The sequence below is a fragment of the Brugia malayi genome, assembly GCF_000002995.4.
Source record: "Brugia malayi strain FR3 genome assembly, contig: Bm_v4_ChrX_scaffold_001, whole genome shotgun sequence".
Taxonomy (NCBI): Eukaryota; Metazoa; Nematoda; class Chromadorea; order Rhabditida; family Onchocercidae; genus Brugia; species Brugia malayi.
Genome location: NW_025062479.1, coordinates 7,931 through 80,019, shown reverse-complemented (window position 1 = coordinate 80,019; position 72,089 = coordinate 7,931). Strand labels below are relative to the sequence as shown.

The 72,089-nt window shown below is 27.6% G+C and overlaps 11 protein-coding genes across 14 annotated transcripts in view; 6 read left to right on the top strand and 5 right to left on the bottom strand.

The window, feature by feature from the left end:
• Nucleotides 1-7,911: 7,911 nt before the first annotated feature.
• Nucleotides 7,912-16,085, top strand: Bma-twk-43 (Uncharacterized protein; the record flags this gene model as incomplete). The annotated part of the gene is made up of 12 exons (XM_043073081.1): nucleotides 7,912-7,953; nucleotides 11,058-11,171; nucleotides 11,424-11,505; nucleotides 12,381-12,539; nucleotides 12,837-12,923; nucleotides 13,325-13,484; nucleotides 14,098-14,185; nucleotides 14,367-14,414; nucleotides 14,678-14,847; nucleotides 15,212-15,370; nucleotides 15,742-15,877; nucleotides 16,017-16,085. 12 exons carry the CDS (start codon nucleotides 7,912-7,914, stop codon nucleotides 16,083-16,085), a joined length of 1,314 nt encoding a protein of 437 aa, XP_042929015.1.
• Nucleotides 16,086-16,740: 655 nt separating this feature from the next.
• Nucleotides 16,741-20,629, bottom strand: Bma-dld-1 (dihydrolipoyl dehydrogenase, mitochondrial precursor, putative; the record flags this gene model as incomplete). Its single annotated transcript, XM_001896677.2, has 12 exons — nucleotides 16,741-16,809; nucleotides 17,014-17,103; nucleotides 17,356-17,493; nucleotides 17,575-17,709; nucleotides 18,038-18,229; nucleotides 18,548-18,648; nucleotides 18,753-18,873; nucleotides 19,035-19,121; nucleotides 19,450-19,563; nucleotides 19,624-19,775; nucleotides 20,148-20,354; nucleotides 20,545-20,629. The coding sequence occupies 12 exons, from the start codon at nucleotides 20,627-20,629 to the stop codon at nucleotides 16,741-16,743; spliced, it is 1,491 nt and encodes a 496-aa protein (XP_001896712.2).
• A 2,484-nt stretch (nucleotides 20,630-23,113) lies between these two features.
• Bma-dcap-2 (Dcp2, box A domain containing protein) lies at nucleotides 23,114-28,852 on the top strand (the record flags this gene model as incomplete). Its single annotated transcript, XM_043073080.1, has 14 exons — nucleotides 23,114-23,198; nucleotides 23,615-23,701; nucleotides 23,905-24,026; nucleotides 24,148-24,272; nucleotides 24,504-24,558; nucleotides 24,659-24,793; nucleotides 25,969-26,162; nucleotides 26,268-26,436; nucleotides 26,830-26,893; nucleotides 27,334-27,549; nucleotides 27,750-27,862; nucleotides 28,123-28,310; nucleotides 28,445-28,574; nucleotides 28,829-28,852. The coding sequence occupies 14 exons, from the start codon at nucleotides 23,114-23,116 to the stop codon at nucleotides 28,850-28,852; spliced, it is 1,707 nt and encodes a 568-aa protein (XP_042929014.1).
• Nucleotides 28,853-32,515: 3,663 nt separating this feature from the next.
• Nucleotides 32,516-35,429, bottom strand: Bma-dnj-1 (the record flags this gene model as incomplete). 2 transcript variants are annotated; one of them, XM_001896675.1, is made up of 9 exons in its annotated part: nucleotides 32,516-32,625; nucleotides 32,762-32,925; nucleotides 33,116-33,225; nucleotides 33,330-33,457; nucleotides 33,656-33,796; nucleotides 33,984-34,129; nucleotides 34,284-34,404; nucleotides 34,583-34,774; nucleotides 35,297-35,429. In XM_001896675.1, 9 exons carry the CDS (start codon nucleotides 35,427-35,429, stop codon nucleotides 32,516-32,518), a joined length of 1,245 nt encoding a protein of 414 aa, XP_001896710.1. The 2 variants fall into 2 exon arrangements, with proteins under 2 accessions (XP_001896710.1, XP_042929013.1); XM_043073079.1 differs by lacking the exon at nucleotides 35,297-35,429 and having other exon boundaries at nucleotides 34,583-34,613.
• A 3,878-nt stretch (nucleotides 35,430-39,307) lies between these two features.
• Bm12794 (uncharacterized protein) lies at nucleotides 39,308-41,790 on the top strand (the record flags this gene model as incomplete). Of its 2 annotated transcripts, XM_043073077.1 has the most annotated exons (6): nucleotides 39,308-39,380; nucleotides 40,286-40,417; nucleotides 40,670-40,850; nucleotides 40,992-41,101; nucleotides 41,256-41,359; nucleotides 41,668-41,790. In XM_043073077.1, the coding sequence occupies 6 exons, from the start codon at nucleotides 39,308-39,310 to the stop codon at nucleotides 41,788-41,790; spliced, it is 723 nt and encodes a 240-aa protein (XP_042929011.1). The 2 variants fall into 2 exon arrangements, with proteins under 2 accessions (XP_042929011.1, XP_042929012.1); XM_043073078.1 differs by lacking the exon at nucleotides 39,308-39,380 and having other exon boundaries at nucleotides 40,384-40,417.
• Nucleotides 41,791-42,770: 980 nt separating this feature from the next.
• Nucleotides 42,771-44,716, top strand: Bm6304 (the record flags this gene model as incomplete). 2 transcript variants are annotated; one of them, XM_043073075.1, is made up of 6 exons in its annotated part: nucleotides 42,771-42,809; nucleotides 43,042-43,232; nucleotides 43,577-43,782; nucleotides 44,013-44,101; nucleotides 44,197-44,349; nucleotides 44,633-44,716. In XM_043073075.1, the coding sequence occupies 6 exons, from the start codon at nucleotides 42,771-42,773 to the stop codon at nucleotides 44,714-44,716; spliced, it is 762 nt and encodes a 253-aa protein (XP_042929009.1). The 2 variants fall into 2 exon arrangements, with proteins under 2 accessions (XP_042929009.1, XP_042929010.1); XM_043073076.1 differs by lacking the exon at nucleotides 42,771-42,809 and having other exon boundaries at nucleotides 43,069-43,232.
• Nucleotides 44,717-46,013: 1,297 nt separating this feature from the next.
• Nucleotides 46,014-46,835, bottom strand: Bm4910 (Zinc knuckle family protein; the record flags this gene model as incomplete). The annotated part of the gene is made up of 3 exons (XM_001896672.1): nucleotides 46,014-46,222; nucleotides 46,434-46,559; nucleotides 46,727-46,835. 3 exons carry the CDS (start codon nucleotides 46,833-46,835, stop codon nucleotides 46,014-46,016), a joined length of 444 nt encoding a protein of 147 aa, XP_001896707.1.
• Nucleotides 46,836-50,675: 3,840 nt separating this feature from the next.
• On the bottom strand, nucleotides 50,676-53,270 carry Bm4911 (Uncharacterized protein; the record flags this gene model as incomplete). The annotated part of the gene is made up of 3 exons (XM_043073074.1): nucleotides 50,676-50,795; nucleotides 51,332-51,513; nucleotides 53,171-53,270. 3 exons carry the CDS (start codon nucleotides 53,268-53,270, stop codon nucleotides 50,676-50,678), a joined length of 402 nt encoding a protein of 133 aa, XP_042929008.1.
• Nucleotides 53,271-59,573: 6,303 nt separating this feature from the next.
• Nucleotides 59,574-61,141, top strand: Bm6914 (GOLGA7 protein, putative; the record flags this gene model as incomplete). The annotated part of the gene is made up of 4 exons (XM_001893920.2): nucleotides 59,574-59,702; nucleotides 59,927-60,064; nucleotides 60,343-60,459; nucleotides 61,046-61,141. 4 exons carry the CDS (start codon nucleotides 59,574-59,576, stop codon nucleotides 61,139-61,141), a joined length of 480 nt encoding a protein of 159 aa, XP_001893955.2.
• Nucleotides 61,142-62,857: 1,716 nt separating this feature from the next.
• Nucleotides 62,858-63,607, bottom strand: Bm17869 (Uncharacterized protein; the record flags this gene model as incomplete). Its single annotated transcript, XM_043073073.1, has 2 exons — nucleotides 62,858-62,937; nucleotides 63,496-63,607. The coding sequence occupies 2 exons, from the start codon at nucleotides 63,605-63,607 to the stop codon at nucleotides 62,858-62,860; spliced, it is 192 nt and encodes a 63-aa protein (XP_042929007.1).
• An 8,272-nt stretch (nucleotides 63,608-71,879) lies between these two features.
• Bm12795 (Uncharacterized protein) overlaps nucleotides 71,880-72,089 on the top strand; it is a gene marked incomplete at both ends in the record, with an annotated part of 5,348 nt that continues 5,138 nt past the window's right edge. Inside the window, one exon of the mRNA XM_043073072.1 lies at nucleotides 71,880-72,089. This exon is cut by the window's right edge and continues 453 nt beyond it. Within this exon, the coding sequence (XP_042929006.1) occupies nucleotides 71,880-72,089 (210 nt within the window).

Sequence of the window (72,089 nt, the reverse complement as noted above, 5' to 3'; positions counted from 1 at the left end):
GTAATCTAAAACAGAATTTTTTTTTTTTTGTCATTAATATATATAATCATTTTGCTATCATTTTTCTTCGACTTCTTTTTTTCTTTCGTTTTATAAATGATAGCATTTTTGGTTGTATTGGTGCAATTATCTTCTTGAATTGAATTTTTTTTTATTCTTTTTTCAAATTTTTTATTTCGCATATTTTAAAGCAAACTAAGCACAAATAAAATGTATGGAAATTTTATTCATTTTTTCATTTTTTTTTTCGTTTATTATGAAAAAGTAATGAGATAGCTTTATCAATTCAACTGTATGCTTTTAAAAAATGAAAAAAAAAAAAATAAAGGATTAAAATTTTTATGTGAAATATTTTTCATATATGGTTAATTTACATCTCAAATTAAAATATTCGAGGAAATATGATATACTTATACTATATCTAATTTTAGCTTTCTCTCTTCAATTTCAATGCATAAGTCATCATAATGAAATAAATTTTTGAACTTTTTTATGGTTTTGAATACTTGATTTTAAGTTTTTTTTTTTTTTTTTCACAAAATTTGAATATTTCATATCTGAACTTAGTATTTAAAAACAACTATGATCTATTTATGTTGGAAAATTTTTTCTTTCCAATATATATGCAAATATTTTTATTTTTTATTTGTTTGTTTTCCGTTTCTTCTTTTTGTGTGTTTATTTATTTACAATTCTTCCTTCCCACCTTCTTTTTTTTCTTACATTTCTTTTGTAAACAAAAACTTTGATTAATAAACAACATCTAAAGCTGCCAGTCAATCGTTTCAGCTAACCATGTACTACTTGCTTACAAATACCAACGTTTGAGAATTTGAAAATTATCAAACAGTAAACGATCTAATTACCAATCACAAGAATAGCTTCAATATATTAAAAAAAAAAAAAAAAAAAAAAAAAAAAAAAAAAAAAATGAAAAGGCTTTAACTTTCCAAGCAATCAATCGTAAAGTAATGAATGATTGTACGTAAATTTGAAAACAACAGCTTAGATGAATGGATATTTATGATAAAAACAAAGTTCAGATTATAAAAGTTATTTATTTCGGACAATATGATCAATTGCTAGTAGTAATTTTATTTCTATAAACAATAAATCAAAAAATTGTATGTTTGTTATATGTGTATCCAATAGTTACGTTTTGCTAAGTTTTACTACCAAAATTTTTAAAACTCGAATTTTTAAATCAATCATTGTCAATATGTTGAAAATAAAATGAAAAATAAAACTATTTGTTATTTTCATTATTGAATAAACATTCAATTTGTTTCGTCTGAGTGATGGATGGCTGTAAACAATTGGAAATAGAATTTTAATAAAATAAACTTAAAATCGCAACAACAAATAATCACTAAAATTGCAATAAATAAAAGTTAAATTTCAGTGGGATATGCAATTCCGTCACATTTTCTTGTCTTATGAAACGAAACTTTTGAAATTTTTCAATTCAATTCAATTAATTTATCAGCGACAGTAAATTTCTTCAATTCACTTTATAATTCCTTTTTTTTTCAATTCAAATCGTTTCATTTTTTATTCCCACCTTTCAATTTTCCTTCTTTACTAATATTTATTCCCTCAATCTTTAATTTTGTTTTTGAAGCTAACAAATTGTTGAAATTATTTCACACCTAAAACTATTTGAACCGAATTTAAAAGAAAATAAAAGTATGTTTTAAATATTTTTCTTTACTTTATTTAATTATTAACATATCATTTAACTGTTATTGCTTTTCAACTTTAATGTTCAAATAATCAAACATTGTTTGTCCTTTTTTTTTTTTTCAGTGCCTTATTAACCATTTAATTAATATTCACGAATTGATATAATACATCATTTCCTAAAAAATATTAAAATGATAAAATTAAAAAATGAAAATGAATAAGTTATTTGATTGATTTAATATATTTTAAAAATGAAAATTTAAAACCCAATATTTTAATGGAAAATAGTGAGGAAGGAGCAAATTTTGAACTATTACTACTTTTAACTTCATTAAAAATTAAATTATTCATTTAAATTATCATCCATTTCCAGCTTAGTATTTATTTAATGTCACATAATATTTGCTTCTTTGCTTTTTATCACAAAAAATTAACTTTTATTAAAAGTTCCTTTTCACTGCGTTTAATCTGCAATATGTGAATTACTTTTCGTCAGCTGTTTGTGATATTTCATAAACAATAACTTTTGCTTTCACATAAACAATAATTTTATTTTTAACATGCGTTTTATATATTATTTGATAAATATTCCTCTAACTTATATCTTACCGCCAGTTCATATGTTGAAAATGTTGGTAAACTTAATAGTTTTCACAGCTCATTATTACAGTTTGAAATTTATATGATATCAAATTTGTAATTTTCTTGTGTCAATAATAGATTACCATCATCATTGCTTTACGTAATGAAAGTTTCATATGGCGTAGTACACGTTTCCTATTCGTGACATTTGTCACATTACAGCACTGAATCATTCATTTTCTTTTTTATCCTCAAATAAAATTAATTAGGAAAATAATTTGCAACAATGACAATCAAAAAAAGTGATATGGCCAATTTATCCTTCATTTCTTGGCTGGACTAGTAAACTTATGTCTGTAATAGCTCAATAGGACATTATGAAGTAAGTTGTAATGACGTAAACAATCGATCAAATTTGTTCCCAATCAATCATTTCCAATTTATTACTCATATTTTAACGAAATGTCAATTTATGTTAATTTGAATTGAATATTGTATTTCGGTTGACAGTTGTTAGTTACAGTCATATATCAGGTGACATCTGCTTTATTATAGCTGTACCTATGAAATGTGTCACGTAAGTTAGTTAGATGAATGTCCATTTTACTTCCACTTTTTCATCCTTTAATAAAATAAGTCTGAAAAGAAAAAAAGAAAAGAGAAAAAAAAAAAAAAGAAAATGAAGAAACTCAAACATTGTGCTTACAAGTTTCTCTTAGTTTTTGAATTATTCAAATTTGATTGAATGGTTTATTTCCTTTCATCAGTGCCCTAATTTAGTATGCTGTCATTTTTCTGTCTAACATTGATGCAACCCTCATGTGGCCAATTCATTTTGGTTTCGTTCTGTCAGTATGCACTGAAATTAACCTTTGGCATTTCTCATTCTAGAATTTTCCAGGAAAATAAACATGAAAAATATCATCAAATTAGATAAATAAATACAGTAAAAGTGGAAAAATGCATTTGTTGTTTATTTATTTACATAAAAGTACCACATTATCTATTAGTAATTCTGATAAACTTGAAATGAAGATGATTTAGTAAGTTTTTTTTTTTTTTTTTTTTTTTTAAAAAAAAAACCTTTTGTAATTTCAATTTGGATTTATTATCAGAAGCTTCGACCTTTCAAATACAAACATATCTATCAGTTTCAATGTTGATCGCGTTTAAAATACTCACACCTAGCAATTATTTACTAGTAAAATTTAAATTAAAGTGAAGAAAAGTGATTAATAATCGTAAGTCAATACGAGTAAAGGTTATCATTATTACTATCATTGTTATTACTTTATATTACTGTTAATATTATTATTATTGTTCGATACTGATATTATTATTGTTATTATTGTTGTTGTTCTATTAAATTCTTGAATAACTTCAAAGGCATATTTTAGACAACGAAACTTATTTCATCTTTGATTCAGTGAATCGGAATAAATTAATCGGTTAAGCTAATGAAACGGAAAAGAAACAGAGAGAATGTCTTATAAATAATCAAAAATGCATAATAATACGGGCAATTTCCTGAAGTTAACCGGAATGCTGCATCGGTGACATTTCATTTCATCCACATTTCATCATATTTGCTATTATTTTCTAATATTTTTTTCTTGGCATTCTCAAAAATGCATATAAATCTGTTCAGATTCGGAAAGAGTTAGAAATTTTTCAAAAATGAAATTGAAGTTTTTATATTTAAAGAATGGATGCGATGGTTTTTAATTCTTGAAAAGAAAAGTCCAAGAAATAAGTTAAGCTAGTTATTTCTGTCCAACATAATTAGTTTCCAAAATTTGACTTATTTAATATTTCATTTTCTTTTTCTTTCTTTTTTAACTAAAACAACAATACTGATAGCGGTTCAACACCAAATTTTCCACACTTTTCATTCCAACTTTAAAAATTTTGAAAAATACAATAGCTTCAAATTTTAGAGTCCTAAAAAAAAGAAATGCGAATTTTTAGTTAAATTTCTACTCGCTTTTTCCACCTAACAATTATTGTAAACAATATGTTATAATCATAAATTTGTTCATTTTAATCTAAATATTTTTCATTGTTTAAATTGTTTGTTTTTTTTTTTTTTTTTTCATTCATAATTAACATATTAATGAAGTTATAAAGACTGAGAGAGAGTTTGTTTCAAATTTTGTTTTATATTTGCTTTGCTTTTCAATTTATTTATTTACTACATCAAAAATAAATTATTGATTGAATAATACTTTAAAAAAATAATTTCACTTATCTTTCTTTAATATTTCAATTTTTGCTTTGTATTAAAACTTAAGCATTTTTTTTTCTATTCTTACTTGTTGCTATTTATATAATTCTCTTTAGAAGATGCTAGAAAGTAAAAATTTGAGTAGTGAAGAAATGATTGACTCCTAATTGCGTGACTTGATTAGTTTTTTCTTTGCAATCTGTTTCGAATAAAATTTAAATTTTCAACTCATTGTACTTTAAAGTTTCTTTCGGGATTTTTCAAATTCAATTTAATACTTCGTTTTTTATAATTGTAATGTATCAATTGTACGTTTTCATTATTAGCTAATTCAACAAATTTACTGCTTTTGCTACATTTCTTTCGTTCCTTTTTTTTTTTTTTTTTAAAGTTTACTTAATAGTTAATCTGACAAATCGTTAAATTATCAAAATTTTTTTTTTTTTTTTTTTAATCGATACATGTTAGAAATTGATTTTTAACTAAAAAAATTGTTAAAATTTACCATTCATAATTGCTTCAATGTTAAATGAAGGGAATAAGAAAAAGCAAAAGAAGCAGAAAAGAAGAAGCAAAAAAAAAAGAAAAGAAAAAATGATCTTCTTATAGAACATTTTAAATTAGTGAAATAAAATACAATGAAAAAGTTAAAACATAAAAAACAAAAATTATCCCTTTTTTAACTTATTTATTTACTTATTTTAATTAATTTGTTTATATTTTTTTTTTTCCATAATTTTGCTTATGTAAAATACGATGCATTATGCATTATGTAGTAAATTTAGAAAAGATTTAAAAAGTGAGTAAAGATGGCTTAGAAGATAAATGATGGATGATTAGTTATAAAGTTGTTTCATTATTCGTACATCATTTTTGCACATTATGCGACATAAATAGATGTATATATTAAAATAACATTTGAACCTATTCTAATGTCATTTTTCAATGTCATCCTTGTTCTTTCAGTATCTTTATATTTATCATTATTTAAGCTATCTTTGGTCTTATTTAAAATTTATGCAAATTACTCATAACATGTGATAGCTTTATATAAATATCAATGCTAGATTAATAGATAAATGATAATTTTTTGTAAATTTTTATGATTGAATCTTAAAATATTTTTTTTTTTCAATAATCTAAAATTTTATCACTTATATTTATTCAGTTATGCAGACAGTTTTGTTATTTATTCATTTTCTTTTAGCAATGCTAAAAATTGTTTAAACTTTAACAATGAATTTCACGTTTCAATCATTCGTCATTTCTTTTCAGTCAATTGAAATTTGGTGAAGCGTTAAATTTTTATATTTCTACATTTTCACTGCTTATATATACTTATCTCTTTCTTCTTCTTGTTTTTTTTTCCTTTTCTTTTCTTCTATAAAAAAAAATATATATGTATAAATTAGCATAAAAATTATGATATTATGATTGAATTTAATACTTTCTTTCTATTTTTTTTTTTTTTTTTTTTATAAGATGAGATAAAGAAAAGAAAAAATTAATTAACCTTTTTTTTTTTTTTTTCTTCCACTATTTATTCTCATACATATTAAATGTATTTCATCGTTATCTAATGATTCGATTGAAAAATAAAATAAACGTTTGTGCTTCTTTAATAGCTCATTTTTTTTTTATTTCAATGAAGACGTAAATTTCTTTCCATTAGTTACATCATTATTCAATTTTACATTCTAATTTTCGTTCATGCCAATTGACATTTTTTTTTTTTAAGCGATAATTTTTATTGAAATATATGTTCAATTTTCATCTTTTTGTAAAAAAAAAAGGAAAAGAATTAGTAAAGTTTAAGCAATATTTATTTTTGTTTGGAATGAATTAAATCTAAATTTGAAATTTAACTTTTGAATAAATAAAGTTAACTCGTTGATTTTTTTTTTTTCATTCTCTTTTCATCTTCCTCTATTTTGCTATTTTCTTGCAAAAGCTATATATGTTCAAATAAAAGTGTAATTGCGAAGTTAGTCACAAATCTTATCATAATAGTAATTTATTAATGAAATAATGAAAACAATAAAGAAATTACGAATTAATCATTTGTATAAAGTAATAAACATATAGTAATATAGTAACATAGTAGTATAAATAATAAATATACCACTGAAAAATAAAATAAATAAGCAAAATCAAAAAATTTATGCGAAAATTTTGATTTCCACTTACTTTATTATCAAATAATTTTCACTTTATTTTCTTATTCTTATCTTATTTTCCTTTTTTTTTTTTTTTTTCATCTACAGTAAATTTGTTGTAAAAATTTGAAATTTATTTTATTGATTTAAGGAGCATTCTTATAGATACATTTTTTTTTCACTTTTTTTTTCTTTTTTGTAACAAAATCTAAACGAAGCATATGGTTTATAAAATGTGAATTAGCAAGTGTTAAAATTTAGACATACATTCTTGATTTCAAACTACTAGGAAAAGGTTTGCAAAGATGACAAAACAATCTGATAAGAAAGAATTGGCATTTTTGAAAAAAGCCACACGGGAATTTATAAAATTATAGTATGAAAAAAAAAAAAATAAAATAAAATAAAACGTTCAAAGTTATATTTATAAAAATAAAGAGAAGGAGAAAAAAAAGAAGATGAAAAAGTTATGAAAAAAAAAAAAAAAAAAGGTCAAATATATAAACTTCATTTTATTTTCATCGTTCATTTATATGTTACAAAATTTCTTCTAATTTTAAAATATTTAGTTTTGATTAAAATTTTTTTTTTTTTTTTGATTAAAATTAATATTTAGTTTTGATTTGCAAATATTTAGTTTTGATTAAAATTAAAGCAACAAAAACATTTTACAAACATATAATACATCGTTTGTTAATTATGCCTTTAAAAAATTTAATTCATTAATTATCAATTGTTGATTTTCTTTTCTTTTTTTGATAAAAGAAATAAGAAAAAAGAATAAAACTAATTAGAAATGCCTAATTAAACTCACATCGTTCATTGTTATTATATAATATATTTACTATGTTTTTACACTGTAACAAATAATAATAATAACGTTGATAATATTAATAGTAATAAATAACAATTAATAATAGTAATAATGAAGTAACAAATATTCATCTTATTACAAATGCATGATTATTTTGCAATTATCTGAACTGCATAATTTTTAAAATCATTTAAGTAAGATGTACACGTTTTTTTTGCTTTTTGCTTTTTTAATCATGACTTTTGTTATCATTGGAGATTTATTCATCAGACTGCAATTTTAAAAAAGAATTTTTTTTCTTTTTCTAATTTTTTCTAAAATTTATTTGATAATTGATTCGCCAACTTTTTTTTTTTTTTTATCGTTTCAACTCATTCAAATTTTTGATACTTATTTTACAGGTAATTTTAGGAGAGCAGAAAACGAAAAATCGAATTAATATTGCTTTCCGGATGGGAAAGGGGATTAAAGGAATAAAGGATCAATTACATCTGGTATGTCTTAAATCGGAAAACTATCTAATGATTGTACATAGTATAATAAAATAAAAAGTATCACATTGCTAATTGCTAAATAGTTTTTCTTTTTTTTTTTTTAAAAGTGTCAAATATTCCAAACAGAAATAAGCAATATTTTGCTGCATTTTTAATTTTTTAAATTTTACATTTTCGTTTGAATTTTAAAGGTATTAAATGTCACTAAGTTCTAGATAGATATATGTATAAGTTTGTCATAAAATTTACGTTTTCTTTTCACAATAGTCTCGAGTTATTATTATTATTTCATTATCACAATTCTTATTCCTATTGTTATTATTATGCTTTTTGAGTTGCTGATGTTTAATTAATTTCTTTAGTCACATTATAATTCTGTATTGTATAAACTTAATTATCTCATTTTACTTAAGCAATTTTCTATCAAATCATCTTGATTATAATTTGGGCCTCTCTCTCTCTCTCTCTCTCTCTCTATATATATATATATATATATATATATATAATGCTATTTAAATAAATGATATCAAAATTTTTACGAATATATCAAATGCAAGCAAATAAGTTGCACTAAATTCTAGCTATTATCAATCAGGAACTCAATAACTTTTGACATATTACTTAATTAAAATGCCTATTTCAGATGCACAAATATCTTATTTACTTTTTGCCATATAAAATTTGAATATATATAATATTAAATTAATAGCAAAGAAATTTGAAAATTATTTTGAATTACATTAGCCACTAAATGTTTTGACATAATACAAAATTACCTTCGAATATTTAAAGCACAGAAATTCTAAAGATCATTCGTCATTAATTTATCGAATAAATTTTTAGAGTTACTTTAAATTTTATCAAATTATTGCAAACAATTAAATTTTGTTTTGACCTTTCATTGTTCAATCGATGCATTACAATATTTCCGAGATTTGCACAATTTTATCTTTTTTTTTTTTTCTGGGATGCATAATCTATTACATTATCAATGACATTAATTAGTTTTAAAAAGAAACTAATAAATTTTGTCAAATAGTTAAGTAAAATATTAATTAAACATAAATTGTTCTATGCTTCGTACAATTTAATTTATTTCTATAATAAATGTGCACTTTCATTTTTCAGTCCAATCAAATTTTAATTTAGAAATGAATCCTTTTTTTTTTTTTTTTTTAAACTTTTTCGCTTACTTTTTTTCTTCCATTTTTTATTTCATTTTCTATTTCTCTTATTTTCATCCAATTTCCATTGTTATTTACACGATGAATTTAATATTAATAAAAAATTAATGACAGCTAAATTTGTTATCATTTGTATTTTAGATAGAATTTGATCATTTCATTACAGTTTTTTAATGTGAAATTAGCAAATTATTTTCATCTTGATAAAACAGAAAAAAAAATTCCAAATAATCAGTGATAAAATAGATTTAAGGCTAAATAAATTAGTAATAAATCAGTTTCAACAATCAATAAATTAGCAGCAAATTAATTTTAATATTTGATAATTACTTAATTTAATTATAAAAAACACTAATGTTTTTTTTTTTGAATAAAATATGTTTTTTAGTTTTTCTCATTAAAATTATTTTATTTCAGATTACACTGAATTATTATCCAATATAAAATTTTACTACCAGCAAATGAAAGTATTGTAATTTTCTTTCCTATTAACATTTATGATGCTCGTAGGAAAAAAGATATTTGGTGATTAAAGTTTCAGAAAAGAAAAATATATTTATATAATAATTGTTTGAAAGATTAAATTTCAATTGCCATTAGCGTTTTTTGACCAATTTCAAAATCTGCTTTTTAAATTATTATTGAATGTATTATTATTACTAATATTTTTTGAAAATAAAAATTGCATAAGTTAGTTCATCAATAATTCTCAAAAAAAAAAAAATGAATTTTTTTCAAGTTTCCAGGTCGGTATCATTTCCTTCTTTTATCATTAGCGATAACTTTATCTGATTTATCGTTGTTATCTTTTTTCTTTCAGAAAGTTTGAGGCTTATAATTTGCTAACATATAAAAAAAGGCAAAAATTATAATAAATGAATAAGTATACCATTGTCGAGTTAAACGTTTTAAATGATAAATTAGTTAATGATTATGATTGTCAATAGCAAAAGCAACTTAATTTGATGCAAAAAAAAAAAAAAAAAAAAAAAAAAACAAAAAAAGACGAAAATAAAAAAATTAATTTCATGTTTTAAAATAATTAATTATGTTTTTTCAGTATTATCTCATAAAAATTATTGAAATTACAACATTCAAACTAATTTAATTGGCTTTCTCCAATTTTTTATTTCGTTTTCACTTTTATTTTTACGAGCAACAAAAAAGGGAAGATAAAGAGAGAGAGAAAGAGGGAGAGGGAGAGAAAGAAAGAAAAGCAAAAGAGAGTAAAATTTTAAAGAAATAAAAATTTTGTGAAATTAACCTCGTTCTCTTCCAATTCATTTAGCTTCTTTTAGAGCGATCTTTCATTTTTGTTCAAAAAAGTAGTAAATAAATAAATAACACAAAACAGGGAAAACAAAACAAAATAAAACTTCAATTGAAGTCGTTTTTTTTCTCTAAGTTGCACCATCCAACATTGTTAGCAAAATCTATTCAAATTTACAACAACAAAAAATATTGTTAGTTGGAACAAAAAGAAAATTATAATTAGAAAATAAAATTTAGTGAAAAGTAAAATATTAGTTAATTTATGCAATACATTATATAATGACAATTCAAATGAGTATTATTAAAGAAATTGCAGTGCTTTCATTATTCAAATTTATTTTGATAAAAAAAAAAAAAAAAAAAAAATTTTAATGAAACAAAAAAAACAATTCAGATTGATTTGTTATTGAGATTTCAAAAGTTAACAGATCAATTTGTTATTCGATTGCAAATTAAAAAAAAAAAAAAAAAACGAAAAAAAATGCTTGAGATATTGATTAAGTAGTTTATGTCATTGTCAAAAATTTATGATGAATGAATGTTTTCGCTTTATAATTTTAAAAAATTTTTAATTTATTTCTTTTTGTCTTTCAAACAATTATAAATTAAAAAAAAAAAAATAAGATTAAATAAGAAATAATATTTCAGCTTACGCCCTATGCGCTTCATTTGGTTTTGGTTGTTGCTGTTGCCGCCTATGTTCTCCTGGGAGCATTAGCAATACGACAACTTGAAGCTATTGCTATCAATCGAAATTCGACAGTTCAATTTTATCATATATATTATTAAAATTAAATTCTTTCTAGATTTTACATACTTTGCAATGTATTAAAATTAAAAATTTATATTTTAAATATTTTGCAGCATACTAGTTCTAATTAATAATTTCGTTTTATAAAATTTTAATCATAAATTTCATTTTTTTCTTCTGAAAATTTAAATTATTATTATCGTTTTTTTTTCTGCTGTGTGTAATCTAGAATGGGGAAAAAAACAAAAATTATAAAATTATAGATGATTAGAAATGATAATATATATCGTGGTGATGATAAACGAAATAAAATTGGTCTTACAGAACAAAACAAAAATGATTATTGTATGTTTTTTTTTTTTTTTCTTTTTTAAATTTATTTTATTCGTTTTATTTCGTTTTATTTCTTTTTTTTTTTAGAGAAAAAAATGATAAATGTTTAACAAAAATAGGGAACAAATAACTGTTATTTTCAAATTTTAATTAATTACAAAATATTCAGCTAATTTTTTTAGAGAAATAATTTCTTTTGTCTTTTGTGAAATAAAAATAAAATTCGAAATTACAAGCATTTTAAAATATTTATTAAACAATTCTGATTTTTTTACGTCCAAAAGTATTGTATTAAAAAGAAAAAAAAAATGACAAAAGAAAAATTGAAAAAAAAATCAAAAAGAAAAAAAAAAGATTTAAGAAAAGAAATATTGGAACATTTTTTTTTTCTTCAATCGTTTAGCTGTGAACTTTTCCGAAAGGAAAAAAAAGAAAAGGAAAAACAAAAAAACAAATCTCCATATAGTTTTAATTCTCGAGAGAAAGAGAAAGAGAGAAGGTTTTTTTTTTTTTGCTTTTAAAAATTACCATTTTTTGATGTATTAGTTAATGTTGAATGAAAAAAAAAGTGCATGCTACGCTAATTTCAAATTTATATTTAAATAAAAAAAAGGAGTGATAGAGGGAGAGAGAGAGAGAAAAGGAGAAAAGAAGAAAAAGGAAAAATGAAATGAAAAATGAAAGAAAAACGATTAAAGAAGATAAAAACACAAAATGCAATTGTAATTTTAAATCTAACAAATCATGCAATTATAGTTTTAATTAATATATCATTTTAAATTTTTAACTAAAAGTAAAAAACAAAAAAAAAAGAATTTTTGTTAGGAATAAAATTAAATTATGTTTCTTTTTTTTTTATTTTTGAAGGTGAAAAAAATTTTTTTTAGTACGATCCAAAATGGAATGTATGATCGAAATGTTAAAACAAAGGAGTAGCGCTAAAATTTGTGATGAAGGACATTTGGATGAATTAACCGATGATGTTTACAATATTTGCTTTCAAGAACAAATTTATGATGATCGAAATGAAAATAAAATTTCTCGAAGTATCAGTTAAATTCCAAAAATTTTTTATTAAAATTTCTTATTTATAGTTTTTTTTTTCCTTCCCTACTGCAATGTGGACATTACGAAAACGATAAAGTGAAAAAATTTTTTTTAAACATTATCAATAATTTAAATTTCATTTGAAATTTTAGCCACAAAATGATTACTTTAAAATAGTTCAATCCAAATTACATATTTTAATTTTGATTACAACAACTATTAGACTAATTCTACTGTGATTTTTTGAATTTCAATTCGGCTGATTTAGTTAAAATTTTAATTTTAAATTTATTAAGATACTATTGGTACAAATGATGTTGATTATCTTTATTGGTCTCTTATGGATTCCATTGTTTTCTGTTTTACCGTAATAACAACAATTGGTATGTTTCTTTTTTTCTCTTTTCAACAGAAGAAAAAATAATGAAATGAAAATGAAAAGAATGAAAATTAGCAATTTTTTAAATTTCAATTATTAAAATTTAAATCAAAAAACACTTTTGTATATATTACCCATCACCACAAATATCATTCAATTCTTATGATTTCGGTCAAAAAAAAAAAATTTTTTTTTCTTTTATTTCAGACAAAAACTTTTTTTTGTAAAAAATTATTTTTATCTAGAAATATGATTAAATTTATTGCAGTAATTTTTCTAATATACTACATATAAAAAAATATATAGTATTTAACAAACATATTTTTATTTATATATGCATTAATATAGATTTATTTAATGGAACTTTTTCTCCTTTTTTCTTTTTATTTTTCCGTTTATTTTCAGGATACGGTAATGTGGCACCAAAAACAATGGAAGGAAGACTTTTTGTAATAGCATATGGTGTGTTAGGCATACCATTTACAATGCTTGCAATTGCTAGTTTGGGTAAATTTCTAGCCGAAATTTTGAAAGGAATTACACAATTAACTGCTCGTTTATTAAAGTAATCTTTCATTTTTTTTTTTCGGAAAATAATAAAATAAAATTATAGAATAAATTTTTCAAACAGAACAGAAAAACAAATAAAAATAAAATTAATTTATGGCTTAAATAAAATAAAAATCTAAACGGTAAACTGTACTAAATAATGGAAGATTAGAATAATGACTAAACATTTAAATTATAAACATTTTTTAGATGTTTAAAAAAAATTCCCTTATGTTTAAGTTTTCATTTGCATTTTTTTTTTCATACACATTTACAGTTTATCCATTTTTGTGGGTAACAATCATTACGATGAAACTAAATATCATGAATTATGGTGCTAAATTTTTACAAATATTATTAGTGTAATCAGACAAAAATTTTTTCGACTAAGACAAATGAGAAGAATTAGGAAATTTTAAAGATAAACGTTAAAAGGCAGAATTAAGCTTAAAATCGTTAAAATTGTCGAAGCGAATGGCAAATTTTGACAGACTTTTTTTGGTGGCTTTCGTAAATCAAATTTTTCAAATTTAATGATCCATATTCAATCTTTTTCTTTTTTATCTCTCAAGTTAAAGATATTCAATCTTTCTGTAATTAAAATTTTATAACTTCAAATAATTTTGCAGGACAATTTTCTGCTGTTACAGTGTGCAAAAACAGTTCAAGGAAAAAGAAGCTCTAATCAGTGATTTAAAAAATGATGATAACAAGCAAGTATGTTCTTGATCTAAGAGTTATATTTTAAAAACAAACAAACAAACAAAAAAAAAAAAAAAAATGCAAAGAAAGCACAAAAAGATCTTGAAATTTTAAGTTATTTATAAATAAATAAGTGGGGAAAAAAAATTTTTTTTTTGCATATTTTGTCAATGTAAAAAAAATGAGTATATTACAGGGAATTGCAAATGATGACGATATATCAGGTAGTTCTGAAATAAAAAAGGTTAGCAAAAAATTTATTTAATTTCATCTATTTATTTATTTTTTTGTAGATGAAAATTTTCCTTATAAGTAATGATGGTACTTGTTGTTTTATTAAGTCACAACAATTTAAATTCCTGGAAAAAAATGTTAAAAGCAAAAAAAAAAAAAAAAAAAAAAAAAAACATGAGAAATTGATTGAGAATATTTTGCATATTATTTCATCAATTGTAATTTAATATCATGAAATTTCCAAAATTCTATAAAATTTTTTTTTTTTTATAGGTGGAAAAATGGGGCGAAGCATTGGTACTAATTGTGGCCTTTTTCATTTACATCATAATTGGTTCAATAGTTATTGCAAGCTATGAACCGGAAATGGATTTCTTTGGAGCTATTTATTTCAATTTTGTATCACTAACAACTATCGGTTTAGGTGATTTGGTGCCTAAAAAGTAAAAATTTAATCTTATTTTCAAATTTAAAATTATAAATTATCAAATATAGAAGGAAATCATCATAATAATCATAAAATGTTTAAAAATTTATAATTTTAAGCTTAATTTCATAGCTCGTCTAGCAAAAAGCCGAATAATAGCCCAAAAAGAAAATCATATTCGATAATTTCAGATATTTGAAATTTTAATAATTTAAATCATTTAAAACATCAGTCAGAAATATTCAAGTAATTTTTTTTTTTTACGGATTTTAATAAAAACATTACAGAAAAGAAACAATAAAGTTGTATGGAATTTATTGGATAATTGCAGAAAAAAAGATAATTTATTTTAAAATTTTATTTCATTTTTTTTTTTTTAGTGAAAAATACCTGGTGTTAACATTGATTTACTCAGCTGTTGGTTTAGCATTAACAACTATTGCAATTGAAATTGCTGCTGAATATTTGAAAATGTTACATTATTTTGGTCGTAAAATTGACAATGTTGCAAATGTACAAATTTGGTTTGGCGGTAAAAAGTAATATTACTATTTTAATTAACAAGATATGAAATTGTCTTACTATTTTCTTATACAATTTCAAGAGTAATATCACATTGTCTTGCAATTTCGAAAAGATTTATTCCTGAAAAATATCACGGATAAATTAGCAAAATCGTAATACTGAATATAATAATATTGTTTATAATTTATTAAATTTTATTCTGGATATCAATTAAAACAAATAGGATAGTGCATGAAAAATAATCACTGAAAAGCTGAAGGTAAGTTCAAATCGATACAACTATAAGTTTTATAATTTCAGAAGTTACATCTGCACAACAGTGTTTGGCCTAGATCTTTAGTGTATCTCACAAATCTCAAATTAATTTTTTTTTTTTTTTTTGTAGGCTTACAATGAAACAACTGGTTCGAAATCTGGGTGATTATTTCGACTTACCAATAAATGAAATTGCTGATCTAAACCTTGATGAATTCGTTAATGCAGCAATTAAAGTAGAAGCAGGTGAATTAGGTACTTTACGGGTAAGTTTATTGACGAAACTTCCGCATGCTTATTAAATGTATTCATAGGATTTTAAACTTGCTGTTTCAGACTTGATTATAAAATTTATCAAAAGATATAGTTAAAAATCATTACAATCATCCAATAAACAACTTTCAGTGTCCACGACCAATCACTGTTGACATCGAATCGATAATTTTCGTGGATGCAGATGAATCATACATGTAGCAGTAGTATGTAACAAATTTATTGTTTTATTTGCGTTATCGTATTCATGATTCATGGTTAAGAATTGAGCTTTTATTTAAAAAAATAAATAAAGTATAGAGAGACAATACTGTTTGATCTCATCTGTATATAGTATGGACCAATAAACATCTCCTCTTTTTATAAGTGTAGAAATTAATAAACATTGTTTTAAAGCGGCACTTATGCATTATTTAGATCATTTAATTCTTAAGCAAATAATCAGCAAATAATGAAACACATGAAAAAGTTGATGTTTGACGAGGAAACTGACATGAAAGGACGAGCATCGAATCAATTAATAGCTTTAGATGGAATAATCAATTCAAAAAATAAGTAGAAAAACTCGGAGAGAAGAAAAACAGTTCAGAGTTACAAGATAAAAGTCCGTATAAGATTCTATAACAAGATAGAATAATATTATACTACAGCGAATATTACTTATTATTTTAATAACTCTAATGAAAATTTCCTCATGTGCAAAAAGAGATAATTAATAGAAAAATGGAAAAAATAAATCAACAAAGAGTAGTTTTGAAAAAACTTGAACTCAATTTATTATTACTTGTTTTATGAAGTTTTTCTATAAAAAATTTGTAACGATAGTTAAAAAGAATAGAGAAACAAGATATCACTTTCAAATACTATTGATAGCTTTGCCACAAAATGCTTGTAAATTAGCTTCGCGAAAAGCTTCTGAGAGTGTCTAAAAAATTACAAATTATTCTAAATAACCAAGCTGAACACCAAATTATGCATGTGAAATCCGGAAACTTTGTAAGAATTAATAAACAAACTATATAACTAGAAGGATCTCTTATGAGTGATGATATCAGTAACGAAAGTGCTCTGACTCTTCTCATAACTAACCATATTGTCAAATGATCTCAGAGTAAAATAAGAAACTAACAGGATGTGGATGACAAACTCGAGCCACATCTTCACAGGATGCTCCATATTCCAAAGCTAAGGTTGCTTCTGCAATCATTTCACCAGCATTCTGCAATGATTGAAAGGATTTCATCAAAATCGAAATTTAGATGAGCAAACAACAATCAAATTAAAAGATTTTGGCAAAGATGAACATCTGCTCTATCCGAAAGTCTTTGGAAGTACTTCAGAAAATTTAATTGTGGTCATAAACAGCAATTTATATAGAAATAAATTAAAGTGAACCAATGGATAACCTTCTGTCGTACACTCGGAGAATACTATAAAACATAAAAACTTTGGAGTTAAAAAACGAGCATACCGGTCCAATGATATGAACCCCCAATATTTTATCTGTCGCTTTGTCCCCTAAAATCTTTACAAATCCTTCTGCATCATTATTCGTTTTAGCACGTGAATTTGCCATAAATGGGAATTTGCCAACTTTGTATTGCACATTCTAAAAATAAATGATCAAGATTTCAGCAAATAACTTGCAAAAATAGATGAAAAAAAAGCAGCAAAAGGAAAACATGCTAACTTCACTCTTCAACTGCTCTTCGGATTTGCCGACCCAAGCAACTTCAGGATGAGTATAAACAACTGAGGGAATGCAGTTGTAGTCCAAATGTGTTGCTCCACCTGCTATGCCTTCAATGCACAAAATTCCTTCGTCCTAAAGTTTTAAAATATTAGACACAATTTCATGTTTTGATTTGTTTTGTTTTGGAAAAAAAAAATTTAACATTAGCAGTATCACATCCTCACCGTCATTAGTTCATAATAGTTAGCCAAGATACAATAAAAGCTGAGCTCAGTGATCACACACTTTGCCAGTTGTCCCCACAAGTAAGTAGGTAGAACAATTTAACACCTGAATTTTAATCTCCAAATATTAAAAGTTTTAACTAAGTGAACGTGGAATTTATTACACCGTTGTGATGGCACACTTCCCGATTTTATAAGCATAGGTCTAGACTTAAAATATTTAAAGGTAAATTTACTTCTGCCTTATGTGCCAACATCGGCCCAGCAATTACATCACCAATTGCAAATATTGACGGGATAGAGGTTTGAAAACGTTCATTGACTGGTACGCGTCCCTTTGAATCCAATTCTATGCCAACATTTTCAACTCCCAGTCCTTCTGTGTACGGTCGTCGGCCAACTGCGACAAGGACAGTATTTGCTTCCAACTGAATTAAAATACTTCTTTGAATATTTATAAATCAAAGACCAAAATTTTCAGTCTAGCAACGCAATTTAACTTTAAAAAATAATATATATAACAGTAACACACTTTTACTGCGCATAATTTCTAACTAATTCTCACAAAATACTCTAATTTTCATATATAAAAAGATGTACTTGTAAATCAAGCATAAGCACGATGAAATATGAAATATTACAACTTAGCTTTACAAACTACAAGTCAAATTTAGCAACTGATGAAATTGCCAATTAATATAAAACGTCAAAAGTTTCTGATAAATATCGAATACATAAATCTACACCGTTTGAGGATTTCCACCTTTTGCACTTTCTACACTTATTTTAACCAAATCACCTTCCTTTTTTCCGCCTGTTACCTTTGTATTCATCATGAATTTCATTCCTGAAATGACTTTATAATTTCATTACCTTAAAAAAAAAAAAAAAAAAAACGCAATAAGACTTGCGTCAAAAGAAAAAAAAAAAAAAAAAAAGTATACATATTACCTTGTTTTGCAAGTGTTTTCTGGAAAAATTTTGCTACTTCCATATCGATACCCATCCCACCAGCATGTCCAAGAAATTCAATAACCGTTACATCAGCCCCTAATCGTTGCCACACACTTCCCTAGATACAGTGACATAAACCATACAGAAAGAGATTTTAATTTAATGTGCTACCTGAACCATCTTCACAATCTTCACAAGGTAAATTCTGAATCTTTTTATCCTTTCTCAAATCTTTTCTCCTGTTCATCAAATTCACTCTTCATTAATTAAAATGTTTACCAATTCAGCACCGATGACGCCTGCGCCTATCACAATCATTTTTCTTGGTACTTTTTTCAAAGACAGTGCGCCTGTTGAAGAAACAATCTAAAATAGTTTTCGGCGCACAAAGATGAAGACCCATCTATCGACAAGGTAAGGGAAAAACTGTTACATTTAATAAAAGCAATTTAACATATTAACCAAAAGTTAAACAACTCTACATGGAAAGTTAAACTACTAAGCCGAAATAACCAATTTGAATTAGACAGTCAAAACCTGAGAGCTTAACCGGTACTCAGGTTCTACATCAGAGCAAAACTAAGTTTAAGCAATGATTTAATTTAACAGCAAATTTTGATACGAAAATATCATTCATTAGGACTAAAGAAAGAGATACAAGAAAATGTTTAATAAAGAGAACTGAAGATCTTACTTGTTCCTCATCAACAGATAAAGCTGGAAAAGGAGTAACTTCGGAACCTGATGCAATAAGTATATTACGTGTCACGATCTTTTCTTCGCCACCTCCAGTAAGCTTTATAGTGACCTAAAACTTTTTGTTACAATTAATTTTGCAAGTCAGTCTCTAACAATAATAGCAACGTACTTCATTTTTTCCTGTAATCGTCGCTACTCCATTGACTGGTCTTACTTTGTTCGCTTTAAATAACATCTCTATACCACCAGTCAAAGCTTTCACTGAAGCTGCTTTTGCAGCCATCATTTTGTCCAAATTCAGTTTCGGCTCAACTTCAATACCTAAACTGAAACATAAATGTCTGAAGAGGAGGCTGGAGCATCCTGCATTTCATCCCAAACCAATTAAGGGTTACGACCTTTACATAAAATTTTTTTTTTGAGAATAATCAGAAGAAAACTCAATCTATGGATAACAATGAAACAATACCAAACATTACAAAGGAATTACAAACTTCAGTCACAATGACCTTTTAAAACGCAAACATTTCAAAACCTATTCAAAAACTCACTCCTATAGAAGGAATCAAAACAAAACTAGGATCCTGAAAGAGGTGGTTAAGCATAGATTAGAGCAAGTAGGCCCAAACTTCTAATAAAATTCTTTTTATCAATAAACCATTGTAAAAAACAGTCAATAAAAGACGAACTGACCTCGGCTATTAAATTCACCGTGTTTGGCCATATGATAGTACAATGAGTTATTCAATAAAGACTTCGATGGAATGCATCCGACATTCAAACAAGTACCCCCTAATTTCAGATTCTTTTCTACACATACTGTATTCATGCCCAGTTGAGCTGCTTTGATTGCTGCTACATAACCACCCGGACCAGCTCCAATAACTACCATATCTATATCTGAAACAATGCTGCCTAAATTGATTAATGTAATTCTTCTTGTCCTTCTTTTTTCAATTTGTAAGCTTATCTCTAACTTGACGAAAAAAACCCGGGACTCTCAAACTGTTTAGTTCGCTATCAGCTATCCTAAAAATTAACTAACGTGAAATTTTTGAATAACAAAATTAAATAATATAAGAACGGTAACCATTAGTCGCATAAGATCGAGCATTAACACCGAGAAGCGAAAAGTTCTTCCAAACTGTTCGAAGAACAATTTTTCGATAAAGCATATTATAACTGCAACTGATTTTAGCTGAAAATGAAAGTGATGTCACTTAATACTAAGATGGAACAGAATTAGAAGATTCAAGCCAAATCCTCTTATTACTACTAATAATGAAACAAAAAAGCGACTATAAACTATCTCCATAGTTTATAGTTAGTTTGCTGTTGCATTATTGTCATTAATGCAAACTTCACAAATCAAGGAGCAAAAATGAACGAAATCCCACATGGCCGAACAGCGTTTGACTATCACTTAACGTTAGCAATTATTTTGATTTTGCAATTTTGAAGTGAGTCTCCAGGACTATCACACTGGCAAAACTTTGCTGAATTATTACATGAAACTGATATGCAAACCAGCTGGAATGCTTAAGTCACTGTGTTTTAAAGACCAAAAAAAGAAGGAAAAAAGAAAATGAAACATTTTAAACAGTTTCTTTATTACACAACAATTTGACTTTCAACTTTTTCATAAAACAATCTTTTCGGAATGATAATCACAACTAGAAATGATCGTTATCAAGTACATGTTTGCCGCTGTGGTTATAAATAGCGGTTCAGAACTATCGATTTCCGAATAATTTTCCACTGTTCAAAGGCAGTACGCAATACCTTCATTAAAACAGCAAAATTATATCTATTTTCCAAACATTAGTCAACCAATTCAACTCGTTTTTTTGCTTCACTTTTGAAATAAGCGCTAATCCGAACAAAAGAAACTTTGTTACTACGTCATTCTTAGATCTTAGCATGATTTGCCAACCTTTTTCGGTCTTGTTTAAATTTATCTGGAGTTTCTGGGAGAAAACTACTAACGAAAGCTACTCGCTATCCTACAGTTTACCATTTCCTCTGGCAATTGACTATTTTATTTTATGTTTAATTGGTAATATCTGTTGGTACTATCATATGCTTAAGATCATATGTATTATATAAATCTGAAATGTATCACTGAAGCGTTTGCGAAAAAAAATTTCGAATTGAAGTGTTATATCATATTGTATATTATAGACTAAACAGGATTACGCAGAAGCAACATATGTCCAGAAATAGTACATTCCGTTGCTTTAATCAACATCTCATTAGTAATTTCTCAAACTTTTATGGAAATTTGATTGATCAAAAAAGCGTGATTAAGACTAATTTTAAGATGGATTTTTCTGTTGTATATTGCTAGACTAAACAGGATGATTATATCTTTTCGGGAAATTATTTACAAACAAATAACAAAAGATATATGACAAATTGATAAGACTAAAATTTAAAATTAAAATATTTTTTTTTTTAAAAAAAAGAACTAAATAAATGTCACACACGTTTGCAGTGTTACATTATATTAAACATCCTACAAAGAATTAATGATGTCAGTTTATCAATAACAAACATCCGAAAGTATTACAAAGCATATTTAAATTACTTATCGAACGATGATAAGTGGTGATCATCTCCTTTAACAATTTCTAATCACGATAAACAAATGTTAAAATCTAAACAATAAAACAGTGAAACATCGGTCCAACATGGTTTCCGCTATTTACTCGTCATCAAACATAGCATTCTGTTTCTGTAGCAATCATTTTGACGTGAAATATTGCAATCCATTTGTCCCACATATTTCACTTATTGCAGTGAGAAAAAAATTTCCGTATGATAGCAAATAGAATTATAGTATCGAAATTAGTTGTTGGCTTGATATCTACGGTTGTCAGTTATAATAATTGATCGGTCATTGTTATATTTTCATTTATTATTCATTTAATGCCAAAAATCATGTGTAATTATTATTGGAGTCTTTCACATGTAATGTTTGTTGATAGTGTAATATTTTATCGTTTTTACATACTACACTTCAGTTTTTTGATTGTTGAATGAATAATTTTGTGCTTATTGTAGAGCTTCCTTTTCTTAAAAATTATTTACAACTATACACTTCCTTATTTCTTCATTTACATTACTTCTTGGGAATCATTGTGATTTTGATATTATTGTTTAACTTTTGACATAGTACTGATTGTTCCATATTAGTGTTAAAGTATCATTTCATATAGATTTATTGCATTTTCAATTTAAGTCTTAGCTACCTAGTACTGATTAGTGAATAGAACAAATGCTGACAGAAGATTGAGTGCTAGGTGTATATGAAATGCATGAGACAGGTCCACAACGATTCATTTTCGACACATGCACTTGTTAGGGGATAACTTAGAATAATAGTGTTATCTTGCTAAAATGAATAATTCAAGATAGTTATCATCTTAAAGTTATCATATGCGAATTTCATAGGACATCTAAAAATAAGGTATATACAGATTTCTTAGAATAATTTTACAATAAAAATTCCAATTTTTGATTCAGGTGATACGACGACAGTTTATCCGTTACAAGCAGTGATGATATCGAATTGATGAAAGATCTCGAAATACTATTTCAAGCATTTGTAAATTTTAGATGCTAAAGAGGATTGAATTGGTGAGTGGTTTGTGAACAATATGATTCGTAAACAGCACCCCATACGAATGACAGTTTATAACCGAAATGTGCGGAGTACTGATTCCGGTGATATTAGTGGTAGTGGTAAGTTATTTGTTGTATTTTTGTTACCTTGGAAGATCGAACTTGTTTTTATTTCTCGGAGTAGTGAGAAGTTTACAATTTCCATGTAAGATATGCCACATTTTGTCTTCATTTATTCAGAAGCTAAAATACGAAAATTTCATTGCATATAATTTTTTCATGTGGATTGCCACGTACATAACAGGGAATTCAGTTCCTACTTTGAAGGTGTTGGGATTGAACCTTTCATCTTATACTGCTATAAAATGTTAAAATAGGATTCTTTGAAGACATTCTATTAAGAGACTAGGTTTTTTTTTATTATTTTGTTTTTTTTTTTTTTTTTTTTTTGCGTGTTTCGTCTTGGTTTCTTTCTTCTACATTAATAGAACTTCGATTTGTATCGTCGATCGAATGAATATTTAAGAACTTATCAGGAAATGGTGACAAAAGCGAAAATTCACGACGTGGTCGACAAAAAAGTGGTTCAAAGAGGAATAGTGTTGGAGCAAGAATGTCCAAGGGTAATAATGTTTTTACTGCATTCTCATTTTCAGTGATATTAGGACCTTATTTTTATTTCAAGATATTGGAATTCAGACTTTTAAAATAAGTATGCTAACCATAATTCAGTTTTGAATTTTCTGCTCGGTGTATTAATTTAAATTATAGATTATATGCAGAATTGCAATCTTCGCATGATCCACGTACTTATTGTGGTTTTCAGGATCACTCAATGAATCTTCAGATTCAAGGGCGAAAACTTCTTTGTCATTTGGTCCACCCATACCTGAAGATATTTTAGATGATCTTTGCTTCCGATTCCTTATCAATATACCAGACGATCAGGTAATTCATATGTTACCTTTAACTGGCATTCAATCTCTTCAGTGCACTGAGTGTTCAGATTTCATTATTTATTTCTAACAATTGGACGGTTTTCTGACCCAAACAATTCATTGTTTTTCAGAAAAATGCTCCTGTACGACTCTGCTTTCAAATCGAATTGGCACATTGGTTTTATATAGATTTTTATTGCAAAGGGAATAATTCAAATGTTAAATGTCCTGAAGTGAGCATGAGAGATTTGGTCGGGTGAGTGATCATAAAGTCTTCCTTTAAGGTTATTAATGATACGATTTTATATATGAACTTAATTTTCAAAAAAAAAAAAAAAAAAATTATAATTTCAAAAAATTAGCTTTTAGCTTATACTTATTTGTTCTTAAAGCTCTTCAGCGACCTCATCTTCTGGTGAAAGGAGGGAAAGCTCAATCGTAAAGATAGTTTCTTTGTCTTTGCATCACTAACTGCAGTTTTGTTTAGGCAAATATTCAACCATTGTGATTTCCTTATCCAATACACAGACAACGTAGACAAGGTAATTTATAAGAGTCATTTTTTAAGTTTAAGTTCTGCTCATCATTAGTCTTTTTAGTGATCAATAATGCTCCTGAAACTTTACTGATAATCTGATGCAGGTGATGGAAGAATGGCGTATTTATAAGTCTGGTGTGCCAACATATGGTGCTGCACTCTTGGATAGCTCACTGAATTACGTGCTATTAGTACAGGGATATTTTGCAAAGAACAGTTGGGGATTTCCGAAGGGAAAAGTTTGTTGATTTTTGAAAGTTTTTAAAACGACTAGTAAAATGTTATTTGTTGGTCATGTGCGAATACTTAAAAATCATTTCTATTCCTAATGTATGACAGTGTATCTTTCTGCATGCAAAATATTTTAGTGGTAATGTTAGTTCATAGCAAAATACTACCTGAGGAAACACACTGATAGTGGGGGTGAGCAAAAGTTAAAATTGTATCGGAAGGATAAGTGGCTTTAAAAATGTCTGCACAAGGGATGATAAGAATGTTTTTTATAGAGAAATTTTAATAATAGCCAGCATAATTAATTTCTTTGATGCAATATTCAGGAAAGATTTGACTTAGTTTGCAAGACGCATGCAAAACCGAAAGTGTGAATAAGCATGTAGTTTAAGCGGAATAGGTGGCAGAAAAAAGTGGAATATATAAAGAAATCAAGCCGCTTTTTGTGACTCACTACAATAAAATTTTTTAATTGGGTGAATAATGGATATTAAAACTCCATTGTTTACACAAGGGATGATAAGAATGACTATTCAAACTTTTGCTTAGCATTTGTATGTATATTGTTCATTACTATACAAGCATCTGGAGCAATACATACTGCAGATGATTGTGATATATCTCGTTCATGCCACAACGCAACATTTTCTAATGCAGGAAATGCGGAACTACGTATAAACATGAGAGCCCAGTTATTTTTTCACCTAAAATAAGACTGCACTTTTGTGGCATGGTAGAGCTTTCTTTCTTTATAAATGACGAATTGATATAACTTACACCGAGCTAGTTTTATAGGATGAACTGATAAGCAAACTTCGTATTACTGAAAAAAAATGTGTGCTAATTGCCATATTTTCTAAAAATACACGCATATATTAAGTATTAGCCCCTTAACTATTAAAAAAATAAAAAAAAAAGTGAGTTTTAACAGGAAGTAATTGATCGTAAATTTTCTTGTTCTGTATAAGCGACGCTATGCGATTAAGATAGCAAGGCATATGAAAAGCATCATTTGTGTGATTGCCGATTTTGAACTGGAAAAATTTCATCATTTATGTAAAAAAATGGATAGTAAACTAGATAAAGGAAGGAGATAACAAACTTACAAAAGAATACCATAATTTACCTAAAATTTTTAATCCAGAAGTTGAAGGAGTTGCAGTAGTAAATGACTGCATTTAAGATAAATGAACAAGAGGAACCGATGGCTTGCGCTAGTCGAGAGGTAATGGAAGAAGTTGGTTTTGATATTTCTGACAAAATTTGCAAAACACGTTTGATTCAATGTTTTGTGAACGATACTTTAATTCGACTGTATATAATACGCGATGTTCCCATTGATTTCCCGTTTGCTCCTAATACTCGAAACGAAATAGGGTGCGTACTTTTTTTTATGCTCCAAGATTTGTTAAGTAATTGTATGAAGTGAGTGAGAATATTGCTTTTTTCCTAACTAAGAAAAAGAAAAATTCCAATTTTCAGCAAGATTCAGTGGTTCTGTATTTGGGATTTACCGAAGGATCGAAACGACGTTGTCACGTGTGAGCGAATTGGTATGTCTCCAAGCAGTTTTTACACCGTGATTCCGTTCGTCAAAGAGCTGCAAGCATATATTTCGAAATATAACACTCACAATAAGCTGAAACATAAGGTCAAGATGGTTTAGTTCTTATGTCTTAACCAAATTATATAATTTATTTTATCAAAAAGATACTCTTTTCCCTCTGAAATGCTTTTAAATTGTAGCATTCATAATTGTATACGTTATGCAGGTTAAAAATGCTGCATAATATATACCTACTGTTATTTCTGCTATATGAATGATATTTATGTTTGTACGTATGTATGTATATCTGTGTGGAATGCTCGATTACCAAATTAGGAATGGAAGGTTTTGAAGGAAAAAATTTAAGATATGAAAATTAAAAAAAAGAAACAACAAAAAAAAAAAAAAAAAAAAAAAAGAAAAAGAAATAACAATGTTTAATCCTCCAATACTGAAAGCAATGCTCTACTGAAGGAGTGATATTTCATTTTTTTGCAGCCAGTGGATGCGATTAATATTAGCACACGTTCATCAAGCGCGTTTAGTCCTGTGCAGCCTCAGCGTACGTTCCTTTTTTTTTTTTTTTTTTTACAATAAATTTATAATTTTGATATGATCCAAAAAGCTTTCATTACTATTACTTTTATTGTGCCATCATTATTGCTACTTGCATTTTATTTATTTCAATTAGAGTTATAATTAGCACATCTTTCAGTAAATGGAGAAGTCATTTTATTAACTTATCACACCGATATATTGAATTAATGACATGATGTTTGAAATTATCACAAGGCCTTTGTACGTAGAGTTTCATATCTGTCACTTATGTCAGTTTGATATTTGCATGCAGTTGTCTCATTATCAAAAGTACTATGGTATAACAATACCATTATCAACTGTGGTAATAATGACACCACACCATTGAGCATAATAACTGTCGCAATAGTACCATATTGACAAAGAAATTTTTTTTTTTTGCTTGTGAACAATTTTATTATATAGAGAAGAATGAGATGCTAGCACCAGCACTAAGTCCTTTATTCAACACGAAGACTACAGCAAATATGAATCGTTCAGCGGTTTCTCATTATTCTTCCCAGCATGCATCACCAAATTCGGCATTTTTCAAGCCGCTGACATCATCAGCGCAACATATTTCATACACTGGTACCGCCTTTGTACAAATGTTATCCGGCGCTTCCTGTACGAGCATCGAAGGTAGATCTCATTAGGAATGTTGTTTATACCATGTGTTTCTAGCTTTCAAACTTAGCCGAAGATTCATACGGTTTTACCAGAGTGTTATTGTTTGAGACAGTATTAAAATGTAAACGAGAAAAGTAATTTGTTATAGTGGTGTTAGTGGCTATATTCAGTTTTGTTAATAATTTTATTAATAAATTATGTGAAATCTCCAGAAAGAGTGAAAATGAAAGAAGTAACAAGACCAGTGCCGACAGTTCCAAAAGCAGCTGTGCCAGTACTTGGTCGTCCAGTATATGATGCATTCAGAGATGAAGGGGAAAAGAAGGTATGTAAATAAAAACATTAACAGGTTTTTTTTTTTTTTTTTGCTACAAATTTTTTTTTTCAGTATTTTGAAACTTTTAGATTTGAGGGATTCTAAATTGTATGTTGGATGAAAATTTTGAGCACGATCAGATATGTGCACTTGCACTCTGTTAATTTTTCAGTTGATAAGCTATATAAATTTAACTTTTTACTTGTAGGAATACTATTACAAATTGTGGTTTAATACTCACTGCATCAAATACTTGCATTTAATTTCAGGTATTTTCATCCGTACAAGAATCACCACAGAAAACATCATTGAGTGGTATTCTTTATCAAGGAATTAGAAATGCGAAAGAAGTGACCAACTATCCGGTTGGTAGTAGCGTACAGAAAGCTGTGGAATGTGACAGTTGTTTCAGTTTGCCAGTAAATAAAGATATTTCACCACTGCCTCATAATCCAGGGTTTGCCTTTATTTGACTAATGAGATTGTAGAAAACTAGTTTGGAAGAAGTTATCGGTGGTTTGTATTATTTGCTCGAGTTCAAATCGTTTTCTAAACTTGTTGGCATTCTTTGTCAAATAAAATATTTTTCAGAGAGGACTTAATGAAGAATTATTTAAAAGGAATTAGTGGTTGCTTGAAAAACCCAAAGGTTTCAACGACGAGTCATATGACTGAAGACAAACCACTCATTAATTTGTGCAATGCCTGGAAAAATTTCAAAGTTTGTGATTTTCTTTTTGAATGTAACGTAAGATTTCAAGTGAGTACGATCTTCAGGAATAATAGTATTGAATTTTAATTTTTTTTTCCGTTTGTGGAATCATACCGTTTGTCTATTTATTGTGTGGTTTTGCATATTTCTAAGTAAAAAGTAACAAGAATCAAAAACGGTATTGGTAAACTAGTATTTTTTTTTTGTTTGAGTTAATGAACATTCTATGAATTTGATTGCATAAAGGGCGCGTGTATTTTCAGTTCGATATTTCGCGATTATTTTGAAAGTGTTGCTTATAAGAAGCTTAATTGTCAAATGTACAGCTGGATTTTATTTTGACTTTAAATGAACCAAGAAAAAAAAAACCAAAAAATGCAGATCTTGGAGGATGGTTTTAAAATAATGGAAATACCAATTAAAACATTCTTGCAGACTATGCGAATGTTAAGACAAGTAATTCTTATTCTTAAATTGCCTTTGTAATAATATTAACTGGTGAGATAACACCAGCTTGTGTCTGAAAATTATCTGTAAATGCTAAGTCATTCATCAGAATTCACATCCTCTAATTATATGTGTGTAAATTATAATAATGTTTTATCAAATATCCATAAATGTCAATTTTATTTCTAACATATTTGATTTATTGATGTTAATCAACTTCAGTTTTCATCACTTGAAAAATTATTTCTGCAAGTTTCAATTTACTTTCAGACAAATATTTAAGACATATTCTAACATCTAAAATGATTATTTACTTTATTATTTCAGACAAGTTTTACTCCAGATGTGCTGTATTCATACCCAAGATCTTTTATTTGCTACTGCTGTTTTTCCATATTGAAATTGTTCAATTTTGTTCATGTTATTATCGTTTCTTGAAGGATTATTTTTCGTGTCAATTGAACTTCGAGGGAAATTATTCAGTATTTGATTTGGTGCATCTCTTCAACACTTCCAGTCATGTTCATCTACTTTTCAAAATATCGAGATATTTTTTCTTTTGACTGGTTAATTGTTTGGGTATATGTTACTCATTGTGTGTTTATTGAGCATGTCATACTTATCGTTAATTGATAAAAGTATCTCGTTAGATGCAATTGATTATTTATTTCTTGAACGAAACTTCTTGAGTACTGGTCTATGCTGTGCTGTGAATTAGAGAATGGTTTTGCTTATTCTTTGCTTCTTAGCTCGAAATTTTTTTTTTTTTTTTGATGATTGAAGCATCATGTCACTCCTGGTTTTCAAATTAAAAACGTCATACCATTGAACTCAAAACTAAATCTCAAAAAATCGCAATATTTGGGAAATTAATGGTAGAAATGAATGGTAAAAATCGCAATATTTGGGAAATTAATCTAAACAGTTCTGATTTTTAGTTTTGATATGGAATGGGAGTGGTAGTATAGATCGATGTAATGAGTTGATTTAGGATTAAAGAAATAGCAAACCGTCAGGAATGCCAGTGCTTCTTATATTTCACATCGAAGGGGTAATTTTGTCTTCAATCAAAAAGTGCTAAAAGATTTTAAAGGATGGAATATTTAAATTCAAAAAATGCACAAAAAGTAAGCTGAAGTACTGTTGGAGGTTTCAGGAAAATCTCTAAATCAGGAATCATATTTTTTATATAACATATTGCTGTTAGTCACATTTATATAATTGATTTTTAATCAAGAAAAAAAGTGAGCAATAAATGAGGGAAAGAGATTTCATAAAATGAATGGCAAATGAAGAGGTTGGTTAGTGGACAAAAGTTGAAGATTAACCACAAACTTATGATTTAGAACTAATTCACGAATTAAATTACAATGGACTAGTATTTGGAAATTGATATGCTGATCTAAAATTTAATTGAACAACAAACAGAATGGAACCTGTAAGATTCGAATTTGCACCTTTATGTATCTATGCTCACCACTAGATTATTTTCATCAATTTCTAGCGAATTCCTTTTTCATTTCTCTATCTTTTTTCTTAACAATTTAGCAGCAATCTCAACAGCTGTTTAATGATCATATTTCGGCTGATAATTTGCTTAAAAGTTTCATATGTTCCACCGATGAGTTGTTAGTGAAATTGCTAGCCAGTTTCAAATTTCATGAAATATATGTGAAATATTTAAGGAACCTAGATAGTTTACTAGCTAACTTCAGATTTCATAACTGTTTATGAGAAATTTGAAATTTTATGATGTTTCGCTCAGTGTTGGCCAAATCCATTGTATTTATGAAGTATGTGATAACATTAATTTATTAGAAAATAATCTAATTCTCAAACAGTACTCTGTGAAAATTTTGAAATATATTAAACTATCAGTGCTTTTATTTACATTGAGCAGCTTGAAATACTGCTCTTTTCATGAATCTTCCTTCGGCATTCCATTCACTAATTCAAATATCATATTTGATGACATTTATACACGTCGTCTAATTTCCTTCTATGAAACTCCAACTATAACTTCCTAATCCTATGGAAAAGAAAAAAAAAAAAAAAAAAAAGATAATGAAGCACTAGTACTAATATTACTGTACGTTGAACATGAAATAGATATATGCAACTAACGTACCGAAATCATGTGAAACTATCTTGTACTTACCTGAGGCTATAAACGAAATATTCTTGCAAGGTCGAGAAGTAGAAATTCCAAGGGATTTCAAACTAATATTTAGTACAGCTAGCAACAGAATGTTCATAGAATGGACACTAACTACTATTCTCTTCCCTTTCATGCTCCTCGGCTTCTCACATATCGTTACTACTACGGTTACTGAACAGAACCATCAATTAATTTTGGAACATGTGACACTCGAAACGATAATAAACAACTTTTACTCGAAGCAGTCAAGAGTAATTCCTAGTAATAAACTGAAACAAGTAATGTATCACAGATATATTCAATAAGTTCAACAGTTCAGTTTTTCTATCAGTTCAAATGAATTGATAAAGAAACATTTTAAATAAGTACGCGCCATGTCGAGCACTCGAGTTTATAATTTAAAATTTCATAGCGAGCTAGACCGGAAATGAAAAGAAAGAAAGTCAAATACTCTCGTTAAAGCACGACCAAATTTCTAGCTAAAGCACAGTTAATCTTCGTCGTTATTCTATAGTTATGTCTCTTCCTGGATCAAAAATAAGTTCTGGACCAGGTTCCCTTTTAGATCACAACTTTTAAATTATTCCCCTTACTTTTTTGATCAACAAAATAACATTAAAGAGGTGCTTCATTTGGTCAGAGCATATACTTGAGTTCAGTTTAAAAATATGACAAGGAAAACTGAAGGATGAAGTAAACGAATTCTTGAAACTTAAAAGAAAAGCTTGCGCTATAAAAAATCGCAGTAGAATAAAGATAAAAAAAGATGAAGAAACCATTCAGACTAAGGAAGAAAATAAAAAAATAAATGAGGTGAACAATAATTTTTCGAAGAATTTAGCTTCACACTCGGATTAAGAACGAAGAACTACAAAAGCTCCTATATATTGCAGTCATTGTTGCTCTCGGCTTCTTTTGTTGAAATAAAAAGATTCAAACAGGAAATGCATCCGATTTAGAAATGTGAAAAATTTTAAAATAAATCAACATCACCAATAAATAAAACGAATAAAATGACCTGCTTCTTAATGATTAAAAGGAATATTTACCAAAAATAATGAGAAATTTAAAGACCACAAGACAAACACCTAATTCTCAGGAAGAAGAATCAAGAAACTACTCGAAAACAAATACCACATGATTCTCTCTCTGAATTCAGTTTTAGGTCAACTGGAACCTGTATTCTTATTTGAGTCTTTCCTCCCCTATAATGCATTAAATCAGGACACTTCAGAATTCTTGCTCTTCTTCTTCTTTATTAATTTATTAATAAGTGCGAGCAGACTTATGCTGAACAACGCATTTGTAACAACGTGTAACAACAAAACTGCTTGAAAAACTACTATTAGCTATATATTTCCTGCAGCCTGTCACAACTTGGCGTCCCCATACGTTGGGCTCGATTCCATAAATCGGCATCACCAAACGTACGTGCTCTCCATAAGGCAGTCTCTCCTTAAGTAACGGATAACTCAAAACTTAAAAACAGAGGAATATTAGTGCAACAGGTATCACAAATAATAGTAACGATCTGCATGCGATTTCTTTGAAAAACCCTATCTGCAATATCTGGAAATAACACTAAACTCACTTTCATTTCTTTCTCTGTAGCACTTCATGCGGAGATGAGAAACATACTCGTCTTCAACTTGATGCTCAATTTGAGCTATCTTACTCCGATAATTGGTTAAAAAATCAGTTTTAACATAATATGGCACTTGGAGATCCTTCGTAAAACGTTCTTCAGTATATTTGCTAGAATGCCGAAATTCTTACAAAAAAAAAAAAAAAAAAAAAAAAAAGAAAAAGACAACACAGTTTAACTAAACTGTTCTTAATTTCTCATACAAATATCAACATATTTTCACATCGTTTATTTTGATTTATTCAAAACCAAACTTCGAAAATCTTCACAAATCAAAATTTTTTCAAATAAAAAAATTACCCAGTACGATGCAATGAAAACGCTGGGTCGCCTACCATAAGTTGAGCAATCAAACCAAGGAAGAGTACGGCAAAAAGTGGTAGAAGTTGCAAAATGGGTGCATATGGTGACTGAAAAATAGCTCATTTTAAACTGACTTAACAGTACAATGTGAGATGCAATAAAAAAACTATGAGTCATACGTCTATCAAACAAATCAATAAAAGATGAAAACCTGGTCCTGTTGTCCTGAATGTTGCTGATGGAAATGATACTGTGCTCCCCGTTGCCGTCTATTTATATGGCCAGCTGGATAACCACCACCAAAAAACATGTTGAAAATCTCTTCCGGAGTAAATTCCGCTATAAATCAAATTATCATTACATACAGCAATGAATTTCCCAAAAACTGTACAACGATGAATTTTACAACACAGCAAATACACTCGAAATTTTAATTCCTTAAATATCGGCAATGAAAGTGAATAAAATTGATAAATAATAATCTAAAAGCAATCGTTCTTAATACTTTACTTGATATGAAAAAAATTATTGACAAACCTTCAAAACCTCTACCATAATCATATTCGCTAAATTCGTCCTCATATTGATTGGACCGTCTTCGTGGTCCTTCAGCACCGTAGAGATCATATTGAGCACGCTTATCTTTATTAGAAAGAACAGCATAAGCATTGCCAAGAGCTACAATAAACTTTCGGAGTTATAACAAGCAAACATTTAAAACTATCAAATGGGCCAGTCAAGATGTAATAATAAAATAACTTTTTTTATAAATAAAAGTACAATATAAAGTAAGACGAACATTTTCGATTCACGTAATCACAGTTACGAATCGATGAAGTCTGAAGTAGTTACAAATAAAGATTACCCTTAAAAGCTTCCGTAGCACCTGGTGCACGACATTTATCGGGATGAAGTTGTAATGCTAGCTTACGGTATTCCCTTTTTAGGTCCGATTCCTTTGCATTTTTCTTGAGATTAAGTATTTCGTAATAATCTTTACAATGCCGTATTCTAAAACAAAATTCAAAAGACATTTTACAAACACAATACTTATGCACTGAAATATGAAATATCATGTATCTTTAATTTACCAATCCGGAACTTTCTACTTATCTTGTTGCTTCAATTTGATCGTTTATCAACAAAGACAACGAAATCCATATACCTTTCAACAATTTCTAACTCTTCTTTCGTATAATGAACACCAAGCTTTGGTCGAGCTGACGAACGTGAACGTGAACCCCTCTGCTTTGCCTCAGTTGCACTCGATGATGAACCTTCATCAGCTAAAGTAGGAGAAAAAACATTTAATTGATTCTAATTATATGAAATTTTAACATCAATCATAATTCAACTATAACTTAATAATTGTCACACAAATTTTTGACGCCTTACATCAGTTACCACTGCTTCCTCAAAATCATTTATTTCAAATGCATTTCCGAAAAAATGGAGAGATTATACCTCCGTCTGGGCAACCTCTTTCACCGTTCATGGCTGACTGATTACGGTCAGTATGAAACTGCGTTCGCCGACTTCGAACATCCGAGTCTGCTTCATACTGATCATAATGTCCATATCCAGTATCCGTTCCGGTTGCATGATAATCACCTTCATCATTATTACCATTTAGTGTCTCAGCTTTTTTAAGTAAATCTGTAAATGTAGCATAAACAATTTCAGAGTACAAAACTATTTACCAGATGATCATTTTATTCTCTTTCAAACAATTTGCTATATTTCACCTTCGGCACTGTGCCATGAACTAGGCCATCTATACAGATTCTTAAGAGAATCACAGTCAAGCGTATGCAGAAATAATTGAAACTTTGACAAAATGAAGACTGTAAATATGATAGATATACCCCAGTTCAACTGGGAACTAAAATCTTCTTTCTTGTGGTTGAACTGACTTCATATATCCCTCCTGAAAGAATCCAAATACGGAATATATGAAAAAGACAACCAGGAATTAGGGGTGTAGTTTAACAGCAGAAGTCCACGTCATCATAAGTAAATGCCTCAAAGACAGTTACTATAGAATATAGTCCAGATGATTACACAGTATGCCTCAAAATACGTCACTCCATTTTCCAAGATTTTTTCAGATTTATACATTGCGATGTAAAGAAAACCAATAATAATATTTTCTTAGAAATTTTTTGTTTTTTAACTAACATTTCACATCCATCGTAGGATCAAGCTTAGCAGCTTTATGTAAAAATTTAACAGCTTTTGCACTATCTTTTCCTCGTAATGCATCACGTGCTATGTCCACACAACGCTGCGCTTCGGCTCGGTTCGCCTCCATTTTATGTATATTTCTGGAATACTTAAAAAAATTCAGCAATAAATTGTTTATTAGTAATCATATTATATGCTGCAGTGCTAATTATTATACGCAATAAATATTATTCATATTATGCTGTAATAATTGTTATTCATTTAAGATTTCATGCATTAATATTTATAATACTTTAAAGTGAATATATATCAATAACTTTTGAATCTTGAATTTTTTTTTCCCAAAATTCACCAATTCCTGGATGAGTCTGAATTTACTAGCATTGTTAAAAAGTGGTACAAATGATTAATTTATTCTTACCATGAAATATTAATTAGTAACGGCAGCATTAATTAATGAAAAGGTGTGGAGTTTTAACTTAAATAAATGTTTGAAGAATCTGCCACATATAAATTAATAGCTAAATTTGCTCAAATTGTTAAACATACCTTTAGTATAATTATCAATTATGTGATACCACTAATAAAAACGTGCTGAGTAAAACTTAAAATGTCGGAATAATTCACATATACCAACACACGATGATCAGTTTTTCCGTTCAGGATGATAATTTCAAGTTCCGGATTAATATACCTAACTAAAATAGTCTACTTTTATAGTAATAATCAAAAAATAAAACACTTTTTCAAGAAAAAAAAGTAACTACCCCTCATCACAATATAAAGGTAACGAATGCCTTTGAGTTCATTTCTCATCACAATGCTCCCTCTTATGAAAACTTTCCGTTTCAGCCTTTTTTAGATTTCTTATGTGAAACATGTTAATGGATCATTTTTCTTTTACGTTCAAATGAAATGCTGAATAGTTCGTTACGAAAAATTCTAAAATAATATGGAATATAAAAATTAAGCATTAAATTATGTCAAAAATTTCAACTCTTAAACAATCAGTAATGTTTACGCAATAAATATTTAAGTAATAATTCCACAAATTTCAAATTTTACACTTTTTTTCTTTAGATTTTAGAATTTTAAATTGCAGAATATTGCAAATTTCAATCCTTTTAATGAAATGATAAAGTTGTAAATGAACGTTTTAATTTTCTATTGCATATATTATATTTTAAATTAAACTTGTAATAACTCTATGAAATTTATTGATTTTTGTTTACTGGGTCAAAAAATTATCAGTATTTAAGCCTTGTTTCACATGTTGTTTTCAAGCTTCACATTATTTATCACATCTATCATAATAATTTACAAAACTTTTTTTTTTATTTTGTATTTTTTTTTTTTTTTTTTTTTGGTAAGAATTATATTGCTCATATTATCAGAATGAAAAATAAGTGATAATGTTGATAATTTAGAAAATATGAATGTTACTAAGTGTTCAGAAGAAACAAAAGTACATTTGATTAGATCAATAAATTTCTTTCTTTTGTTTCAAAAATTATGTCAAACTATAGTACTAATTGACAAGAATTATCTTTTGCTTACTTGTAAGTTACAGTTACAATCCAAACCTTTCAAATCCAGTAATAAAATTATATAATTTCATGTTTAAGTAAACTGTATTGATTACTCTTATTTTGTTTTCATTGTTTTCTTACCATTAATGTGTTAACAATTTTAATTTCTTTTAAATTATGATTGGCATAATGTTTGAAAAATTAATTCAGGACCATAAATTAAATCGGATCCTATTCAAAAAAAGGAAATAAAGAAAAAAAAAATGGACTGAATGAAAAAATTTCTGATAGCTCTTTTTTTTCTAATTTTATTTCTCTTATTTATTGATAACACTTAATTTTTCTTTCACTTACCTTCCATTTTTTCTCCTTTTTCTCACCTTTATTCCATTCTCAGTTCTACTATTTTCCTAAATATTTGACACTCAAAGTAAAATTTTTATTTGGCAATAATTAATAATAATAATAATAATATCATGTCATATGTTTACTAAAAGATGCGACAAATAATTTTAATGAAAAGAAATAAAATTAATTAAAATGCTTGTCATATTATGTTGTTCCAGAACATTTATTATTAAAAATGGCGCTCTTTCATTACAATGTTATTATTATTATTAGCAATCGAAACAAATACAGCAGAAAAACGATTCAGCGTTGTAATGATTATATGAAACTTGCTTGAAATTATCTATTCTGTTTAACTGGAAGCAAAACTAATTAACCTTACATTATATTACAGCAAAAACTATCGTTTTTCATTAAATTTCAGTTTCAGTGTTTAAAAAATTTCAAATCAATAATGTCAGTTTATTTTTTATTATTTAAATTTTGAAATTGACGCTTTTTTTTTCTTTTTTGCACCAGTAATTTTTATATAATTAATAATGTTTGTGCATGCTGTTATTTCACTAAGTGATATCACTTGATCGTGAAAATTTATCGTTTATTTTAATAAATTGTGCGATTATTTGTAAAATTTTTAAAATTTGAAAAGGTTGAAGTTAGTCACATGATCGATTGACATTTACAATCATTCAGTAAAATTTTACTGAATGATTGTAAATTTATCAAATGCGAGAAAAAAATTGAAATGTTTGATGTGAACCAATGCTGCGCTCTTATGTACTTCAACCTTGCATTATCTTAACTTCCTTTTTTTTTCAGTATTATTTCCAATTCTGTTCTTTTTTTTTAAAAAAAAGAAAAAAAAAACATTTTGTATTCAACAGTAAGTGTCATCATATTTTAGTATACTCTCAAAAGGTTTGACTAACAAAAAAAAAAAAAAAAAAAAGAAAAATTGACAGCATGTAAATATTGAAAGTAGAACAGAAGCATCATATTAGATAAAAATAAAACAGGTCTTTTAATATAAAATTAAATTTAAGAATGACAGCATACTTCTTATTTGTACATTTCTTTGTTGAAATTAGTATAGCAATTGTGGTATGGTTTAAATTTTTGGAAATTTTTAACTATCTATTGAATTTTATTAATTAAAATATAGTCTATAGATGAAGCACGATACTGTTTGTTGATATATATTCAATACATATCACTTTTTTCCTTTTTTTTTTTTCTACATGAATTATTTAAATAAGCATTCATTATCTGCAATATCATTATGCATAAATGATACATGAATAGTGAAATCCGGTTTTCATGTAATTTAAAATCAGTTTTTTGATTAAATAATTTTGCTACATTGATGGTTTTAGTGATAAAAATATCAAGTTAATATCAAATTGTTGCAGTGCATGGAAGAAATATCTGTATATCATTTTTATCATTCAAATGATAACGAGAAAATATGAATGTATATTATGAATGGGTGTATAATTATGTATTCTAGCATAATTTCGTTTAAAAAAAAAAAAAAAACGAAGTTTATATATGATGGTTTCATTTTATATTTTATACTGATAATTTATTTATTTATTTTTTTGAATAGAATGAAGGAATTTTTGTCTTTTTAACTTTCTAAAAAAATGACTCATCTTCCTTTCATCTTTTTTTTTCTATTCCTCATCTTTTCAAAACAGGTATTTCTGTTTCTCTTAATGTATGGCGTCATAACGAAATGCCATTTTTCCTAAGTAAATAAATTAATCAATATCATTCGATAATATCATTCAAAAAAAAAACGAATTTATCAATCTTATTGCGCCTTTTCAAATAATTTCTTATTTTGATTAATTTTAGAAGACAAAAAAAAAAAAAAAAAGACGAAAAAATTCTTTTCTAATTACTTTCACAATGCGAAAAAAAAAAAAAAAAAAAAAAAACATGCGCTCATCTAATCATTTGCCACAATTCTTTCATTATTGATGCATTTCAATTTCGTCGATTTTGAAACAAAGAAGTGTCAAAGTTAAATTTCACCTTTTTTAAGCTATTTTTTCCTTTGTTTTCTTTTCTTTTCTTTTTTTTTTTTTTTTTAGATATCATCTATATTTATGCATACAGAAATACGATGCTATTTTACAATTGCTTATTCTCGCTTGGTACTTTTATAATGGTAATCAATGCTAAGACAAAAAATTCAGGTCAGTTTAATGTTTAAAATATTATCGAAAATTACGAAAATAATATAGTTTGTCGATTTTTTTACTTTTTAAATAAATTTTTTTTCTTCTGTTGTTTTGTTTTTCGTTTTTTTTTTTTTTTTTTTGCTTTTCTTTTTGTTGAAATAAATCCAATAATTTGAGTCAAAATAGTTTTATTATGTTTTAAACATTTGGCATGAAAATTATCCCAAGTGTTTCAAATATTTTTTTGATTTTTCTTGATTTTTCAGTGATAAGATAAAGTAGTGAAAAGTTGTTTTAGCGTAAAATAAATTGCGCCATATTTTAATATGTAATTGTATTGGCAAATTTGTAGTTGTCCTGCGTCATTATTTTTGATGATAAATCTATGAATGATTTTATATTTTTGAAATAAAAGAAAATACATTTTGAGTAAAATTGATTTACTTAAACAAGAGCTTAATCGACTTAAAATAAAACATCATAATTTCTTTATTCAAACTACCAATTAACTTTTTCTACGACTGAAACAAATATTCTTGTACATTTAACGGTCAAAACATAATATTTCTTTATCAAAAATACTTTCTACAAAAATATTTTTCATTTTTATTTTGTGAATTTTTTATGGAACATTTTTTGAAACATTCCTATCAAAAATTTCTCAAAGCGTATATATTTACATGAATGACTTTTTAATTTTTTTTAAACTCTTCATTCGTCTGTAATGTTTCACTTTTTTTTTTTTTTTAAACATTGCATATAAAGTTTTGATTAATGAAAAAGTAAAGTACATTAAAGATTTCATCCATAACATTAATTGAAAAAAAAAAAATCAAACATATAACATATTAGAAACTGTTTTATTGAATTTTTAAAGCATAAATTTATGATGCATGTATACAATTCTATTTATTTTGTAGCAGATAAATGCAGAGATCTGGATCGACATTGTTCTGATTTAATTGCACAAGATGGAAGTCAGTGTTTGAAATCAGCATTTGCCAAGAAAAATTGTTTAATGACATGTATGATATGTGGTGAAATCGAGAAAAGTTAGCACTTACATGAGGACATTTTTTCTTTTTTTAAATCATTTTTTTATTTTAAATTTATATTTACTATATGCATGAAGCAGTATTTTGATAATTCATTTCATACAATTTCTATTTCCAATTCTGCTCAGCATAATTCATATATATATATATATATATGAATTGAAGTATAGAATGGTATATATATGAACTAAAGGAAATTTGAACTTATCAAGCTTAATGTGGTTATTCTTATAGGTCAAAATATTTCAGAATATGATGTACGTTATGTACCAGAATTATTGAAGCCACTAGCCTGGTTAATTGGAATTTGGCGTGCTGAATCTGGTGGCAAAGCAATCTTTCCAACAATACCTGTATTTACATATGGGGAACAAATTGAATTTTCATTGCCAACTTCCAGCTTAAAAGCTCTTAAAGCACTTAACTATACGTAAATTTTTCGATTATTTAATTAATTAACAAATTATTATGTGTTAAATCAACAAATATATCATCAGCTTATCAAACTTATCAAAAATCATTAAATTAACATTTTAATATCAAATAATTTTAACAATAAATGTAATTTCAGAGCTTTTGCATGGGATATGAATAATCGTGAGGAGTTGCATAGTGAATATGGTTTTATAACTATGAAACCGAATACAAAAGAAGTTGCTTTGTCAACTGTTATGAACAATGGTATTTGAACAAGTACTGTTAGCAAATCCGGTCCCCGGTTATATTTCAGGAAAAGTAGCAAAGATTATTCCATCTATCAAATACCAATTTATACATTGAGTAGCAAATAGAAATAGTAAATTTCATCCCGCTAAATTTCAATGATTAATTTTAGGCTTTGTAATGATTGAACAAGGTCCATTGCATGGAAAATCAATTAAACTTGTTTTGCAAGATATTGGTCGAATAAGTTTCAGTCGAGATTTACCAGTACATGGGGTTTGAATATATTCACATTATTCCTGCTTTAATTTTCACTCCATTAATAAAAAACTACAATCTTATCATGATAAGAAAGCAATAAGGATAAAGTTAATTTGTCTGAAATATAGAAACTTAATTGAATAGCTTTATGTAACACTGATATTTCATATCAGATTATTAAAAGTAAATGATCCTAAGTAAGATAAACATAACTGTTTCCTAATAATATTTGAAATAAAAATGATGTCGAAATTATATCATTATAATATTAAAAAAATAAAAAAAAAAAAAAAAAAAAAAAAAACTGTAAACAAATTTTGCAGACAATTCGAGAATTTCGATTGTTGGACATCGAAACACTTGAACAACGATTTATGATGGAAACTTTAACACATCGGATGCAAATGCATACTTCTATTCGATATAAAAAAATTTATCCGAAATAAATTAAGAAAATTCAATCCAAAAAAGAAAAAGAAAATAAAAAACAAAAAATAAAAGGAAAAAAAAAAAAACCCTTGTTCACATAAGATCAAGAGATAACTACTGATAATTCTCTGCTCAAGGTCTTACTGATCATTTCTGACCAATCATATCTTATTACAATTATTATCAAGGAATAAGATTAATATTTGCAGAGATCGTTTGATTCCGAAATTTTTGTGAAATGTGGGAAAATCGAATGAAAAAATTGCTTAATTAACTGATATGTTGAATTAATTAGAACAAAAAAAATCTAAAAATCTCGACAATGCAAGCTAAAACACATAATAATAAACAAGAAAAAAAAAAAGTGTACGGAAAGTTTTATAAATTGTAGCTATTCTTTAGATATGCTACGTTTTCACTTTCAATCTCTGCCACAATGTGAGAGTTCCTGCTATTTTCAGTATCTCATATTCTACCATATAAGACATAACATACACTATTTCACCAATTTTACGTGTCTCTGCTTCAACTCTATTTCTTACGCTCTCGTTCATAAGCCTCGTCATAGAGCACACTGCATCACTAATTCTGGCCATCTCTGCTTCAACTCTATTTCTCACGCTTTCGTTCATAAGCCTCGCTACATAACTCACATCGTATCTATCACCATTTCTAACTATTTCTGCTTCCACCCCCTTTTTCTTACACTCTCTTTCGTTCATTTTTCAAGCAATATTTGCGTTTTCCTCATGCGTCCTGTTTCTCCTCCACTCCAATGAATCTTATGTCCGTAGTCACTAGGATTGTCTCGTAGTTTCTTGTATCTCTCAGTTGTTAAATTGATGTTCTGGAAGGAAGATTTGGGTTTCTCTTTTCGCTGGGAATGCGTGCTCGGTCGTTATGTCTTGTCAGTCCGAAGTCTTTTTCAGGAACGTATAAAATATAACTTTTCGGAAATTCTAAACAAATACAACTGTGTGACCTGTCATTCCTCAAGATGACGCCATTGTCTGCAAACTGGAAACAACTGCAAGAGGTAATTTTTGGATGGAATTCCCATGGTTTGAATGAAATTCCCATAACTGCCTAGTTCCGAATTTTTGATTTCACTTTCTGAGTTTCGTAAGACCTGCAAGCCATATAAGTTAAATAACTTACTTTTCACAGTTCACTTGATCTTCATTATTGAATAAAACGAGTCGACTTTGCTTACATCACGCGATTGTACTTTTCCAGCCATTATAGAGCTATATTATGGCTGATTGTAGGAACTGAAGCAGGAGAAGACGAAATCGATGGAAAAAGCTAATGGTAATCCATATAATGGGAGCACCATCTGTAAACGCAAAAAAATGGCTCGTTTAGCCAAGAAGAAAGTGAATCGACAGAAACTTGACAGAGAAAGAGGAGCTAGTGGTTCAGACATTTCATCTTTAGGAGTTATAGGGAGTCAACAAAAGTAAGTGAATTGTTCATTTTTATAACCTTTTTTATTCATTACTTTTAAATTGTGTCATGAATTTGATTGCTGAACGGGATTATTTGCGATTACTTTGTAAATAAAATTCGTGAAACAGACTGTATTATCAGCAATTATTTTTTGATTTTTAAAGTTGAGGAATATAATAATTTGATTGTTAAAAAAGAAAAAAGTCATAATAGTAGCAGTTTATTAAACAAATTGATAAATGCTTGTTTGGATCACTAGTTAAAGAGGAATTTGAATTATTGTCACAAGTGGATTTTAAGGCGAAGTTTGTGGGAATGATAATTGTGATAACTTTCCATAAGTGATCTGTTTAGCAGGGAAAACGAGTTAACGAACGTGCTTGGAGTAGATTGTGAATATGTTGGCGTTGGCATTGATGGTAGTGATAACATGCTTGCAAGGATTTCAATTGTAAATATGCAGGGTGAATGTATTTATGATAAGTACGTGAAACCAAGAGAGAATATAACGGATTACCGCACAGCAGTAAGCGGCATTAGGCCTATTAATTTGGTGAATGGTAAGTTATTTGACAATCGTTATACTTCATCCAGCCAGATTATTGAGAATTTCAGTGCAGTGGTTAACGACAGCATTATCAGGTCAAACTGTCGGTTTTTATATCACTCGATTGCATCTTTTTTTTTATCATTTTTTAGAATAGGAAAAGTAGCGGACAAAGATGAGCAAGCAGTGAGTATTTAATGCATTATTTCATTGCAAACCTATGCTGTAACTTAAAATTTATAGGAGAACCGTTCCAGAAAGTTCAATTAGAGGTGCACAAATTACTCAGCGGTCGAACTGTTGTCGGACATTCTCTCAAAAATGACTTCAAAGTAAGTTTCAGCTTGATAATTTAATATTAAAATAGGAGTGCATCATATATAGGAAGAGAGAGAGAGAAAAAGATCAACGGATCTGTCATTTTCAGGTTTTGAGTCTTTCTCATACGCGCAAGATGACACGAGATACCGCCACATACTTGCCATTCCGCAAAATTTTGAACCTTTCACGAACTCCATCACTGAAATTACTGGCAAAACAGCTACTGGGTATTGATATTCAGAACGGAGAGCATGATTCGGTTAATACTTCTTTGCTATTTCAAAAATACATGTTTATTGAAAAGCTTTTGGACAACCTCATAGAAAAAAAGTATTTATGAAATTGGTGAGATGGATTAGCTATCGAATGTACTATCCTCACCACATTCTTTTACAGTTAAAGGCTTAGCAGTTTCAAGCCATGAAGCCCAGTTCTCCCTCTGAATCGTTTGAGTAGATATGGTTACACATAAATCCTGATATCCAGGGAAGGATATATTAGTAGTTTGAATTATTAGGAACTTTGAATTTCGTAAGTTTTAGATCGTTGACGCACGAGTCGCAATGCGGTTATACGTTTTGCATCGAAAACAGTGGGAAAATTACGTCCGGTCTCGTAATCGATGATCATTTCACATCGCTCATTTGCTGTTTCTCGTTCCCTTAAGATATTCTGAATGCCTAACAAGCAATAAAAGTTATTTGAACGATAGATCATGACTAATCTCCCACATCACAACTTGCATTACGCCAGCACCTCTATGAGTTATATTCTGTTACATGATTAACATCCCATCCATGTCTACTCACGTAATACCCACTTGAAATCATGGATATGAGGCGACTCGTGTTTTCCTTAAATGTAAATCGTCTTGCCTCACATTTAAGACCCCAGGTCTGCTATTTCTGCGTTTAAAAAAAAAAAAAAAAGAAAAAAAAAAATAAAAAAAGGAACATTTTTCTCTAAGGAAAATTTTGTAGAATTATTACACTGTAATTTTAGTAAGCAACACACCCTTTTATTACTTCCAATACAGGATACACAATGCAAACAGGAGCCTAGCTGCAAGAAAATAGAGAAAACACTGTTATACACAATCGAATACCAAAAGTTCTTTTGAGGCAATTCATTCGGAACAAGAATGTGAAAGAAGAATTTCAAGAATAACCGAAACGAGAGATTCTTTATTAAAAACACATACCGCCCTTATACAAATTATCGGAGACACTAAACAATGAAGAACTCAAATCAGATAAAAGATATACTTTCACCGCCAGTCACACAGGAAAAGATCACCTAATTAAAGAAAACAAAATTCAGCAGCGAAAAAAAAAAAAAAAAAAAAACAACACAGTTCGTAACACCGAGATAGCGAGAATTGAATGACTTTTACAGAGATTTTGAAAACATTGAAAACCGTTTCTCGTGTATAAATATTTTAAGACATGGCTTTTTTTTTTTCTTTTGCTTACAAAATAAAGGACTTTATGCGTAGGTGTATGTGTGTGTGTATATGTGAATGGATGTAAGACAAGGGAGGGAACCTTTAGAAAATCATTTTTTGTCTTGAAAAAGAAACAAAAATAACAACGAGGAGGATAAAGCGCCAATCTATCGTTGATCATGTTGGTGGCAAATGGCAGGTAGGAGAAAATGAACTTATACTCATATCTGAAGTCTCAATTAAAAACAGTTACAATGTATTCCATGGAACCCCATTACAAAAGGGAAGAGGAAATCCATAGCTGAAAAAGAGACATGCAACAAATTGCTCAAAAAAAGGACAGAAACAAAAAAGTGCAATAAAGCGTCAGAATACACCACCATAAATTTGGTATATATTGGAAAATCTCCCCTACCGTAAAATTAACCTCCCCCTGATCAAAAAATAGTATGGCGTCGCCTATCTCTCCGAATACGTTTTTAATCACTGCGGTCACTACGCGGACATTCACGACTGATATGCCCTATTTGTTGACAATTATAACACCGTTTCGACTGATCTGAACCAGAATCCGGGCAATCACGTGAAATGTGACCAAATCTGCCACAGTTATAACACTTCTGATTCCCACCACCAGCAGCACCAACGCGACGTTCTGTAGGACACTCTCGAGCAAAATGCCCAAAACCTAAAAAAAAAAATGGGGTTCAATCTGATACCTGTGCCCAAAACCTAATGTTTACTGAAAATAATGAAATACTTCTATGAAGCTTATTCAGTGTACACCCAATTCCTATCAGGAAGCACACCACATTAAATAAAGGTACAGTTCTACCATAAATGTTGCAATCATCCGATAAACCGTATAAAATTAGCGAAAAATCATCAAAATCATTTACCACCACACTGGTAACATTCACTCTGACCAGAACGTCCACCACCGCGTCCACCGTAATAGCGTCCACCACCACGCTGGTTCGGGCACTCTCGTGCAAAATGTCCCGACTGTCCGCAATTAAAACAATCTGAAATGAATGAAATTGCTGAAAATCTAAGTAGCGCTAATCATACTATGTGAAAAATAGCTATATCAGAAAATTTTGATTTTCATTTCAGAATTTCTTTAGCTAAAGCTTAAAATATACACCCATCCTGCACTATCACATAAAACACGTTAGGAAAAAAAATAAACCTCCTCCAGCTCCTCGTCGGCCGGCCTCCTGAATTTGGGTAGGGCAATTCCTAGCAAAATGTCCTTTTTCGTTGCATTTGTAGCACCTCTCTGGGTCGTTGTTACTCATGGCTCCAGAATACTCCTACCTCGTCTCTTCAACCGCCTCCGACTTACTCTCACACCGCAATGCACGCGTCACACGCCACCTACACACCTAAATAGAAAATCGACCATATAAAGAAGCAAAAAATGCAAATTACGATAATAACGAACTATCCAAAAATGATGAGTTATGAAAGCAATCGAAATATCATGCTAGTTGTAAATTAGGGTACATTATTACACTGTAGGAAACCGCCGCACAAGCATACACCAATAAGCATGATTTTCAATCAGTTAATGAAATTACAGATTAGTTTGGAGATATCCGGTCATCAACCGTATTTATCCCAGTTCCAGGAAATTCGACAAAGAAAGAACTTTTTGATTACACTTCTTCAAATTAGTGACTATTCGGAAATTTCAAAATCTGTCACCATCCTCTCAATAAAATAAAAAAGCATTAATTCCCCTGTTACATTTCACAAGAATAACCACAAAGCCATATCATAAAGCCATTAACAATCAGCTTGGATATCACAGTACAGTTCGATTTGATAGAACCATCAAACGGCCTGCTAAATAATAACGAACTATCCAAAAAGAACAGGAAAATAAGGCACGGTGTATTGATGAATGACACTTTAAGCTTACTTAAAATAATAGTCACAATGCTGTCCAAAACATATAGAGTCAAGTTTTCCCACACTTAATTGAATAAGACTTAACAGAATAACCTGATGAAGGCCTTTAATGCGAACAACAATTTCAGTTATTAGACACTTAATTACAACCTTCAAACCATCTTACAATCCATCACACTAAACACCCCTATAAGTCAAGTAACCCAAATTACACAAAAAAACACACCTGTCTTGGCACTCCGCCATTAAAATAACCACCGTAATCCAGCCTTCGTTTTAGGAGTATAAAGGTACTTTCCAGTTACACATATATTTCCGATCGTATACTCATTTGAAATTGTCAACATTATCTTTTATACTTATTCCATTTCATTAAGCTCATTAATTAGAGTCACACATTGGCCAGTATCAAAACAATACTTAATCAAGTTAGATAACTATTAACAAACAAATAAATCATTAGCAAAGACCAATAAATCAGATTAGCAAATAACAAGCCAACAACCAATCAAACAACCTTCAACAATCTAATTCCGACAATTTACAAAGAAAAAAAAAAGAAAGAGAAAAAAGCAAACAACAAACACTTTAAAAAAAATTAAGAAATGATCGACAGATCAACAATCAAATCAACCAATCTATCCACTTCTGAATATCGAACTTGATTCGCTGTAATATTCGAATTATAGTCAAATCTATGGCGAAAATCCCTGAAGTATGAATGATGAATTTTAGTTTTCTGGAAATCAAATGTAAATGAGTCAATTAATTAATTAAATAAGCAAAGAAAAAAACAAAGTAAAATAGGTAGATTAAGTAAATTAATAAAAACTTAGTTAAATAAAATAAATAAACAAATCAATTAATTTAATTGAATTAGATAGGTAAATGAAACATTTAGAATAATTAAAATAGATAAGTAAATAAAATAAAATAAAACAAAAAACAAATGAATAAATAAAATAACTAAATAAGCAAATAAATAAATAGATAAATAAAATTCTGGAAATTATTCAGCATATGTATCAATGCAATTCCTTAAAATCAATGAGAGTTTCGAATTTTCAAAGATATTTCAATGCAAATATAAATTAAAATTAATGAAATTAGTCTACTTAATATTGTACTTTTAAACAATTCTAAGGAATTTTAATGTAAATTTAGGTGAAAGAAACGATTCACTTGAATAATACTATAATTTTTCCATTTTTCCATTTTTTGTTTTGTTTTGTTTTGTTTCTTTCTTTTAGACTTTTGTAAGTGAGAAGATTTATTAAGAAGATCATTAATGACCACTGAATTCACTTGTCCGAATGAAATGACCAATTAAATAACGATATGTGTCAAGCAATTACTGTTGTTATTTTGAGCGTTAATGTCTTGAAAATTAATTCAAAATTTTTATTTCCTAATGGGTAATATAATTGTGTCTATTTATTGTCAATGCATAATAATTTAAAAATAGATCGATCTGACCGAGTATGCAAATGACCTATCACGCTCCAGTTATCCTGTTGTTGATCCCAATAAATCATCATCATATGACTACCCACTGGTCATTTTCTGGCATTTTTGCTCCCAGTGTGTAGAGAGAATATTGAAACAATTCTCTAGTTCAGTAATTATGTATCATTTCTGAATGAAACTTTCATATCATCCACAAAAATTATTCCATCTAGCATTAAAATTTTAGCATTGAAAATTTAAATTTGTGAAAATATCTTTTTTTTTCAATGATTTCTAAGCATCTAATAATGTTACAATGTTTAATTTCAAGAAAAAAAAAATCTTAAAATTATGCATGTAATTTTTGTAATTTACTTGTTTGTTCTTAATGCTTATAATAGAAATGTAAATCAGTTAATTCTCTTTATTTTATTTTACTGTTTTTGCTTGTAACCAATTTCTTATTTTTGTTGGATGATTAGTTTGATTATTTAATAGTTCAAAATAAGGGTGAAGTAAACAAAAACAAATCAAAAGTAAAAATTTTCGTCATTTATTATGGCAGCTGTATTTCATACAATACGAAATATTCCAATGGAGCTTTTTTTTAAAGCTCCATTGGAAAAAAAAAAAATCTAAAAAAAATTTTAGATTGTTCTAATTTTTTTTTTTTTTTTTTTGCACATAAATTTGCATATTTCAAATGATAAATAAGTTGACATTTAAGTAACAGAAATTTGCTCAGTAATGTTTAATGAAAGAAAGCAATTCATTTTATAACACATTGAATAATTCATGTAAAAGATTTATTTTATAAAATTTAATTAACAAAAAAAAAAAAAAAAAAAAAAAAAAAAATTATTTAACAATTGATTAAATTGCATTGAAAAAAGAAAAGCTTTTTTTTACATTAGCTGTTTTATTCATTTATTCAGTAACGCTTAATTTGATGAAAATTAATTATGCAAAAGAAAATAAAAAAAAAAAAACTAAAAATAGTGGATGAATAAAAATGATAAAATAAACCTTAAATAATATTTCTACACATATTTATGAAAGAGCATACTGATATTTAGAAATTTCAATGAACTAACTGCTCGGAAAATTTTGATCAAATTTTAAGCGAAAAGAGAAAAAAGAAGGATGAAGGAAAAATATGTTTTTTTTATTAAAAATTTGATGTTACGCATAAAATTCTGAATAATCTCAGATTAGAAAGCTACAAAATATGTTTTGTTAATTACGATGTAAATTATTTTATCCTCTTTTTTTCAGCGCTTAAGAGAAAAAAAAAAATGATAAAACAAGAGAATAAGCGAAAGTTTTAATATATTAAAACACTCAGAATTTGAAAGTAAAATTATCCTGTAACTAATCCTTAATTTCAATTAGGCAAAAGAAAAAAAAAACCTTGGTTATGATATGAAAATTTAAAGCTAACTTAAACTTTCAATTAAAATATTCATATGATATACATGAAATATATGTATAAGAAGAATAAAAATGAATCCGATACAAAGTCATCAAAATAATAATATGAATATGACTGATGCTATTTACTGTAAAAAAATTTTAATTAAATATCAAATTAACTGAAAAATATTTTAACATTATTAGCCAAACTTTAAAAGCACACTCTCAATAAGTAAAAGAAAAAAGTGATGAAAAAAAGGATTGAGTTAAAATTTGCCCTACCAATTTGACTTCTATAATTTATTAAATGATAATAAAAATTATATTGGGATAGGAAAAAGTTTTATTTTTCGTTTTTTTTTTTTTTAAAAACGACAATCAACAAATTGCAATATTCTTCTTAATATTGTCCAAGCATACTGTGAACCATCAACATTGGTACATGTTGCAACCAAACTTGGTGATGAAGTTATTGATGTCCTTTGCTGTAAGTTTATAAATTATTACTTAAAGCATCGGAAACAACATTTTTGTAATTTCGTTTTAAAGTGATTAGGAAAGTAAAAAGAAAAAATTATTTAAAAAAAAAAAAAATGAAGAAAAATAAAAAAGTTATTTAAAGTCAAAAAAAAAAAATTATTTAACATTTTTAGCAGTAAATGAATATATCAACAAAGAAACATGTATTTTGAAGCAAGTAAAGAAAAAAAAATGTTTAAAATTTCCATCATTCTAGGATTAAATTTCTACCTTGAACAAATTTAATTTTTGTTCAATTTATTATGAATAAACACTTTTTTTTTTTAAAGCTTTTCAGTTAATTTTGCTTTGAAAAATTTGAATGAGTAAAATTGAGCAAAATTTGTGAAAAAAAAAAAAAAAAAAGGAAAAAGCTAAAGAAAATGAATGAGCAAAATTTTAAGTTTAAAAATGGCTGAATTAACAAAAAATCTGTAGCAAAAAATTAACTGAGGAAAAAATAGCTAGAAGTAATCCGAAAATTAATAGTTAGTTTTAAAACCTGATCATATCCCTCAACTGTTGCCGGTCGACCTCTTTCGGTGCATGTTATTGTAACTGTTGCTCCTTGGCTATGTGTATTACCAAAACTAACATCGCTGTAATCAAATCGATATTGATCATCTTGATCAACTGATTTTACCGGATATAAGATTAAATCGGAGCATTGACCGGCTATATATGCTAAAATCAAATGATTAATTTTTAGAATGATTAGAAATTTGTTGTTTAAAAATAAATCTAAGATGTTTGAAAAATAAAACGAATTGATCGAACAACTGGAAGAGATTGAAAAGAGTGGAGAGAAAAGGTAAAAGAACTGATTTAACTGGATGGAAATGATTATTCGAGCTGGAAAATGCTCATTGTGCATTTCAAAAGATTGATTTAAATTTCAAGAAAAATGGCCATAACGAAATGATACTTAAGTATTCAAATGAGAGGATAATAATTATTCCGATATTTTATTTTTAACTTCTGAAAATTTCTTATGAATACAATATTCCTTTCATATGGGTCCATTTGAGCATTAGATAGAAATGAGTTCAATGTTGTTCGCTTATCGTATTCTTATTGAATTTTAAAACTGAACACTAATTGTTTAATTGATAGTTGAATATAAAAAATTGGCTGAAAATGACACTTTTAATGAATTATTTCCATTTTTGCAATTTTAAAAATTACAGAAATGGATTACTCAATCAGATCAAATTAATTTCATTAAATCAATTCCTAAATTATAATCAATCAGATTAAATTAATTTCATTTTCAAATTAACATAATTTTGATTTTTTTCCAGATTCTATACACTGATGAAAAATAAATATGACTACTTATAATTGCTTCTTAAGTTATTGTAAGTAGGTTCAATTTCTGGATTTTTTATTTCTGCTCTTTCCGATGTTGGTAACTTTTCTCGTCCTTTTTTTACAACATTTTTAATAACAGTTTAACAAGTGTTAAAGATATTAACTTGGATAAGCCAGGCGTTCAAAAGTTTTTATAATAAAAGTTTGAAATTATTTGTTTGATTACATTACTCTTATGTTTTTTTTCATTTAATTGTAAAACTGTTAATTAAAAAAAAAAAAAAAAAAGGAAACTGCAAACTATGCTTTTTTTAAGTAAAGGAAACAATAGATGCATAACAAATAAACGTTTTTTTTTTTTTTTTTTCAAAGTAAAACTTAAAAATTTTGAAAGTGAAAGGACTGAAATAATGTTTTTAAAATAATATTTTCTTATTTGTTTAAAATAATACTTTCTTATTTTCACTTTAAAGGATATATTAATAAAATTCGATAAAGTAAAAAATTGTCATGTATCATTAAAATGTGCTTATATTCAGGAAAATTGTAACTTGATTAAATTGTGAAAATAGAAATTAGAAAGATCTTTGGTATTCAAAGAAGAAAAGGAAATAAGAAAAAATATTGAGTTAAAAGTTCAGTTTAATATTAATTATGATATTTGTATCAGATAAATTACAAAATGCATGAGTTTAATGGAAAAGCATCAAATTATTTTTAACTTCTGTTGACTGTAACGAAATTTTTCATTTTCCAACTGAAATACAAAAACTTAACAATGTAATCATAAAATACCAGGAATTTAAGTTGTTGGAATAAAAATTATTTTATAAATTTTAAACTGCCTAAAAATACATGTAATTAAATGATAATACATGTTTAATATAATAAATGATTTGCTATAAAACCCGAATACCATACATGTCTAACAAAGTAAACATTATATATTTATTGTAAACATTTCTAAAACTTTTGAAAATATAAACGAAAAAGTTTCAAATTTAAAAGATGGAGAAAAATCAAAACAAACTTGGATCTTGATTTGGAATAAATCCTGGTGGTGCACAACCATAAATAACTGCTGATATGATTAGAGTGATAATAATAGTAATTGGCTGGAGTGATACCATTTAATAAATTGTTAATTGTTAGCCAAATTATTCAGATTTCTTCTTCGAATCGATTGTAAAATTATTAACCTTTAGATTAATTTCTTCTATTCTTTCGTCTTTTATTTTTTTTAAACGAAAAAAAAAAAAAAAAAAAAAAAAAAAAAAACAAAGGAAAGAAAGAGAAGATAAAAATAAATTTTAAATTAAATCATACAACCAAATAACACAACAACAACAACAACAAATGGACAACAGTTCATTTAAAACAGATATGAGGGCAAAAGGATTTTTAATTTTCCGCGCCATATCATTAGCTTTTCATTCTCATTTTGAGTTCTATTTATTAAAAATTTTTACTCCAACAATGGATCTGTTGTTAGTTAGATAAAAATAGTGCATGATACAATGTGAGTGAGGGGGAGAGAGAGAGAGAGAGGGAGAGGGTAGAACAAGAAAAAAAAAAAGATAAATGAGAAAATATTACAATTCGAATTGATGGATAAAATGGGAAAAAGGTTTATAGGGATAGGTAAATACCTGTTTAGGTATAATCCATATAGGATCTATCCTATACAACAGCTGGTTACCATTAATCGGGAGAAAATTGAGGGAAATGATCCAATCCATCCATCACTATCTCTTTTCCTCCTTGTCCTCCTTCCATTTTCTAGCTTTCATCAATTCAACTACAATTTTTATTGATAATTCACTAAATTCATTCATTTTCCATCGTTATTATTTGAGGTGAGCGAGAGAGAAGATGTTATGAGATATATTTGTAGTATGCGCATGTGTCGATGGATAGAGAGGTGGAGCGCTATCTGTCTATTTCCGCTTGAAGCCAAGTCAACAAAACGATTTATCAAATTTTGAGTATGAATTTATCAGTGTAATTATCTTCCTGGATATAATTCCATGGTGATGCATTTAGCTTCGTTTAAATTAGCTAAATTATAGATAAAAATAAAATGGAATATACGTATATTTGAAAAAAACAAAATAAAACAAATAAATAATTATATTTAACCAAAAAGATTAAAATTTTTTATTCATTTTTTTTTTTTTTTAGATATGTAAAAAAGTAAAATGATTGAATTTACGATTTTATTTCAAACTGAAAAAAAAAAAGACTTAATTTCATTAAAAAAAAGAAAAAAATTTACTAAAATGACTAATTTTTCTTTTTTCCTTTTTTCATACCCTCTATTAACGATAATGATTAATAATAATGATAGTAGTAATAACGACGACAATAATAATAATAATAAATAAATAAATATTCATTCACGGTGATAAGTAATGGATACTACAATTGTTTAGTTGTTGATATGATTTAGTCATTTTTCGATTAATTTTTTTTATATAACAAAGCCATGGTAATCTGGAATTTTTTTGAATGAAAAAAAGATTTCATTCAAACCACAAAAAAAAAAAGAAATGACCAATTGGAATTTCTATTACTCAAAACATCAATGCACCTCTTTTTTCCTTTTTTTTTTTCTTACCATAAAGTGCAATTTAGAAATTGTCAAAATTTTCCATTTTTTTTTTCTTGAAACTTTTTTCTTTTGAAAATGATTTCACCAATATTACAGCCATTTCATATATTATCTTCACAACTATTTTTTGACTATAATTGTAATGATTACACTTTTGCTAGCATCACCGCTATTGCTTTTTAGTGGGAAAGCAAAAAGTATATAATAAATTTGGATTTTTTTTCCTTATATTTTCAATTTCGATCAAAATTTTTTAGTCCATCTACGAATTAGATTTCATTGGTAACACGTGAGAAAAGAAAAAAAAAAAAAACCCAACTCTTTTTTTTCGGCAAATTTCATAGCAATGTTTTCTTTTTTTTTTCTTTTGAATCCTTAAAATTTATATTATTAAAATAAAGAGAATAACAGTGAGATTGTCACTTCTCATCAAATATTTAAATTGCATTTCTAAGCGTGCAGCACTGATTAGTACTGATTGAAGTTATTTGAAACAAAAAAGTATTGGAAAAAAAAGTGATAAGTAATAGTGAAAAATTGAACTTCCAATTGTACTATATTGATGATTTTTTTAAATTCATTAGTTAATTTTAAATGCATTGGTACTCCATTGTTTTACGTTTCATTCCCATTAATGATAACATTGGCAATAATTATTCATAAATTAATGACTTATTATTTTTCGTTTTATCTCTTTCTTTTTTTTTTTTTGCAAGTTTATTAATTTCAATAAATTTTCAACTTCTATAAACATCAAATAAGACATATGATAATACCAAAATGAAAGTATGAAGTACTGAAAGAAATTAAACACTTTATTATTTCTTAACTTCCATAAATACTCTAATTGCTTTCATGCAATCTTATTATTTTTTACTGTTAATTTTCTTATTTGGCTAATGCAAGAAGCTTTATCATATTTGATTTTACAATGTCACAAATAAATAATTAATCTGAAATGTGCAAAAAATTGAAAAATTTAAAAAAAAAAATTAATGTCAATAAGAAAAAAAGTTTTATTGTATTATTTTGTATGATATATGAAGCTTAAAAAATTATTCTTTACTTGATGATTACTACTGATAGTACAACAAATTGAAGAAGTTACTTTTTAGTTATTACTCCATCAACATAAATAATTCTAGCCAATTAGATGATAACTAAAAAAAAATGTGTAATTCATCCAACATTTATGAAATTGGCTGTTATTAACAGCTTTTAAAAAATAAATTAAATCATCGATCACTTTACTATCATATTTTTATACGTACAGTAACATTTTTAAATTTTAGAATCAGTTAAGAAAAAGAAATACGCGAGAAAAATTGAAAGAAAAGAGAAAAGTGTAAGTGAAAAAAGAGTAAAGAATAAAGTTGTGAATTTTCAATCAGATATAAATGGATGAAAAAATTGAAAAAGGAAAAAAAAGGAAATTTCAAATATTATAGTCAAATTAAAATGTTATAAGGTGTAACAGTTTTTTTTTTTTTTTTTGCTAACTTTTTCATAACTTTTATTCCACTTCACGACAAAATATGATTGCATTGTAATATGAAAGTTGCATTTGCATGATATTTATTTGCAATTATTTTAACTGATGCAAAAGTTTCATTTTTTAAATTGTTTGTTTTTTTTGTTATTTCATTTGTTTTATATAAAATAACAAAATAGGAAGAATTATGGAAAATATGAATTGAAAAAAAAAAATAATGAAATAAATTTTTTGTTTTAATTATTTGGTAAATTATTAGAAGAATTTTTTTTTTTTTGATTTCATCAACGATATAAATGCAACAAGCATATTTTATATGATTTAATTTAAAATTGATATAACATCTAGCATATGTAGTGAAAGAAATTGAAAATATTTTTTTTTTTTTTAAATTGTCCATTATTACCATTTAACAATTACAATAAATTTTAGCATTTCAGAATTTTTTTATACTGAAAAGTTTTTTATCATTGCTGTAATATCTTCCCATTACAACAGCATAATTTTGCTGATTATACATATCAAAGAGATTTTTAATTGCTTTAATATTATGCGTTTTGTAAATGATAAATCAACTCCTAATCGTAAGTAGAATTTTAATTAATTACATATTTACATACTAAGCTAAAAAAAAAAGAAAAAAATTTTTTTTCTAGCGCAATTTGCTTATGGAGATTTGCTTTCGACTATAATATGTAACATGTTTCTTACTTTGAAATTTAAATATTTAATAATAAAATTGTAAAAAGAAGGCATGAAAAAATTTTCAAAAATTTATGAACTTCTTTTTTAGAAAAAATTGAAAAAAGAAAAGAATAATTTAATAAAAATGTTACATATTTTTTATTGCATAGTATTATCTTAGAGATTTTTGAAATATTATTTTTTGTGAACAAAAAGAAACAAAAAAAAAAAAAAAAAATTTAATTGGCAAAATAACTAATGCAGGATTACTCAATTCACAAATAATGGTGATAAAAATAATTAATGGATAAGCATTTGTGGATAAACAATTATGGCTGGTTTTTTATCTGTTAATTTTTGTTTCAACAATTTCCTATAATTTTTTAAAATTCACTTCAACTTTGAAATTAATTGAATCAAAAAAAACTGAATTAATGTCATATTTTTACTTATCATCTTTCTGCAGTATGAAATATATAACTCTTATTTTTTAATAATTTATCATTCGCTAATAGAAACGTTAAATGCTAAAATTGTTTGAAGAATTCATCCCATATAGAATCAAAATTCATTTATCTCAGTTTAATTGGTGCGATAATAAAATAGCAATGCTAATAAGATGAAAATTTATCTTACACAAATGCAATGTGACTGATACAAAATGGATTTAATTTTTTTTAAAAGCATTTTTCAATTAAATGATTCAGCAAAAAATAAGTATTTCATGTAATTCTAAATAATAAATAGCGCTTCAATCATTTTCCGTTTTTACAACATTCTCTTCTTTTAGTCTTATTGACTACTTTTAATTAATTCTTATACAATTCGTATAAAAATCGCCAAAAACTTTTGTTATCTGCTGTTGTCTATCATTATGAAATTTATTTCGACCAAAAATAATAATCAAAGCATTAATGTCGTCTTAAAATTCCTCTGAAAATTATATAAATGTAATTTAACAGGTTTTTTTGTCAACAGTTCACGGATAACAGTTCATCATGTTGGATATTACAGGAAAATTTGTGTTAACCGAACGACAAATCATCAGTTCAAAATTGACAGCTTTAAAATTATACTAGACACGTATTCTGGAAATGATAAAACCTTAATTACACCAAAGTTCTTTCTTTTCTTTTACTTTTGCCACTTTTAATGATTAGATTGTTAGTTAGGTAAAATTTTGAAGATCTGAGATAATCTGCTGAATGCCTGTTCAGAGGTTTGTTTTTTACCAAGATTATCGACACTCTTCTGTGTAACAGCAAAATAAAGGTAGTATTATAATTAATTAATAGTTTAATCGATTAAAAAAAAAAAAAAAAAAAAAAAAAAAAACTAGAATGACATGGAATTAAATTAGAGGATTACTTGTTAATACCACAAATAATAATAACAAAACAGCACTTTTTTCGTTTTATGAACTTTTAGGAAACTTTTAAGAAAATTTGTTTCTAAGTTTTTTTTCCTTCTGAAACAACTCGAAAGGATAAATCCTGGTAGATTACGATAATTCATTAAAATCAAAAAAAGAAAAAAAAATGCCAACTTGAAATATCTCTCGTAACAATATTTAATTATTATTTAATTTAAATTTCTCGACAATGAATATCTCACCGAATGAATTCCAGGTAAATAAGTTTTATGTTTCCGGAAGGTACAAAGATACTGTCATATATCGGTTTATAAGGTTATACAGTACGATAGTAGGTTAGAAAAATTAAACAAAATGTTAAATTTTAATTTCAACATGACGGTGATATTAGTGGTAGAATTTAAACTTACGAAAAAACTTAAATTATATATATATGTATTTGTAATAACATCAACAATAGAACGTAACGTGTATCAATATGATAAGAGAATTGATTCATATGAACAGAAGAACGGATCACGTATAGTAACATGACAATCCCAATACATCAATATTTCTAATGTAATAGACGAAATAGTTGAACAAACTGATTGCAATTTGTATTTATGTAATAAAAAATTATTTCCACTTAAACTTAATTCTTGAATTCTAGAGATAAAGGTGAAATCCTTGTTCTTAATTTATCTTATGTCAAAGATGTTCAAAATATTACGGATAATTAATCATTTTGTATATGATAATTTGAGTTGTAGCATTTTTTGCACTAATTTGCATCAAATAACATTACCAAAAAATCCAAGATGCAAACGAACTGCTTCCACCAAATAATGACCCCGCGAATTCGTAATATGTCAAAAGGTCAATCAAATTTAGAGGGATAAGAAAACACAGTTTATGTCTTTCATGTTATCAAATATATCAACAAATGAGAAAGAGTAAGGGGTAAAGAAACAAACAATTTTGAGAGTGTGTGAAATGAGAGAAATTAGGAAGGGATGGTAAGACCAGGATAGTGTTTATTTGATGAGTGTTGGTTGTGGCGAAACATTCAGGTTTCGTCTGGATTACGCATTTGATGAACTTCAGGACGATTGCTGAAGGACTTATTTGATGATTTAGAAGAATTCTTGAAGGAACCATGTTAATTTCTTTCAATTTTTCGAATTCACTTCAACATTTTCCGACGTGTCTGTTGACGTTTATGCTCAGTGTTGAGAAGTAACAATTTGATAATGTACGTATGTATTTCCGGTGACAGCTAAACTAATGGAAGGATGAATTCACGAGCTGACGAAGTACGCGTTCTATTGAATACATGCAATAAAATTTTTGTCCAACGTGACTACTCAAAAGGGCTTGGTGTCCAATTTGAAACTACGTTTCCGGTTGCGCTTGAAGGGAAGGCAAGTATTTGATAATATTGTTGGAAGTTTTAAAATGAACGAATAGTCAATTCTCGTGTCCTTCTTTTCCTTTGCTGCACTCATCTCAAGTTGAAGTCTTGAATCACTGCTGTCAAAAAATTGAAATGAAATTAAATTCTTATGACAAAGAACATTGTATTCAAATGGAATAAGCCATCTTTCATTAATTGATTTAGTGAAGAGAAAATGCAGATTTTTTTTAGATCAGTGAACAAGCGTGGGCATATACAATTACGACGTTGAATTCGTACTACACTAAGGCTGAACAAGTTTGTTGCGGAACGATACTCGAAACGTTAACCGGATGCCTTTCATGCTACATTTCTAGGCTTTTCGTAAAGGTTTATTTTTTGTGTTCTACATTTTCGTTTTAAATGAAGGAAGACCACGAAGTTTTATGAAAACATTCCGTGAGTGTGATAAAGTGAGAAGATGAAGTAACTAACATATGTTCTGAAATTCCGAAATGATGCTTAGCTTTAGATTTTGTAGTGAATTAGTTATGAATTTTCCTTTTTTATAAAGGTCCACAGAATCCAAATTTAATCTAGTTTTTTTCTTGAACTTCGTTTTGTTCTTTAAATAATTTTCGTATGTTTTAACAAATGTTTACATGCAGACACAATACGAGAAGTCATTAATGGAAATTAATCGATTTTTGGCAGAGCAAAATACGAATGTTTACCTTCCATCAGGTGTACATTTGACGGATCCCATTCAGCGTGGTCTTCGTGTGGTAAGATACCACTGATTTAAAGTTTTGATATTATAAAATTAATAAGTATACCATAGAGCTGCAAATGCCATAGAAGTTTCAGAAGCACAACTCATAATGAAAGTGAATTTGGGGTAGCGATAGCGATTGGAAAAATCATCGTTGAAAGTGACAAGTTCATATGAGTGACATTTGTCAGGAAGACCGGTAAACTTCTGGGTTTTGCAGCCAGTTTCAGGAACAAGCATTTATTATTTCATAAATTTGAAAATGAAATGAGTTTAAGGCATAAATTGCAATTCTTTGGGACTTACGTAAATTTAATATGCGAAGAGAATAGGTGCGATTTTTTTTTTTTCCTTATGGGACTTCAAAAATTCCAAAATTCCAAGTTGTGTATTCTTTATTTCGCAATAAGTAAAGACAAAATCGGGTTTATTATGGTTTTTGTTTCATGATTTCAGTGGAAAGAATTTTAATCTGTTCTCAGGACCTCATCTATATCAGAATGCGCTTGAAAGTGGTTAATTTTTGAAATAGAGATATGATGTTACTTCATCAAACTCCATAAAAAAATATTTGAACTAAAAATCAAGCGATGTTTCAGTTCGAGCTTAGTTTAATACAAACATCACCATCATTACATCAGGCTGATGTAATTCCAGAAGCAAACTATGCTTTAGGATTGGATGGAACAAAGTAGCGTACGTACGGTTATTAATTATTTGTAATATTATTTGTGTTATCATACAGTTATTTTTTGTCTTCATTCTTTGTACGATTTTCGTTGGCTTGACGGAAGCAGATAGATTGCCTTATACGTATCACATGCGGACTGTTAATATTTGTGTAAGTATTACGAATTTTATCCTTTTATAATCTACTACTCGTACAATGTGTGGATCGTGAAACTTATTTTCTTTTGTTACTTATTTGATTACCATAAGTCTAAAAGGTGAACGAAATGATTTTATTTGATGATTCACATTACAATTCTCTCGAACTGAAAACAAATACATTATACTGGTCATATATTTTCATTTGCATGCAGTTAAAATACGGAAGCGTACTGTGTTCGAGATAAATAAGTGATTGTTTTTTTTTGTTTACAGAATATTTCACGCATTATTTTTGTATCTGTGAAATTGATTGTAAGAAAAAATGTTTCCAAGATTTAAATATTTGATTGTCTTAACTTATATCCGTCGAATTTTGCTATGTTATGTGTTCGTCATTTATAAATGATATATGCATGTGAAATTGCTTTTATTTCATAATTAAAGTTTTTTTATTAGTCTTTTTTTCTAAATGAATTCATGCATAACCTGTTCTGGATTGATTGAGTCGCGGAAATTAAAATTCGTTTTCCAACAGGTTAGATATTTAAAAGATGTTTGGAGGGTAATTTTTCTTTACAGTTTAGTTATGTGACATGGCGGACTCATTTTAACCTCTCTTTTTAAATGATAACTTATTAACTTAAAGAAAATCCAAGTCTTCAGAAGTTCCATTTATTGTTGTTTGCATTTGGTCATTCAACATTTTTCCACTTGCTACGTTGTGAATGTTTTGTCGCTTCATTTCAGTTCTTTTCATCTGTTACATCACTGCTGTATGTGTTATAAAGCTTTGTTCTGTTTTTACATCATGTTTAGAGTCCGCCAAATTCATAGCCTTTGCCGGAATACTTATGTTTGATAGTTTCTGCTAGAATTTAAGTTCATTTTGGCTATGTAAATGTGGTGAATCAACTATTTTAAATATGCAGTCATTTCACTGATTCAGAAAAGGATATTATATTGTAGGATGGAGTTTAGAAGTTGAAAATCTCTTTCAACTAATGCACGCACAAATTCCAATGTGTACAAAAACGTCTACTAATGAGTTTCGGTGGTAATACCTAGAATCCATTATATTATTTAAACGGCCACAGTGGTAGTGGTTTTGCTAATTCAGTTCATTTGACATAATCCCAAAGTATCAAAAAGTTGTTATCATAGCCAACGAAATTATTTTAATTAGTATTGGGAATGAACATAAATGAGTAATGCAGAATTAAAGCAATGAGACGAAAATATATAGCAATTGTCGATAATTTAGTCAGCATGTCTAGTTTCTGGCATAATGTTGTGTACCGGAAGTCAGTAACGTGATTGACTTTATCGAGAGTATCATGAAAACACCGTCAAAATATAGTGTGATTTTCATCTCTTACTTCCCCAAAAGAATAGAATTGGCTTAGAAAGCAATTTGAAATGTTCATAAAGCGTTATATAATTTGCTAAATCTCATTTTTGTTTCTGTACTTTTCAAAGACATTTTTCTGAAAATCATTGTATGAAACCAACACGAAATTTAAGAAATACTCTCCTTTTCAGAGAAAAAGAGTTAACTTTTATATGCATTGAATGTTAAAAGTCTAAAATTCCATCTTTGATGCATTTGAAACATTCGAACGGCAGAGATACGCGGAAGTTTGTAATGAAAATTTTCCATCAGCTGTAATATTTTATGGAAAATAGGTTGAATGTCAGAAATGTAACTATTACATATGATAGATAGGTTGACCAATAACATTAGATTGTATTTGCTTAAAAGTGTTAGAAGACATTCAAAAAAAAAAAAGACAAGAAAGTAAACGAGACATTTGAGTTCATTTGTACTTTATATAGAAACAGTGGAACTTGCTGGCTGTTACTTGCTGAAATTTGCAATGAAATGCAAAGTGGTTGTGAATTATTGTGGTATTAAGGTCTTTTTAAGCGATAATGCAATAATATTTTTATGAAATTCCATAAAAAACAAAAAAAAGGATGAAGACATAAAATTTTAACTTTTTTTGCAAAAAAAAGGAATATTTTTAATAGAAGTGACTAAATTTTGCAACGAGTAATTTCGAATTTAAAAAAGTTTTTGCGTGGTACGGAATTACGGAATTTCATTTGAAATTCAAAAATGTGAAATTTAATGATTGAAATATCATTTGAAATGACGATCAGAAATTGCTAGAATAGTAAGTAGTATATGAGAATATGTTAGCATGTTCAATTGTATTACGCAGAATGGGCAAACATCGTGGGTGGTCGTAGGCAATTCTCATACATTCAAAAGTTGAACTTCGTGTGCGGTCTTTCGGGGAAGCATCTTGTCGCTTTACCACAAATTCCATTCTAAATTCATCAACTAATTTCATCATACGAATTTAGCACCAAAATATCGTCCTTCCTTTATCGCAAGATGCATTAGTCCAACAAGCATGTTTACATGCTGGAAAAATTTTTTGAAATTTGGCTTATTCTTAGTTTACAAATGCAAAGTTATTACATCCGGTGAAATTAAAGAATGAAATGATCGGATTTAGTAATGAAAAGAATCAAGTAATGGATGAACCCTAATATATATTTTTGGTCAAATTTTTCTAGTTTATGCAAATTTTTTCTCTTTTATCGGTTGTGCAAATGTTATATGTTTATTACGATATGAAATCTGCCACTGCACAGTTCGTTACATCAAAAATTCCCTTTACGCTCTCATTTATTCGGCATGCATTAGAGTTACTTTCGATAGCAAGTCTTCCCCTGCTAAACAGTTCAAATTTTGAAAAAATTTTCCACTTAAAAAAAATCGTCTGCTCAGTATTTCATTCAGATAAGAACAGGAAACAATTTTCTTATCAAGATTTGATGAAAAAAATTTAAAATAATCTGTAAACGTCCTATTAATTCGACAATTCATTGTTCTAATAGCTGGAAGTATTATTAAAGCAAAAAAAAAAAAAAAAAATCACCAATGCCTGCTAAATATCGCTTAAAGAATGATGAAATGAGAATGTTTAACATTCTGAGCTCAAAAAATTTATAAATCTATCAAAAACATCTCTCGACGAAAGCTTAAATTTGTGAGTATCGTTTGAGCATCCTATAATTGATCAAATACTTTATTAAACAACTGCGATCAACTGCTTTGTTGAGTTTCTCTCTCATTTCAGTTCAGGTGAACTTTATTTAATATTTAATTTGCATTGTGCTTGGTCTGCAAATATTTTGTCAAGGTATTTGATAATCTATGCCAAAAAGAAAGTTTAATAAATTCACTTTGGAGCAAAATTACAATGTTAAAATTAATAAAATTTGCAATTAGTAAAGATTTGAATTAAATTTCCACCATAAAATTAATTTTAGTTACAAATTTATGTATGAACCTTTAAGAAATTTTGATAATTTATAAAAGTTTTTGTAAATTTAATGCTAAAAAAATTTTTAATTTTGGATACACGTAATTTTATCTAATAAAATCAAGATTAAATGGAATAACTTTAAAAAATGTTGAATAAGTTCACATATTTATATATTGCAAAACAAATTTAATTTTCCTACCTTGCTGGTGTTTTGAAAGCCTTATTTTTACCAAGTTTTATTATCATAAAAAATGGTATTAACTGAGGAATTTCAACCATTTTAAGGCTCAAGCAAACAAGTAAAGCTCATTTGCGATATTGAAATTACATCGATTCCTCATCGGTTTGATTTGTATTTTAAACACAAATTAAAAAAGGTAAGATGTAAAAGTTAATCACTTCATTACACATCGAAATTGTATGTTAATTTACACTGATAATTGCCAAAAACAATTTTCGAGAAGAAGGAAGACTGTCAAACAAAATGTTCAATAAGTTCAAATATTTATTTAATGCAAAATTCAATAAGTTCAAATATTTATTTAATGCAAAATAAATTTGATTCTGCTATCTCTCCTGCATCTTAAAATCTATATATTTCTTTCAGCTAGCATTATTTTCAGTTATTTTTGACAGTGAATTTGGTAAAAATATGAGATTTGGAAACCCGGTAATCAAATTTAGATTTTCTCTGCATTATAAAATTATTTCAGACTTATTTAGCAATGTGCTTGACGTTCCATTTCAAATCGATGTGATCTTTCCTCTTCTGGTTTTGACAGCTATGGTTGTAAAATATCCAAGTAATATTTTGAAACCTTGAGATGATAATGAAATGATTGGTTCCATACCTTTTAACACAGTGACAATAATATTGGTAAAAATATGGATTTCAAGATGCAGAAAGGGTAGCAGAATGAAATTTATTTTGCATCACATAAATATTTCAATTTATTGAACATTTTGATTGAGAGTATATTTTGGGTCGATATGATCTTCCTTCTTTTCAAAAATTGTTTTTGGCAATTATAAGTGTAAATTACTTAAAATATAACTTTGAAGCGAACACACAGTAATGAATCCAAACGAAATGATTCGCAATGCACATATTATATATCTTAATGGACAAGAATCAAAGCTGAAATTTAGCTGATATCAGTATTAGTCATCAGGATTTTGAATCGTTTTAGTGCTCAAACGAATAAGTAAAATTCATTTGCGATATTAAAATTACATCGATTCCTCATCAGTTTGTTGTCTAATTTGTGTTTAAAAAATTTGAAAGCTAATCATTTCATTACTGTATAATCATTTCAAAATTATATTTCAACTATTTTACACTTATAATTGCCAGAAACAATTTGCGAGAAGAAGAAAGATCATATCGACCAAAAATATATTGTCAATCAAGATGCTCAATAGGTTCAAATATTTATGTAATAAAAAGGGACTTTAATTTTGCATAGCCAGGATTTTGAAATCATTTACCGAATTTATGAAATCATTTACCAAATTTATTGTTTCTAATATCTAATATTTATATGGACTGGGAGATTTCAATTGTTTTAGTGCTCGAATCAGTAAGTAAAATTCATTTTTTAAATAAAATTATATTAAAACTTACATATTTACAGTTGTTTTTTGCATTAAAAAAAATCATAATTTGGCACTTTTTCGTTCTAAAAAACTTATAAAATGTTTTATTTGTTATAAAGTGGTGCAATGTTGTTAAAGTTAAGACATTTTTTGAAAATTTGAACAGCTGCGTGAAACTGGATGTAAATTTTAAAACGGCTCTGTATTGGTAAATAAAGGTACAAGGTATGGCACGATATAGTAAATGAATTGAAAAAGCCTTACCAGTACAGGATCAGGTTCTGTTTTCTTTGAATTTCCGTTGGCTACAGCATGGAATTTTACATATATATATATATATATATAAAAGTGATAAGTAACAAATAACAACTTGATTTTGCCTTAGATTCCATTGAGATATTATAGATCCTTTCCCTTCTTGAATCCATGAAGTTTTTTAAATTTCCTTTCGATTTTTTTTTCTTGTGTGTTGATCACTTCCAGCATCGCCGTGAATTATTGCAGCATCTTCTATATAATTAAACTGTAATCATCCGAATCAACGCAATCATAAGTTTCCTTTATCGGTTTAACAAATTCACCTTTAATTTTTCTTCTTCGACGATAATCGATCAATTGTTGCTCTTGCTCCTGTAATGATGCAAAATGATGGGAAATGGTAAAAATTTAAACATTTACATGTAAGTCGACACAATACTTAAGTGACTACATGAAAGAAATAAAGTTTTTATCCATGAAAATTTGATCCAAAATTACTTAAACGCAATTTTTAGCACAAAAATGACTGACATAAGACAACAAGAAAGCCTTGAAATCTAGTACAGCATGATTAGGTAAGACACTAAAAATCGTACCTGATTTTTACCAATTCGGACACATATAATTGATCAAGCTCAATCAGCAATGCTTGTTGCGAATGTGTGTCCAGCTATTCAAATGAATCAAATCGCAGATGCACAAACTTTTCAGGATCAATACAATCAAATCCTGTTTGGATCTAAAACTTCGATGTTATTTTCATGATGCCTCATCTTGCCTTTCAAACTTGTGGATTGCTCTCAAATTTCATTAAATCTTGAAAAAAGATAATTCTTTCAAATTTTTTACTAAAAGCAAAACAGAGAGTCCAATTAGGTCCGGAATAAACCGATCAGTCCAACTCAGTTTTGCAAGCCTAAAGTACACACAAATGAATATACTTTTCAAGGAACCAGTTCGATTATTTCCCATCATTTTGCATAACCCAAAATTTTATTTTTCATTACAAACAGTTTTTAAGTGACACGAATAATAAACTAGCAATTTTTCATGGAATATCAATTCCTGAAGGACCTTTGATATGCTTGATACCACTGTAAATAACAAAAGAATTCTGTTATTGTTGAATCCAAGATCGACCATTAACAAATTCCATCATATTTACAAAGATTTCAATTATATCTGTGACCTAAACAACCTTAACTCTGAAGAATTAAAAAAATGTAATATATAGCTTTATTTTTTTTTATAATTTTTGCAATGTCGCCTGAAAATCAATAGCTTTTTTAATTTAATGCGGAAAAATTTTTAATTTTGCTAAATTCTGTTTTAATTGAATGCCAAAAATGTCATAAAAATATAATTAATAAAAAAAAAAAATACATATTTTTGAACTTTATCTATTATTTAATTTGCATTGTACTTGATCTGCAAACATTTTGTTACGGATATTTGATAATCTATGCCACAAAGAAAGTTTAGTAAATTCACTTTGGAGCAAAATTACAATGTTAAAATTAATAATATTTGCAAATAGTAAAGATTTCAATTTAATTTTGACCAAAAAATTAATTTCAATTGCAAATTTATATATGCACCATTAAAAGATATTGACAATTTGTAAAAGTTTTTTAAATTTAATAAACTATTTTATATGCATAGCACCGGAGCTGGTCATATATAAAGTGATCATTTGATAGTTTAAACAATAAAAAAAACTTTAATAAATAAGTTTTGAACAATATTTAATTAGCGTAGTTATTTCAACTGGTAACGGTTTTAATTCATTTTTAGAATTAAAATTTTTTTTATTTCAAATTAAATCTTACAATTTGTAAGAATTTCTGTATATTAAACAAGGAAATAAATTCTAGTAATATCAAATTTAATTTTAATTAGGTGTGAAAAGCACTTAAAATAGCAATTCATTAAAAAAAACATTCATTTTTTGAACGTAACTGATTATTTTATATGCATTATAAAATTCAAAATTTAATTTTAATTTTTATTAAGTGCTGAATTTGCTAAAAATAGCAATTAATTTAAAGGAAAATAGATATTTAAGATTTAGTTGAATTTGAAATCCTGTTTGTCAGTATGTAAAACTGGAATTTAGAAATTTTTTATGATCAAAAAAGCAGAAAAAGAGTGTTACTCGATGAATGATACACAACATCCTTTTTTGCGTATACATGCAAAGATTACACATTCTCTCCCCACTCACTTCTACTAAAGTATGTTGTTGGTTGGGTAATTAAGACCAGTAGAAAATTCTGCACGCACCCCCCTCATTCTTACTTCATCAGCAATTTTTTTCCTGATCCCTAGGTTTCTTGGTGATAGAGTTCTCCTTTCAAACTAGTGAAAGGGGACCCCCTCTTCCAAACCATGATTATTACCTACATTTTAGTGGTGTGGTCCTGGCGAGAGTCGAACGCTCAACATAGTGATTAAAAGGCCAGCTGCTCTACCGGCTGGGCTATACACCAACTGAACAATCCCAATCGTTTTCAGCCATATTCAACAGTAACATAGATTTTATTAATAAATTAACCAATAGATGTTACAATATTAATAGCCGCAAACTTATCAAGAGATTTTAATGAGTGGAAAAAAAAAAATGCCTTTAAGATACCAAAAATTACCCCAATAGAAACTGATGGTAAAAACTAGAACCAATTTCCTTGTTTAATGTACAAAAACTACTACAAATTTTAAGATTTTGAAAGAATTCAAAATTTAAATTTGAAATAAAATTTATTTTTATTTCTTAAAATGAATTAAAACCATGATTAATTGAAAGTTTTAATCATTTTGCCGATGATTTTTTGCGCAAAACTTATTTACAAAAGCGTATTTTAATATTTAAACTATAAATTGATAATACAATATATGACCAGCTCTGGTACAATGCATATGAAATAATCAATTAAGTTCAAAAAATTAATATTTTTAGTAGTTTTGGAACTGAATTAAAATTAAAATTGATAATTCAGAACCAATTTCCTTGTTTAATGTAAGAAAACTATTACAAATTTTAAAATTTTTAAAAAATTCAAAATTTAAATTTGGAATAAAATTTAATTTTAATTCTTATTATCAAAATTTAATTTCAAGGAATGTTAAAAGTTTTAAAAAATACCATTTAATAAAAAAAAAATTATTATATACGCATAGTGCGGAACTGGTCACAAACATTGTGGTCATTTGAAATCTTAAACAATATAATAATGCTTAGGCTTAGGCTTAAACTTAGTCTTAGGCTTGAGCTCAGGCTTAAGCTCAAACCTAGTCTTAGGCTTAGGCTTAGGCTTGAGCTTAGGCTTAAACTCAAACTTAGGCATAGGCTTAGGCTTAGGTTTAGGCATAAACGAAGGCTTAGGCTTAGACTTAGGATTAGGCTTAGGTTTAGGCATAAACAAAAGCTCGGGCTTAGGTTTAGGCTTAGGCTTAGGTTTAGGCATAAACGAAGGCTTAGGCTTAGACTTAGGATTAGGCATTAGTTTTAGGATTAGGCATAAACAAAGGCTTAGGCTTAGGCTTAAGCTTAGGCTTAGGCTTAAACACTAAGCTTAGGTTTAGGCTTATGCTTAGGCATAGACTCTAAGCTTAGGTTTGGGCTTAGGCTTAGGCTTAGGCTTAAACTTAGTCTTAGAGTTAGGCTTAGACTTGGGCTTAGGCATTAGGCTTAAGCTTAGGTTTAGGCATAAACGGAGGCTTAGGCTTAGGCTTAGTATTAGGCTTAAACTTAAGCTTAGGCTTAGACATAGGCTTAGGTATAGTTAGGCTTAGGCTTAAACTTAGTCTTAGAGTTAGGCTTAGACTTGGGCTTAAACTTAAACTTAGGCTTGGGCTTAGGGTTAGGCTTAGGCTTAGGCTTAGGCTTAAGCTTTATTTCTAATCTTAAAATTGATTTTGTTTTTTAAGTTTCATATTTTGCAAAAGTTTTTGTATATTAAACGGGGAAATAATTTCTAGCCTTATCAATTTTGATTTTAATTGAATGTTAAAACTATTAAAAAATATCAATTTATTTAAAAAAAAATTAGTTGTTTTGAAGACAATTGATTAAATTTATGCATTGCATGGGTAACGGTCAGTTACGGTGTGGTCAATTGACATAAACAAGAAAATAAACTTCAATAACTAAGCTTTTTTTAATATTTGAGAAGCAAAATTAATAAGATTTTTGACTTGTCGTAGATTTAATTCATTTCTGCAGCTAAAATTAATTTTTGTTTGAAACGTGAGATAGAATTTTATGAAAGTTTTATGATTTGCAATGAATCAAAACCTTTTTTGTATACTAGACTTTTTTCTACAATTTCTAGTAATATCAAATTTTACTTTAATTAAATGTTAAAACTGTTAAAATATATATATTCATTAAAAAAAGTTAGGTGTTTTGAGCTTAAATGATTAATTTATATACATTACATGGGTACTAATCATTTACAGTTGGTCAATTGATCAGCATGAATAATAAAATAAACTTTAATAATTAAGTTTTAATCAATATTTAATAAGCAAAATTAATTGAATTTTTAATTTTTAATTTTTCCATTTTTTTTTATTAAATGGTAATTTTTAAAACTTTTAACATTCCTTGGAATTAAATTTTGATTTTAGCAGGACTTCTTTTCTAGTTTAACATCCAAATACCCGTTCAAATTATCGGTTTTTTATAAATGTATTGTTTAAATTTGAAATATAAATTAATTTTAATTGTAAGAATGAACTAAATTTCAAGGAATGTTAAAAGTTTTAAAAAATACCATTTAATAATAAAAAAACTGATTATTATATACGCATAGTGCAGAACTGGTCACATACATTGTGGTCATTTGAAATCTTAAACAATATAATAATTCTTAGGCTTAGGCTTAAACTTAGTCTTAGGCTTACGCTTGAGCTCAGGCTTAAGCTCAAACCTAGGCTTAGGCTTAAGCTCAAACTTAGGCATAGGCTTAGGCTTAGGCTTATGTGAAGAAATGATGAAAATAGTGAAGGAATATGTGAAGAAATGATGAAAATAGTGATGAAATGATGAAAATAGCGAAGAAATGATGAAAAAAGTAAAGGAATATGTGAAGAAATGATGAAAATATTGAAGGACATGATCACGCCCCATGGCCACGCCCCCATGGACCCGCCCTCTTCGCTCCGCCCCTGTCGGCCCGTACCTCTTATCACTGTACCTCATCACCGTACCTCTTATCACTGTACCTCATCACCGTACCTCTTATTACTGCACATCTTATCACCTATCTCTTATCACTGCGCCTCTTATTACCGTATCTCTTATTACCGTACGTCTTATCACCGTATTTATTATCACTGCGCCTCTCATTAGCGTCTTTACGCCACCGCTGCCACGCCCACATGATCTTTTATCACCGTACCTCTTATCATGGTACCTCTTATCACTGCACCTCCTATCACGGTACCTCTTATCATGGTACCTCTTATCATGGTACCTCTTATCATGGTACCTCTTATCACTGCACCTCTTATCACGGTACCTCTTATCATGGTACCTCTTATCACCGTACCTCTTATCATGGTACCTCTTATCACTGCACCTCTTATCACCGTACCTCTTATCACCGTACCTCTTATC